At 38.9% G+C, this 72089-nt stretch overlaps 4 protein-coding genes and 3 long non-coding RNA genes across 9 annotated transcripts; 3 read left to right on the forward strand and 4 right to left on the reverse strand.

The window, feature by feature from the left end:
• Positions 1-434: 434 nt before the first annotated feature.
• LOC133738608 (uncharacterized protein At4g06744-like) lies at positions 435-2201 on the forward strand. The gene is made up of 2 exons (XM_062166181.1): positions 435-1025; positions 1167-2201. The coding sequence occupies exons 1-2, from the start codon at positions 611-613 to the stop codon at positions 1967-1969; spliced, it is 1218 nt and encodes a 405-aa protein (XP_062022165.1). The 5' UTR covers positions 435-610; the 3' UTR covers positions 1970-2201.
• A 12342-nt stretch (positions 2202-14543) lies between these two features.
• On the forward strand, positions 14544-15987 carry LOC133739654 (uncharacterized). Its single transcript, XR_009860724.1, has 4 exons — positions 14544-14925; positions 15191-15249; positions 15617-15666; positions 15841-15987. It is a non-coding gene; the product is annotated as an uncharacterized LOC133739654 (long non-coding RNA).
• Positions 15988-17454: 1467 nt separating this feature from the next.
• Positions 17455-28300, reverse strand: LOC133737151 (uncharacterized). Its single transcript, XM_062164766.1, has 9 exons — positions 28241-28300; positions 27477-27628; positions 27177-27396; positions 26551-26643; positions 26299-26466; positions 19892-20013; positions 19634-19766; positions 18872-18920; positions 17455-18223 (listed from the first exon to the last, which is right to left on the reverse strand). The coding sequence occupies exons 1-8, from the start codon at positions 28298-28300 to the stop codon at positions 18909-18911; spliced, it is 960 nt and encodes a 319-aa protein (XP_062020750.1). The 3' UTR covers positions 17455-18223; positions 18872-18908.
• A 1410-nt stretch (positions 28301-29710) lies between these two features.
• Positions 29711-30893, forward strand: LOC133739655 (uncharacterized). Of its 3 annotated transcripts, none has more exons than XR_009860725.1 (4): positions 29711-29818; positions 29899-29987; positions 30096-30159; positions 30499-30893. It is a non-coding gene; the product is annotated as an uncharacterized LOC133739655 (long non-coding RNA). The 3 variants fall into 3 exon arrangements; XR_009860726.1 differs by having other exon boundaries at positions 29713-29749; XR_009860727.1 differs by having other exon boundaries at positions 29720-29749; positions 29890-29987.
• Positions 30894-35500: 4607 nt separating this feature from the next.
• On the reverse strand, positions 35501-36621 carry LOC133736102 (uncharacterized). Its single transcript, XR_009859419.1, has 3 exons — positions 36396-36621; positions 36019-36184; positions 35501-35904 (listed from the first exon to the last, which is right to left on the reverse strand). It is a non-coding gene; the product is annotated as an uncharacterized LOC133736102 (long non-coding RNA).
• A 1695-nt stretch (positions 36622-38316) lies between these two features.
• On the reverse strand, positions 38317-38739 carry LOC133737152 (uncharacterized). Its single transcript, XM_062164767.1, has one exon. It carries the CDS (start codon positions 38737-38739, stop codon positions 38317-38319), a length of 423 nt encoding a protein of 140 aa, XP_062020751.1.
• Positions 38740-65532: 26793 nt separating this feature from the next.
• On the reverse strand, positions 65533-66965 carry LOC133738935 (protein IRX15-LIKE-like). Its single transcript, XM_062166622.1, has one exon. It carries the CDS (start codon positions 66706-66708, stop codon positions 65620-65622), a length of 1089 nt encoding a protein of 362 aa, XP_062022606.1. The 5' UTR covers positions 66709-66965; the 3' UTR covers positions 65533-65619.
• Between the last annotated feature and the right edge of the window lie 5124 nt (positions 66966-72089).

Consider the following 72089-nt stretch of genomic DNA (forward strand, 5'->3'; position numbering starts at 1 on the left):
TTGTTATATGGCCCAATAATCCTTTTCTCTCGCTTGGAATGAGTCAAGCTCACTTTCAGATTTGTTAGTTTGGTTGCACTCAATATCAGTGATCACTTCAGTAGTTTCCACTTTCTAGTCCTCCATTAACAGCCAACAACACCTCCCACAATTTCTTATTGGACGGCGCACTGATTGCCCTTGCACACTAAAGTCTGGGTGATGCCAATTAAGTCTTCCCTGTAACTAATACAAAACCAAAAGACATTGACCCGAAGACTTGGAGCATCATCTTTCATCATCTTCACAAAAGATGATACTGACAATTCTAGTAATACACACTTCGAGAATGTATAGGTTCACACGAGATCTCTCTATCCTTTAATCAATCGTTTAGGCTTTGACGCTTAATTCCGTACGTGCTTGTATAAGTAGATCTCGTGTGAATCCAACTGTCGCAACTTAATTAGGTTTGAATCCACTAACAAAGTTGCTAAGCATATGCAGCAGACATTTGCAATATATAATTATGATTTTGAGATCCCTTACAACTGAACCGCATCAACGCAACTATAAAACACTTATCTCTTTCGTTTAGATAATACCATCTTCTTCTAATCTTGATTCTCAAATGGGAAGCTTCTGTTTACCATTTGTGCGTCTACTTTATACCCTCGTCATCATCCTTCCCTGTTCCTTCAATACTGTAATTTGTACAGACCATGAGACTCCATCACTATTACCTCCATTAATCCCTGAACTCTTGAACTTCTCAGACCAAAGATTATCATTGATTTACCCCATTATACAATCCTTCAAGAACATCATCACGTCAGATCCATTAGGCATCACCAAAACCTGGGTTGGATCTGACATATGCAACTACAAGGGCTTCTACTGTGACAAACCACCGGACAATGTCACCGCCACTGCACTCGCCTCCATAGATTTCAACGGCTTCCAACTCAGTGCTCCAACTCTTGACGGCTTCATAGATCAACTTCCTCACCTTGCACTCTTTCATGCTAACTCCAACAAATTCTCAGGTATATAGTCTGGATTTGTAATAATGTCCTGGAAGTTCTGTAGAGTTTCTTTCAATTTTTGATATTTCGATCAGTCGTATTTTGTAGTTTCAAATTCTTGACAGATTGATATGATATGATAACAATATGCAACATACTCAGGTATCATTTCACCAAAAATTGCAAATCTCAAATACCTCTATGAGCTTGACATAAGCAACAACAATTTCTTTGGCCCTTTTCCCTTGGCAGTACTCACCATGAATAGCCTCTCATTCTTGGACATTCGGTACAACTCTTTTACCGGATCCGTGCCACCCGAAATTTTCGAGCAAACCCTGGATGTTCTCTTCCTCAACAACAACAATTTCATACAAAAACTCCCTGATAACCTTGGTGCTACACCAGCACTTTATCTCACCTTAGCCAACAACAAGTTCATCGGCCCCATCCCAAAAAGCATCGGAAGTGCTTCATCAACTTTGGTAGAAGCGCTGCTCTTGAACAATTTGTTAACCGGTTGCATCCCTTATGAACTAGGGTTTTTGAGAGATGCCACTGTAATTGATGCCGGAAACAACCTGTTGACCGGCCCTTTGCCGTGTTCATTGGGATGCTTGGACAAGATAGAACAGCTCAACTTTGCCGAGAACTTTCTCTATGGACGAGTGCCGGAGGTGCTTTGTGAACTAGGGAATTTGGCCAATCTATCTCTGTCAAACAACTACTTTACTGGAGCAGGGATAGCATGTAGAAAGCTGATAAAAAAGGGTATCCTTGACATAAGAAACAATTGTATTCATGATCTTGCAGATCAAAGATCAGTGGAGGAATGTGCCTTGTTCTTCTTGACCCCTAAAAGCTGCCTGCACCCTGAGACATTTAGTTTAATTCCTTGTAAGGCTCCACCAAAATCAAAGAGGAAATCGGCTCCACATTCTGCAGCTCCGAAGCAGAGATTCTGAAAATTTGTTGTGGTCAATTTTTTTTTTTTTTTTGAGAAGATTGTTGTGGTCAATTAAGGTCTAGAAATTAAGAAAGAAAATATTAACCAAATGGAGTTTAGTGTAATCTTCCGCATATTATTGTTGCGACAAACCGTTGGTGGAATACTAGTGACTACTACTAGATTGTTGAGATCGAAAGATAACATAGTGTACCACTAAGGCATTGATTGAAACAATTAGAAATTGGCTAGTCTCATTGGCGAAAAGGAAAATAAATATGGTTAGTGTAAATGACCCACCACAATTGTTGCAGAATCTAGATAGATCGATGATGGATAATTCTATATATAATGCCCATGAAACCAAATTTAAGCACAATATTTGCTCATTCCTTTATGCTATCATTTCCGACAGGGGAAGCGCACACGAAAAGGATTTTTATATGTTGCACAAAGCATGCATGTTTCCTACAATTCCACACGAGATTTACTTTAATTATAAAAATATTTACATAAAATTAATCATACTGTAAAAGAAAATATCGATATACGCAGGGTCTTTCTTAAATTTTAAGAGGTCTTGTGTGAGAATTTATAGTTATAATTATTATCTTAATATATTTAGAAAAACAAAAAACAAAAATGGAAGAGTGAAGTGCCATATAAAGCAAAATTCATAGAGAGGTTCTATCTACCTCCAAAATTGATAGTTGGACCTCCTTCAATTTTTGAACATTTCAAAATCTTATTCTACCCTTGATACAATTAGCTATAAAAAAATAAAAAAAAGCCTACAATTGGTAGTCCTCTCTCTCTCTCTCTCACACACACACAAAAACAAAGTGCAGCTTTTAAAAGATTCTCTATCACCATAATTTTATGTTTCGAGTTCATAAACATTGATAATACCTAACACCCAATTTGAGGAAAAAGTAAGCTCATAATTGATCTCACATTCTCACAGATGTTTAATACAATATTGGCAGTAGATATATAAATGGTCCAAAACGATTGAAACAAAATAGACAAATAGAGGCTGCACAGATTGCTCTGTTTCATATGGAATTCTCTAGGTTCCAAAATCTGTTTTGTTTCATGTTCCCCTTTAAATAACATAGGGTGTTATTTATGCTCTTAAGGTCGCTTCTATAGACGTAATGGGAGTCAAATTGAGAAATGAAACTATCATTTGGGGTGGAGAGAAAGATCACTTCGAGTGAAGACGTTGATGGTGCAGATGTAGCGGAGGTAAATTCATGTAGAGAGAAATCTGTTTTGTTTCATGTTCCCCTTTAAATAACATAGGGTGTTATTTATGCTCTTAAGGTCGCTTCTATAGACGTAATGGGAGTCAAATTGAGAAATGAAACTATCATTTGGGGTGGAGAGAAAGATCACTTCGAGTGAAGACGTTGATGGTGCAGATGTATCGGAGGTAAATTCATGTAGAGAGAAATCAGTAAGGGCAAAACTGGAAATATGGTGGTAGAAATATGAAAGAGGTCCAAATACTAAAAATGGAGGGATGAATAGAAGCACTTAAATTCATAGCGTTTATTTTTTCTCAAAAAAGTAAATTTTAGAACTAACGTGAAGGGGTTGGATGTATTATATAAAAGAGAAAAAAAAATTCTATTTACTAGTGAAAACAAAATAAAAGACAAAAAAATTTCTCAAAAAATAAAAAGCAAAAAAAAAAAAACAAAATTTGACAGAAAATAGTAAGAAAATTATATGGGAAAAAAAAGAAAAAAAAGAAAGGAGGTTCGCAAAGGTCAAATTGTGGACCCAAAGTGTAGAAACTCCGCCCCTTAACCAAGTGAATACACAGTTTAATTTTTGACTTTGTCAAGGGGAACCCAAAGGCTTCCTAGGCCCAAGATAAACCCCTTCGGCGCATGTGAGATGCTCCAACTGTGCATTACAGCACAGTGCCTGGCCACAACACACAGTTTAATTAATATTGGCTTTTTCAATGTTATATATAGGTACTATATATTATACTTTACTTGATTGGAGGCCTCCTTGAGTCAGAGGACTAGTGTGGCTGCACCACCGGCACCACCTCAGGGCCTCCCCTGCATGTACATACATGTGAGCGTGCATCTCAAGAGGTTAATTGTTAAGTCCTATACTTATATTTACTAATTTATCACTCATTGGGACGTTAACCAATTAAATTATTTAATTTTAGGTGGTTCTAGTTAGACTTCTAAATTTGATATTTGGACTTATTAAACCTCAAATTCACTTTTTCTAATACTTAAAAAGCTAAGTATACCTCCCTAATTTTACTAAAACACCCTTGAACAATTAAATTTGTATTTTCAACAATTTATTTATTTATTTATTTTATTTATTTTTTATTTATTTATTTATTTTTTATCTCTAGCAACTCAACCGCGAATAATTTTATGAGGATGTTGCCTACATTTTTGGTGTATTTTGAGTTGCGGAACCAGAAAGTGATTTTTGGAGAGGCCGAACAAGTAGACAATTACAAAGATTCTTTTGTTAATCCAGATCATAGTTTTTTTTGTTTGTTTTGTAATTTGGATGGTTCTAGAAAAGACTTTGTTCTCAAATAAATAATATATTGATTAAATCTACTTAAAATGAGTTGATCTCAACCTAACAAGTGGATAAGAAAAAAGAGAGCAACTAGGGTTGTTTCGTTTTCCATCTCTGTGTCTCGTTCGACGACTCCCGCCCGAGGCAGGACTTCGGCCTTGTCGAGGTGTGGTGAGTGCAGCCGGACGGGGCTTTTTCTTGAGGCTATTGCTCGGCAGGTTTTGTGGGAGGGTTACTGCTCTACCTTTTGGCATGGCGGTTGAGGCAGAGTTCTGGGCACCGAACCTCTGATGCGCGGTGGCTGTGGTGTACAGTGGTGGAGCTTCGTTGCTGTTATCCAAGACTCGTCGGCGATGGGAATTGGGTTTGGCAGGTTGTGATGAGAATGAGCATGACGGTACAAATCATACGGCGCAAGCGGGACGATGTGGATCTTGCGGGGCAGGCGTGGTCAGACCGGCATGGTCGTGGTGGCCTTGATGGATCGGAAGTGATGAGGCAACTGTGTGTGCAATTGTTGTGTAGAGGAGATTGGTACTAGGCTTAGGTCTGACCATGCTTATTAGGCTGGAGATGGTGACTATCTTAGGGCCTACCCTCTTGGGCATTTCCAATAGTTAGTTTTTACTTTCTAATAATTCCTTGATTGTTTAGGGACCTATGCACTTTTGTGTCTGTTGTGTGCTTATTTGCTATAAAGTTCATAGTTATAGGCTCACTTCTTTTAAGTGAGCGGTAAGTTCAAATATAGTTGGTCTATCCCTATGTACCACTATGGGTTTCACCATGAATCCTTGTTCTGTCTATAGAAGGCAGCGGGAGGGTATGTAATGGCATTCTTGGCATGCGTATTAATTAAATCTTGACTGACTTTTCCGTCTTCTACTAAAAAAAAATTCAAAAAAAAAAGAGTTGATCTCGGATCTTAATTCGTAATAACTACACCAAAATATTCAATGAATTAATTATAAGGAAATTTAAAATCAGATTATTTTGAATGTATTTTCGTATTAAATGATGGGGCTATGTATAGAAATTATTTATTTTTACTTAATTATTTTAGGTAAATTATCAAATTATATAGGTAAATATAAGGAAATTCTGAAGAAAAAATAAACAATTTATTGAATGTTATATAAGGGTAAATCTATGGTATGTTAACATTTCTCATACATCAACTATTTTTACCCCTCTAAGGACTCATGTTATCACTTTGAGGACTAATATTACTATTTTCAGGACTCATATGGTAACCTAAGAAAATTTACCACTTTAAAGACTCATGTTACCACTTTGAGGACTAATATTACTATTTTGAGGACTCATGTGGTAACTAAGAAAATTTACCACTTTAAGGACTCATGTTACTACTTTGAGGACTAATATTACTATTTTGAAGACTCATTTTACCACTTTTAAGGCAATTGTATGCATGTCATACGTTAACACATTGTAAAATTTTCCGTTATATAAATGGGGATGTAAGAAGAGTATTTACTTTATTCATTTTTTTTCTTCTCTTTGTCCTTATTTGTCTTTTCATATGAGTTGACAAAGTCTATTGATAATTGAAAAAATATGGAGGTCCAAAAGTTGACCTTTTCTTCTGTCCACTTTTTCAGGAAACTTTCTTCATAGAATATGTAGAGGATGTTAAACCAAGTCCGTAGATATGTAGCACGCTAAAATAAGAGTTCATTTGAGTGAGTTATGATATACGGAAGTTGAATTTCTATATCGAAGTTTCGGTGACTTCTATAGGGGCAACATCGCCTTTTTGGTTCGTGAGTATTTAAAGAGAGAACCTAAAAATTAAGGGACGGGGGGATTCGGTACCGAAAACTCTTAAAACCCTCGTACCTTAGACCTGATTAATTGACCCGACCCAAACAGAAACCTGACTGTAATACCCCGAAAAATCCAAATTAAATTCCGTGGATTTTTAGAAATGATTTCACGATAGTGGGAGCGAGTACGAGGCTCGGAGAAGTTGTGGAATTAGTTCGAACGATTAATTTTCGAAAACGAACGTTATTTAGGGGCTCGTGGAAAGTGACTTTTTATACGTATGGAATTTGGGAAAACTTCCTTCATGAAAGTTGTAGAGCTCATCGATACGATCGCGTGCATATGTGGAACGCAATATTCGGAGTTCGTATGAATAAGTTATGAATATTTAAAAATTGGGAATTTTCTATAAATAGGAAAAATTTCAGAATTTTTCTTGAAGGACGAGAGTTTTCAATTTTGCGGAATGAGCTTAGGTAATGACGTTATTTTCAACCCTAGGAGTGCTAGTGTTGTATAATTAAATTATGGGGCCGGATATTGTTGTGAGGATAGGATTTTGAATTGTGGTGTAGTCAGGGTGAGATATTGGGTGCTTTACTAGTACCGATTGGTGAATCAAGTTATGTCTTACGTAGGGGTGGATACTAATCTAGAAAGCTTCAAGGAAACTAGAAGTACGAGTGCAGCTGAGCTGGCTAAGGTTTTGAAAGAGCATTGGGTGACCAATGTTCGATCCTTGGTGTCGTTGTTGGTTTGTTTTTAAAGAAAAGACTACCACATATATTCAGTCTTATTGATTTAGTTACATTACAAAAAAAAAAAAAAAAAAGAAGGAGGACTACACTGTACTAAGCCAAGTCACCAGCTCCGGATGGGTTGAGGCTGAGCTCAAGGGAAATGTGAGAGCCACCGTCGTAGCCGTCCGAGCCACCGGAATAGTAGCCATAGCCGCTACCTCCCTCGGAAGTAGTCTTTAGGTTGCCAAGGATGTCCTCACCGGGCATGGGGAACAAAGGAAGAGTTTCAATCTCCTGGTGATCTTCTCCTCGTTGTTCCATGGAAGTTTGTTCTTCATTCCTGCCAAAGAAAGTAGTACTAGTACTAGTAGTGAAGGGTGAGGAGAAATACGGGTCAACACTGCAGTCGACCCATGGCCCAAAATTGAGATCAATGGATCCACCAGCACCAGTAGAACTAGTGGACCCAAAATTGATGTCAATGGATCCACCAGCTGGCCCAAAATTGATGTCGATGGATCCACCAGCACCAGTAGAACCAGTGGACCCAAAATTGAGATCAATGGATCCACCAGTACCAGGAGAACTAGTTCCCATGGGCACTTGAGCAGCCTGATTGCACCTCTTCATCTGCTTCTCTCGAGCCCTGACGTTCTGGAACCAAAAGTAAATGTTCTTGCCCTCAACCTGTCCATACTGGTTCAGCTGGAGACAGATCTCGTGAATGTGCTCTGTAGTTGGGCACTTAACTCCCTTGTCGTAGTAAAGATCCTTGAGGATTCTTATTTGATCTGGAGTAGGAATCCATCTGGTACGGCTTCGCCAGAAATCCGTGTTGGCACTACTCCCGGCTGCTTGGTTGTTTCCTACATCCTCGATTTGTTGCTGGGTTTGTAGCTCCATTAGTTGCAGAGTTCGTGGTTCCATGGTGATGATTTGAGAGGAAGCGTAAATTGAAGAACGAAGTTGTTGAGTGTTTGTGGGAGATTGACCTTAAAAGGATTAAGGTTGATGAAGGGGTGTTGGAGATCTGAAAGTTCAGAGGAAAGAAGAGATTGAATCTACCAGATGGAAGAGAAGATCGGGAGGAGAAGGATTGAAATTGATGAAGAAAGGATTTGAGTTTCGAAAGAAAGGTTGAAGGGTTGAGAGAGAAAGGGCTGGAACTCGAGAGAAATTTTCTTTTCCTTTGGAATGAACAGTCGCTTCCTCAGAATGCACCTATTTATAGAACGAGGTGAGCAGATCTCCACCGTTGGATGGACGATCTCTGAGATTCATTCTACGCGTTGGATTAAAGTCGCCTGAAAACACGGAAAAGCTGTTGGCGCGTGGAGAGCGTGTGAGGGGACTGAGCGAATCTCGAGACGCTGTGGCAGACAGCTTTCGCCGAAAGTGATCTGCTTTTCGTAATTCACGGAAGGGATAAGTCGTGGCACGTGGAGTGTACCGACAGTTTGTTTTTATTCTATCGCTTTTGATAGAATAAATAAAAGAATTGTGAGGACAACAGCGAGAGCAGCTGGTGCTCTAGTGGTTGAAGAGCAAAGCTCTTGTACAAGAGGTCAGAGGTTCGACCCTTGCCTCGTTTATTTTTTATTATGTTCGCTTATGACATAATAAGTATAACATTTGTACACATTATATTAAGCACAGCTTGTGCTCCAGTGGTTGAGGACAAAGGTTTCGTGCAGCAGGTTGAGGTTTCGAACCTTGCCTCCCCCGTTATTTTATTTATGTCGCTTATGACATAATAAATATAACACGTGAGCATATATTAATGAAGGCAGCTCTTGCTTCAGTGGTTGGGAGCAAAACCTTCGTGTTCGAGGTCGGGAGTTCGAACCTTACCTCCTACAAATATTTTTGGATCTCGTATATGCTTGATATACGGACGCATATACGGTATGTATGGTATACATACATATATACGGTCTATACGGTATGCATACGTATATACAGTTTGTACGGTATACATATGTATATACGGTCTATACGGTATGCATACATATATACGGTATACCTACGGTATGTACAATTTCATACCGTAGTCGAGCTGAAAGTTGGTGGGCCGATTGGTAGGCCCAAATAGTAAGCCCAATTGTTCGGCCGATTGGTAGGCCCAAATAGTAAGCCCAATTGTTCGGCCCGAATGGTAGGCCCAAATGTTAAGCCCAATTGTTCGGCCCGAATGGTAGGCCCAAATGTTAAACCCAAATTGGTTCGGGCCGGTTCGAAATGTGGATGGTTCGGTTTCTTCGGCCCAATTGACCAGCCCTAATGCTTAGCCCAAGGATTGAGCAAGCCCAAGTCATCATCACTGGGTGACATATTTTATTGGCGTGCTTTTGGGGATGATTTGTTTTGAGTGATGCATCTCTATTGTTGTGTAGAATAGTGCATGCTTAAGTTTTACTATAGAGATTTACCGTGATGCTAATGGAGTAGCGAAACGCTTTGTGGGAGTCCTTACTGTGCTTGTATGCCAGTACAGGGTGATGATCTATGTGAGGATCTATGAGATAATCTCTGTGAAGATCTAAGTGATGATCTATGTGATGATCCACGTGATGATTTTGTGTAATTGATGTGGAGTGATGTTGAGCAGTTGTTTTGTGAATTTACATCGTGATGAAAGGATTTAGTGGCCATAGGAATGTATTTTTATACAAAGGGCTGTGGCTTTGTAGATTACTACAGTTTTGGGAAAGATGGAGATTCGATGGTTAGGTTAACCGTAATCGAGAGCAATTAACTTGCGCTTAAATTTCGGGACGAAATTTCTTTAAGGAGGGTAGATTGTAATACCCCGAAAAATCCAAATTAAATTCCGTGGATTTTTGGAAATGATTTCACGATAGTGGGAGCGAGTACGAGGCTCGGAGAAGTTGTGGAATTAGTTCGAACGATTAATTTTCGAAAACGAACGTTATTTAGGGGCTCGTGGAAAGTGACTTTTTATACGTATGGAATTTGGGAAAACTTCCTTCATGAAAGTTGTAGAGCTCGTCGATACGATCGCGTGCATATGTGGAACGCAATATTCGGTGTTCGTATGAATAAGTTATGAATATTTAAAAATTGGGAATTTTCTATAAATAGGAAAAATTTCAGAATTTTTCTTGAAGGACGAGAGTTTTCAATTTTGCGGAATAGTCCCTCCGATCTCTCTCTCTCGACCTTCAGACCCGGCAGGTCAAGCTCGACCCGACCCGACCTGTTCTTCCTCCTCCGGCCTCCTCCGTCCCCGGACCCGGGCTCCCCTGGGATCGCCGGCCCACGACGAGCCTCCCTCTGGTGTCGCTTTGCTCCGCCGCTGCCCCGAAAGCTGGATCGAAGGAGCCACAGTTCCGATCGGTGACCCGACCGGAAAACCAATTTTCCGGCATTCCCTCGGCCGATCCTTCCCATTTTCGTGATCTCCTCCTCCCCCTGATCATCCTCATATCCTCCTTGCACGACGATTTTGAGTGTAGAGTGAAGGATCACGAATTGAAGATTCGACGTCCCTGATTCAATCTGGAAATCTGATCAGACGGCCCAGATTAATCCAACTTCCAAGCATGATCTAGGACGATCTAGGCCGAACCAGACTTAGCTCCAGGTATGAAAGTCGATCAACCCTTCATTTTGAACCAGTTTGTAGTTGGTCACTTTGCCATCGGAGGTGGTTGACCCGGCGTTGACCGCCGCCGTTGACCACCGGTTGACCAGTAGCTTGTGGCGGCGCGTGGTTGCGCGTCCAGCCATATTTTGGTGTTTTGTTTTCACTTTATTCATCTACGCATCGATACGGTCGTTTGGATATATTATAAGGTCATTTTGGAGAAAGTTGATGCATGCTAGGGTTTCGGTTTTTATGCATTACTTTCGGTTTACGATCTGCGAAGATCTGACCGTCGGTTTTGCTTCAAATTTTAATATGTTGATCGTATGACTGTCCCGATGACTTTGTGTGGTCACAGGCGAAGATCCGACCGTTGGATCTTCGTATAATTGAGAAATGGTGATTCGGAAAGCGATTCGTGAGAATCCGACCGTCAGATTTTCGTATAATTTTGTGGAGATGTTTGTAAGGACGATTCAGGAAGATCAGACCGTTGGATCTTCGTGATAATTTTGGAGGATGATCCTGAGGGCGATCCGTGAGGATCCGACCGTTGGATCATCGTATAATTTCGATCCGACCGTTGGATCATCATTAAATTAGAATCCGACCGTTGGATTTCGGTATATGTGTGCTTTTGAGTTGTTGGCTAAGTTAAGATCATTATTGGATTAGGTGATCGATGGATTTATTTGGCGGACGATTCGTGAGATTGTTAATTGAGCTATTAAGAAGACGCAGCTGGATTAGAGGTGAGTAAATCTCACATGGTTCATATTACGAACCAAATGTCTTTAATTACCTTGTTTATATTGTTGATTTTATTGTGAGAAAGTATAAGTGAGTCGAGGTGTAACATTTGAGTCAGATAGAATGACCTTTAAAATGTTTTGATCTACGGATTGGTCACCAGTGGTGACAGAGGCAAGGTCTTCGTAAGCGTGAACCTTGGCCAAGGTGACACATTACGACGATTCAGTTAGAGCTCTAGTCTGTCTGCCATAGTATGACATGAATCAGCGAGTTGGACTACTCGGGATTCATGAATACAGTATGACATGAAAGTAGAGAGTTGAATTACTCTTGATCATGAATACATTTTTGAAAGTTAACGTATGACATGAAAGTAGAGAGTTGAATTACTCTTGATCATGAATACATTTTTTGAAAATTCATAGTATGACATGAATCAGCGAGTTGGACTACTCGGGATTCATGAATACAGTATGACATGAAAGTAGAGAGTTGAATTACTCTTGATCATGAATACATTTTTGAAAGTTAACGTATGACATGAAAGTAGAGAGTTGAATTACTCTTGATCATGAATACATTTTTGAAAATTCATAGTATGACATGAATCAGCGAGTTGGACTACTCGGGATTCATGAATACAGTATGACATGAAAGTAGAGAGTTGAATTACTCTTGATCATGAATACACCTGTATTATTTAAAATGTGTCGAGTGGTGAGTGATGAGATTTGTTGGAAAATGGTTTGGAAATGGAGGTGGAATGATTTGTTTTGAGTTGGGTTGAGTGGTAAGGATTGAGGTTGGGGGTGTTTACTTGAGTTAAAGTATTTGTGAGATAATAAAATCAACCTTTCCTTCTTGTTTACTCATACGAGCTTTGCAAAAAGCTTACCGGGTTTTGTGTTGTTGCAATCCCGGTACACTATTCAAACGGTGTAGCGGGTAATCCTACAGGTCAGGAAAATCAGGAAGGTGATCGAGCTGCGTAGAGTAGCTGCATTTGTGTGAATCTGACTTTCTTTTGTGAGGTGTGTTATGCTCATTTGAGCTACATTTATATTTGGAGAGAGTGTGCTGTAATCAATAAACTCCTTGAGGATTTGGTTATGTAATATTGGGTGGTGTGAGGTGTGTTTGTTCTGAGAAAAAAATTCAGAACGTTATTGTAATAATTATTATTCATGTTTCGGATTTGAATTTGTTATTCAAAATTCGGGGCGTGACACTGACCTTGACCCAACTCTCTCTCCTCCGTCCAACCACCCCAGGCTGGAGAAGGATCGCATTTCTCTTCTTCTTCGATCCACGGCTCCAATTTAGTTCAATTGATAGGAATATCGATGGTTTTAAAGCTATAAGCAATTTCAGGTTCGAAACCCTTGCCCAGCTGGTGCTCTCTCCTCTGACCACCTCTAGCCATGAAACCACTCAAATTTAGAAACTCTATGGAAGATGATTCAAACCCTCCATGCCTCGCAGATCGATTCATTACACAGAGGTTGATTGATTGATTTAAAGTTTCTACCTCCCGAAACTTTCAAGGTAATTTCTAGCCTTCTCGTTCAAAATTGATCTTAGGTTTAGTTAGAAAAATTGTTATGCATGTTGTGATGAGTATTTTGATATAAGCTTTGCAGCCCAATTTGGTGGTCGAGATGGCTACAAGTGAGCTGATGGCGGCGTGTGACGCTGCTTATGGACTACTGTTTTGACACATTATGTAGAGTTTAATGTTGCGAGCGTGTGGATATAACTCGGTACATATAAGTTGGACCTTAGAAACGGCAGGAATTTTTGAAGTTTCAGGCATTTGGATATAAAATTTAGATAAATCCGACCGTTGGATCGTAGTGATTTTTCCTTAAGTTGTTCGAATTATCGAGGTGATGAAACGCTTGAAGTTTGAGCCAATTCTGATGTGAGTTTGGATTTTTTGGATTTCTGATGAATTATTAAATTAGGTTTCATTTGAATTCGTTTTAGGTAAATATTAGTGTATTTTCAACGGGAGTGTTGGATTCGAGCATTCATTTTGATTGACAATTTCTTTGAATTTCATTGTGCATATGATTTATGATTTCCGATTTACAATTCGTCATTGCTTTTTAATTAATTTATGAATTTCCAATAAATATCTCGGATATGGGCGTGTGTGTGATTTAGGATAAATGCATTGGATTGAATTTCAATTATGGTTTATGGATCTTTGGTTTATTGTCAGATTATAGATTTTATGATCATGATTGAGTTATTATTATATTTGTGAGTTTAATAATTATTTTGATTGGATGTGTGATGTTGTTAGAGGCAGTAGGAGAGAGGGGATGTACTACTGGTAGCCATGGTTGGAGATGAGGCATTATGAGAGAGGGGATGCACTGGTGGCCAATATTATTATTGTGGCACTAGGAGAGAGTGGATGAACTGGTGGCCGATACTATTATTGTGGTACCAGGAGAGAGGGGATGAACTGGTGGCCGATACTATTATTGTGGCACCAGGAGAAATGTGATGAAGTAGTGGCCTGTATGATTGTACATACATGAGCATTGCCAAGCATGCATAATTAGCTAAAGATTAAAGTTGGCTTCAGGCCTGAGTACTATGTCAATAATGCCTTCAGACGACACATTTCAGACGACAGAATTTTTGTTTTCTGTCGTCTGAATCTTTTAAACTTCTTTAGACGACATATAAATTAATTCTGTAGTCTGAATAGCATGAGAATCCATACTATTTCAGTTTTTTCATCTTTTTAGTAAGTTAGAAAATTAAGACTACAGATATCTGTCGTCTGAAAGAACTGATAAATTCGCATGAAAAAGTGGAAAGTTAGGACAACATTCATATGTCGTCTGAGTAAACGGGAGACAAGTGGAAAATTAAGACGACAGATATCTGTCGTCTGAAAGAATTGATAAATTCGCATGAAAAAGTGGAAAGTTAGGACAACATTCATATGTCGTTTGAGTACATGGGAAATAAACCCTAATTAATCTATAGTATTCCCTCCCTTCACTATAAGAAATCTAGGCTTTTACTGCCTAAAATTTACGGCGTGCTCTTTAAAAGACTCCCCTTGCGTGCCGTAAATAAGGGAATGCAATTATAGGGTGCGCCACAAATTTTGAGATCCCGCTCACATTTTTTCGCTAAATTCTAATCTCCCACCCAATCTCTTACTAAAAAATTTTCACACCAGACCAAACAAACGCCATACTCTCTATCAGCTATCCCTTCCTCTCTCATATCTCTCCCCCTTCTTCTCTTAATCCTCGTTCAAACTAATCCAATCATCCAGTTGTCTGGGTGAATGCCTCTCTCTCTCCCAAACTAAATCAGATCTAACAATGAATCGACAAGAAAATCTGATTTTGCTTTTGGCAATGAGACGATATTGGTTCAACACCAGAAATCTAAGCACTTTAAGTGCCATGTCTGCCACAAGAAGCTTTCTACAGTTGGAGGTATGGCCATTCATGTCCTCCAGGTCCACAAAGAGAACGTCACCAAGTATTGCCTTCTATACCCTTCTTCTTTCTGTTATCGATCTAAACCCTAATTTTGACTTTATTGGCTTGCTGATTTTGGTGTATGAAACTACTGGATTTAAATCATCATCATCATCCTCTCGAATTTTCATTCCCACACTGAAAATGCAATACCCAAATCTCATCCCTTATTTATATTATCATTATTATTACGTATTAATATTCATCGTTCCTCTACGACTTCGTCTCTCTCTCTCTCTCTCTCTCTCTCAATTCTCAAAACACAGAATCTCAGAGGACCCAAAAGAGAGAGTAGCACAGACCGCAAATCAACAAATTGCTTCAGGTGATTGACCCCTTTCTCTGTTTCTCTCAATTTAATTCATTGGGTTTCTGGGTGTTCTTCTTCTTATTGTTTTAATTGCGTTGAATGGTTTGATTTGAATTTTGAAACCCACTACGGATTTGTTTTCAAGTCGTGCTCTTTTGTTGTTTTGGTGATTCTCTGTATTGTACTGGTATTTGGAGATTTGAATTTTGAAACCCACTATGGGTTGGTTGTATATGTTGTGTTTCTGCATGCCCCACTTCGATTATTTTTGAAATCTTCATAGTACTCATCTTGTGCCAAAACATGTAATAACAGTGTGTATTTGGAAGTATTTGTTTTCGAAATTTGTACTTGGGTTAATTAACCGGCATTGTGTGTTCAGTTGAGGACGAAGAGAGCATCTCAGATTGTGATTTCTAATCATTAATTCAGGTATGGCCATATGATTTTGGTAAATTTGATTGGGTTTTTATCTCAAAAGTGAACCGGGTCTATCTAAAATTTAGGATTTATAGCTGGGTATTTGGTTATCTAAGATGGGTGTCTGCTTGTTATGTAATATCTGAAGCTTTTGGTTTAATTGAATGTATTGAATTGGTTTGATAGATGCGACGGAATTTCTAAACTTGGTGGATGACTCGGTTCAAGCAGATCAAAGTCTTATGCACGATTTTGATGAGTTTCTGAAGCACTATGACAAGGTAGATGCATTGGTTTCTCTGAATTTTGGACTAGGAGTAGGACTGTACGTGAGCTATTACTTGCTATGACCAGGTTTTCTAGACGCATCTGTTACTCACTTGGTGGGCTAGTAATGGTTTGTGTTGTATGTTTCTGTTAAACGTTGCTCTATCTGCATGTTCTTTTTGTCGAGAACTCAGCAATTTATATTCAATGAGAATACTTTGAGAAAGTAGTTTCTGAGTTCACTATGTTGGAATTGGAAAAAAAAAAAGGTATGATGAGGTAGATATATATTAGTACATTGTGCATGTGTTGGATATCAATGCAGTGTGTGCTGGGATTAGTGAGTCACGATTAGGTGATTCCCATATCATTGATACCACTTATGGCTATTGTTTAATATGGTGTATTAGCTAATATGTTCATTGTTTTCACCCAAAAGAAAATGTATTGACCATGTTATGTATATAATTTTTTTATTGCTAGGTTTCATAACGTTGAGGCCAATTCAAAGTAAAGGAAAATGATTAAAGATGTTTGGATTTCATTTTACCAATATTTTTGTTTAACCTTGCCAAAAACTCTAAGCTCTAATAGTAACTCAACCCAAAAATTTGTCAGCGCAGCTTTACTCCACTGCTTCCTCAATCTGTTGAGGATTCTAAAGACAACAATAAAGACTAGCAACTTGCTGTTTGATTCTTTGTACGTACTATACCACTGTGATTCTAGCTTCTGTTCTGCAATCTTTGGCTTTATTTCTTAGCTTTTTCTGTGGTTGTGGCGTGACAAGGATTCCTCTTATTTTGAGACAGTTACAGATTTCTGAACTTAAAGTCTTTCAGCACCACAAAATCAATAGTTTTTTTTATTAATAACGTGGTTCTTCTTTGTACTTTGGTTTAGACTGAAGATGAACCTGAAATGTGTAGTGGTTTTCAAGAGGAAACATTAGCTAAATGCTTTTTAAATCCATTTTCTGCTTCTCCTGTAATTCTGATTTTTTTTTCCTTTCATGTTAGTAGGTTATTTGTTTGGAACAAATAAACACTACAGACTGAAAGCACACTGGAAGATCACATCACTACTACAAAAAGGTCATCAGACGACGGTGAATTTCTGTTGTGTGATGACCAAGCTCACCGTGGTCTAAACGCGTGTTGTGTGATTGAAACATCAGACAACGGTGAAATCACCGTTGTGTGATAGAACTTTGCTCAACAGAATACTAGTTTCCGTTGTGTGAATTATGCGCAGGCATGTGCCTGGCATGGCATGCGCGGGGATGCCACGGCACAGTCAGACAACAGAAAAGGAAATTTGCCGTTGTTTGAGATTCATAACACACAATAGATATAACTCATTTTTTGTTGTGTGAGATTCATAACACACAACGGATATAACTCATTCTTTGTTGTCTGAGACTAATAACAGACAACGGGTATAACTCATTCTTTGTTGTCTGAGACTAATAACACACATGGTTTTGTCTTGTGTTGTATGAATGAAACTTGGACAACAAGAAGAATATCCATATAAACGTTTTCCTGAAATAATGCTCAATATATGACCATAGAAACAGTACTACAATCCTTATAATTCAAGCTAGAGACAACAGAGATTGAGTCTGTACTTGTAAAATGTTCTAGCTAGGAAGACCTAAACTACATAGATTACTCCTGCTTTCCTTTAATGCACCTTCATTTGTTCTTGCAGAAGCTCTCTTGTAGGCAAAGATGATAAGCAGTCTTTTGATCTCTTAAGCCATTGATCCTACACATGATGGACAAGGACCCTGCAGAAGCTCTAGTATTGACTCCATTTCTGCTCATCCAATGACCTTACCCTTTGAACACATTCAAGACTCTGGCCGATTGAAACATTCTTCAACAAGTCCTAAATCCTCTGCCCACAGTGCCATTCTGTACCCATATATCTGCAAGTCTGCAACCATGCAGATTATAATAAATTTTTACATTAGCTTCTTGTGGCCATGCATTCAAAATGATCAAGATATGCCAATAAGAAATTAATACGCCAACAGCAACCTCATCAAGTAGGCTCCGGACAGAATTTGAATAACAATGGGAAAAGAAATATGTACCTGTGCAATTAGGAAAAAGCAAGAGGAGTTAACCTTTCGATATCAGCTCCCACAAAGTGAAGATTTGTATGTACATTCTCATAACCGCAGTCAATATGAACAACACCGCTGATCTCAGTAGTACCTTCGGCAGCCAATGAACTAATATCGATGACATTCCATCTCTAAGATTAATTGCAGCAAGACAGGAAATGGACAAGACTGAACAGCAGAACAAAAAGTCTTTAGCATGCACCATCGAATATTAGTTCCAATTGAAAATAAAAAAGAAGAAGATAAAACAAAAACAGAAACCAAAACCATAACAAAATCAGAGTCATAAGAGGGACCCTGTAGACCAAGAATACAGAGGACTAGAAAGCAGTGCCTTGCTCATTGTACTCTTTTAATACTATCAAAAAATGTTTCTAGGAGAAAAGCTGGATGCAGTAAAAATAAGTTAGTACAAGAAATTTTCCATCACAATATGCCAATGCAGAAATTGTGTTTGATTTAGTACTCCTCCCACTATTCATATACCATGTAAATAGTTGGTACCAATACAAGTTCCCAGAAATTTTATTTCATTTACTCCTCCCACCATTCATATACCATGTAAATAGTTGGTAGCAATACAAGTTGGTTACCAAAGTTTAATTTTGAATAACAAGTGTTACTAATAAAGAAAACAGGTGAATCATATAGAATAACAGATTCACTAACACACCAGAACTGATAACTGTTTCATAAAGAAAACAGGTGAATTATATGTTTTTAATTCATTTTACATAGCCAGTCTGATGCCTAAGCGACAGAGCTTTATTAGTACTAATAAAACGTAAACCACATGCATATAATGTGAGAGCTTACCCTACATGTGAGAGCTCCCTCATAATGATTTGGTTATTCATTCCCATAACTGCCATACAAGCCATACCAGATCTGAATTTAGAAAGGTTATTAAACATATCAACTACACTAGAAGGCATGTTCTATTAATACCTATCAACTATTAATCTTCTTCCCTCACATTCACTTATTTCAAGTCCACGCATGTAAATGAAGAGAACAACCAAAAGACTCAAAATTCAAATTGTCAAGTAGCAACCAAACAATTTGATTGCTACTTGACAAATTGTCAAGTAGCAACCAAAGACTCACTTATTCAAGTTGCAACTTAGGAACCACCTCGTCATAAGCCTAAGCCTAGAACATATGATCTCTATCCCATAAAGCACCCATCTTAGAGACATCAAATGTTTTTTTGCAAACCTACTATACCCCCTAAAATAGGTCTCACTTACTTTCATTGCAGCAAGTGTTTGTGATTGAAAGCAACCAGCCTTGGGGACTGCATAGCACTTTGAAATGTGCGTGCCAATGCTACTTATTCTTACTTAAGAAACACCCAAACATTCTGACAACAATACTATCCTGAGCCGGAAAAAGAAGGAAAAGAAGACAAATACTGCTTTTATGTCTTTGACAACTAGTACATGCAGTTCTTGAAGGTATTGTTCTAGACAATGCCAAATGAGTACAAGCAAAGTGAAAGTACAATTTAAAACCACAATATTACCCCCAGACACCATATGGAAGAAACTACTTGTATGTACATATTTGGGAGCTCACCTCTTTCAGGGAAGGGATGAGCAGCATTGATAATGCTGCAGATGATGACATTACTTTTTCACTTTCTTCATCATCACTTGCTTGAGATGATCTTGAAGATGCTTTTGGTGCGTCAAAGTAGTCATCAGATTGTCTGAGGTGAAGAGAGTTCCTCTATAAATTAGAAGTTCTCAACCCTATTTCATAAGTGTATACATGTGTGGGTGCCAGTGTGGGTAGAGCTAGAGTTCTTGGAAAGAAGTTTCCCAGAAAATGTACCTGGTAGAATCAGAGCTATTTGTCATCCGCCCTATTCTGCTATCTTGCGAATCATAGTTGACCTTCGTCAGCCCAGACTTTTCTCTAGCATTTCCTTTCCTCCCTTGAATTGCTGCCTTTGCCTGCATAAACATTGTCAACCAAAAATTCAGCTTCAATAGGTAAACATTTTGAAAGACGCCAAAAGAACTTCAGGATTCAGTTTTTTTTTTTTTCTTTTCCAACCTAAATTAGATTTTTAACAAAAATATTGTTGTTATTGGCTTGACTTGATAGGTAGACAAAATGTTGTCTCCCATGTGTGATAGCTGCATGTGCTGCTTAATATCATAATTATAGGCATGTATATGTGCTTTTGAAGTGGGCAGCCGAAAGAGTTGAAAGCATGTGAACTAGATGCATGTGCTAGTATTAATTATACATATGCAGACAAGAGAATTATGGAACATGGCAGCCAAAAGTAGAGAGTGAGAAAAAGAAGTCCAAAAGAAACAAAAGTAGAATGAATATGTTTCTTGATAAGTGGCAGCCATTGGAACGGAAGGGAATCCTAGGATTAATTATAGACATATAATTAATCATTGCAGCTGGATGAAGTTGTAGAAGGGAAGACACAGAGAGCAACGTGAAACAGAGAGAGCAGAAGGGAGAAACATAATTGATAGCCATCCTTGAATACTCTGTCTTTCCTCTCTTTTTGGAGACTTAGCAATTCCATAGTTGAAGCTTCTTAAGCTTAGTTGTTGGTGTTGCTATGTATTGTATATGAGAAGTAAGAATTCTTCTTCTTCTCTATTTGAATCAAAGGAGAGTTAATAGGTTTGGGTGTATGAGGGATTTGGGTAGAGAGAGTTGTTCATAAACTCTTGTTGTATGTTTCTCCAAATTGATCATAGTGGAATATCTTGCCGGCTCCGAAAGTGGATGTAGCTCAATCACACTGATTGAGTGAACCACTATAAATCTTTGTGTTCTTTGTGGTTTGTTTATTAGTTGTTTTTGCTTTGTTTGTTACTGTTGAATTCATATCAATACCTTGTTTGTTACGCTTTCGCACAACAAACTGGTATCAGAGCTTCAGTTCTGAATTTGGGAGTTGAGTATTGATTGGATTCAATGACGAAAAATTCGAGTTCGGGTTCATCGTCGACTACTAGGCCATCAATTGGCAATGCCAAATTTGAAGTTGAGAAGTTCGATGGAACAAACAATTTTGGCATGTGGCAGTGTGAGATGATGGATGTCTTGTGTCAACAAGAATTGGATATAGCTCTTGAAGACAAACCAGAAGATATGAGTGAGAAGGAGTGGAAGCAGATTAATAAGTGGGCTTGTGGTTCTATTAGATTGTGTCTTGCAAAGGATATGAAGTTCTTTATCATGAAGGAAACTTCGGCAAAAGAGCTGTGGAAGAAATTGGAAGACCAATACATGATCAAGAGTGCTGAAAACCGGTTTCACCTGAAGAGGCGGCTTTTCCGATTCAATTATCGGCAAGGTATTTCTATGTCTGAACACATCAGTGATTTCAATAAGATACTTGCAGATTTGGCTAATTTAGATGTGCAAATTAGTGATGAGGATAAGGCTTTGTGTTTGCTAAATTCTCTCCCTGACGAGTATGAGCATTTGATTACAACTTTGTTGCATGGAAAAGAATTTGTGAAATTTGATGATGTGTGTAATTCATTGATAAATAATGAGTGTCGAAAGAAGGAGAAGCAATTGCAGAAAGTGACAGGTGAAGCACTTGTAGTAAGAGGAAGATCTGGAGATAGAAAGTTTGGTGGAAAAAGAGGTAATTCTCGTTCCAAGTCAAGAGGCAAATTTCCTGCAAAAGATGAGTGTGCCTTTTGTCGCCAAAAGGGGCATTGGAAGAAAGATTGTCCCAAGTTGAAGACTAGAGACAAGAAGGGTTCTGAAGTGAATGTTGCAAAATCTGAAGATGATGAAGATTTTGGTTTTGCATTGAGTTGTTCATCTACCTTTGATGATGTTAAAGAGGATGAGATTGATTTTGCTTTGGCAAGCTCATCTGCACTTGATTATTCTGAGAAATGGATTTTGGATTCGGGTTGTACACACCACATGTGTCCTAACAAGGAATGGTTCTCTACTTTAAGAGAACTAAATGGTGGAGTAGTTTTGATGGGAGATGATAGTCCTTGCAGAACTAGAGGGATTGGTACAATTCGTCTCAAAATGCATGATGGGGTTGTTAGAGAATTGACAGATGTTCGGTATGTTCCGAACTTGAAGAAAAATCTTATCTCTTTGGGAACTTTAGAATCAAAGGGTCTTACAGTTACATTGAAGAATGGAGTTGCCAGAGTTGTGTCAGGTTCACTTGTGATGATGAGAGGTACTAGAGATAGAAACTTGTATTTTCTACAAGGGAGTACAGTGACAAGTGAAACAGCAATTTCTGAGACTACAGATGATGCAGATACTACCAGATTATGGCATATGCGTCTTGGACATGCTGGTGAGAAAGCAATGCAGGGATTAGTGAAGCAAGGTTTGTTGAAGGGTGCAAAGACTTGCAAATTAGAATTTTGTGAACATTGTGTATTGGGAAAGCAGACTAGAGTGAAGTTTGGTACTGCAGTTCATCAGACTAAAGGTGCTCTAGACTATGTTCACACAGATGTGTGGGGACCTACCAAAACTGCATCTTTGGGAGGTAAACACTACTATGTCTCTTTTGTTGATGACTTCTCTAGAAGAGTATGGGTGTACACCATGAAGCATAAAGATGAAGTCTTAGATATATTTGTGAAGTGGAAGAAGATGATTGAGACTCAGACAGGTCGAAAACTTAAGAGGCTCAGATCAGATAATGGTAGTGAATACAAGTCCGATCCATTCTTGAAGTTATGTCAAGATGAGGGCATTGTGAGACACTTCACAGTTAGAGAGACACCACAACAGAATGGGGTAGCAGAGCGCATGAATCGTACTTTACTGGAGAAAGTTCGATGTATGTTGTCTAATGCTGGATTAGGCAAAGAGTTTTGGGCTGAGGCAGTTACATATGCAGGCCATCTCATCAACAGGTTGCCTACTGCTGCAAATGAGGGTAAAACGCCCATGGAGGTATGGTCTGGAAAACCTGCTACTGATTATCATTACTTACATATTTTTGGTTGTCCTGCTTATTTTCATGTCAGGGAAAGCAAGCTTGATCCGAGAGCCAAGAAGGCTATTTTCTTGGGATTTAATGATGGTGTGAAGGGATTTAGGCTTTGGTGTCAAGATGTGAGGAAAGTTATTGTAAGCAGAGATGTGACATTCGATGAGGCTGTTATGGTTAATCAGAGTGAACAGACTGATCCTCAAAAACAGGAGATGACCATAGAGAGTTTGAAGCAGGTGGAGTTTAAAGAAAAAGTTGATGAAACTCCAATTGATCCAGGTAGTCCCACAGTTGAGCCAGATGATTCAACAAATGAAGATTTAAGTATTGAAGTAGACGCTCAAGCTCAAGAGTCTCCATAGCAACATGGACCTATTGCACTTACAAAAGGAAAAAGAAATGCTCCAAAGCCAGCTTGGCTAAATGATATGGTAACTTATGCACTTCCAATTACTGAAGAAGAAATTCCTTCTACCTATGAAGAAGCTGTGATAAATGCGGATAGTGTAGAGTGGGAAAAAGCAATGGATGAAGAGATGAAGTCTCTTCACAAGAACAAGACTTGGGAGTTGGTTCAGTTACCACATGGGAAGAGAGCAATTGGCTGTAAATGGGTATTTGCTAAAAAGGAAGGATCTCGGTACAAGGCTAGATTGGTAGCTAAAGGCTATGCACAAAAAGAAGGAATAGACTACAATGAGGTATTTTCTCCTGTTGTGAAGCATTCTTCTATTTGTATTCTTTTAGCCTTGGTTGCACAGTTTGATCTTGAGTTAGCACAACTTGATGTCGAAACTGCATTTTTACATGGTGAATTGAAAGAAGAGATCTATATGACTCAACCAGATGGTTTTAAAGTTGCTGGTAAGGAAAAATTGGTTTGCAAACTGCATAAATCATTGTATGGTTTGAAACAGTCCCCAAGACAGTGGTACAAGCGGTTTGATAAATTTATGTTTGGTCAGAAGTACACTAGGAGTCTCTATGATCCATGTGTTTACTTTCGCAAGCTACATTGGGACCTTCATTTATTTGCTCTTATATGTTGATGATATGCTAATTGCATCTAAGAGCAAGGTGGAGATTGAAAAATTAAAATCACAGTTGAGTGGTGAATTTGAAATGAAGGACTTGGGAGAAGCTAAGAAGATTTTGGGCATGGAAATTGAAAGAGATAGATCGAAAGGCAAGGTTTGTTTGTCACAAAAACAATATTTGAAGAAGGTACTACAACGGTTTGGCATGGTTGATGAATCTAAACCTGTAAGTACACCTCTTGCCTCTCATTTCAAGCTTAAATCTTCTATGTCTCCTAGCACTGATGATGATATGCAATATATGGCTAAAATTCCTTATGCTAGTGCTGTTGGTAGCTTGATGTACTGTATGGTGTGTACTAGACCTGACATTTCACAAGCTTTAAGTGTGGTGAGCAGATATATGCATAACCCAGGTAAAAGTCATTGGCAAGCAGTGAAATGGATTCTACGGTATATTCTTGGTACTGTGGATGTTGGAATTGTGTTTAAGTAGGATAAGATGAGTCAGTGTGTTGTTGGATATGTGGACTCTGATTTCGCAGGTGATTTGGATAAGTGCCGATCTACTACAGCTTATGTGTTTACTCTTGCTTGTGGAGCGGTGAGTTGGAAGTCGAACTTGCAATCTACTATTGCTTTGTCGACTACAGAAGCTGAATACATGGCGGTAACAGAGGGTGCAAAAGAAGCAATTTGGCTTCGTGGTTTGCTTGAGGACTTGGGAATAATTCAAGATTATGTGGATCTCTATTGTGATAGTCAGAGTGCTATTCATTTGGCAGAGAACCAGGTTACTCATGCTCGCACTAAACATATCAATGTCAAATTTCACAAGATTCGTCAACTGGTGGAGGATGGTGATATAGAGCTCCTGAAAGTTGGAACTGAAGAAAATCCTGCTGATATGTTGACCAAACCAGTTCCATTGAGCAAGTTCAAGCATTGCTTGAACTTGATTGGTGTTCGTAGCATTTGATCTTCCCTACGGGGATGTCGGAGCGGCAAATTGGTATGTGATATTCTAATTGTGATATTATTGTATCAAGTGAAGCCAAGGTGGAGATTGTTGTTATTGGCTTGACTTGATAGGTAGACAAAATGTTGTCTCCCATGTGTGATAGCTGCATGTGCTGCTTAATATCATAATTATAGGCATGTATATGTGCTTTTGAAGTGGGCAGCCGAAAGAGTTGAAAGCATGTGAACTAGATGCATGTGCTAGTATTAATTATACATATGCAGACAAGAGAATTATGGAACATGGCAGCCAAAAGTAGAGAGTGAGAAAAAGAAGTCCAAAAGAAACAAAAGTAGAATGAATATGTTTCTTGATAAGTGGCAGCCATTGGAACGGAAGGGGATCCTAGGATTAATTATAGACATATAATTAATCATTGCAGCTGGATGAAGTTGTAGAAGGGAAGACACAGAGAGCAACGTGAAACAGAGAGAGCAGAAGGGAGAAACATAATTGATAGCCATCCTTGAATACTCTGTCTTTCCTCTCTTTTTGGAGACTTAGCAATTCCATAGTTGAAGCTTCTTAAGCTTAGTTGTTGGTGTTGCTATGTATTGTATATGAGAAGTAAGAATTCTTCTTCTTCTCTATTTGAATCAAAGGAGAGTTAATAGGTTTGGGTGTATGAGGGATTTGGGTAGAGAGAGTTGTTCATAAACTCTTGTTTATGTTTCTCCAAATTGATCATAGTGGAATATCTTGCCGGCTCCGAAAGTGGATGTAGCTCAATCACACTGATTGAGTGAACCACTATAAATCTTGGTGTTCTTTGTGGTTTGTTTATTAGTTGTTTTTGCTTTGTTTGTTACTGTTGAATTCATATCAATACCTTGTTTGTTACGCTTCCGCACAACAAATATGACAACCAAGAAAATTACAGATTCAAACCTTGGAGGAGACTGGATGTGGGAAGACAATCAATTTTATAATCAATAAAAGGTATATGGAAAGAAAAAACTTTTCAAATTTGATACTTTATGCATAAAATGTAACCGATGAGTACTTCATATGTTTAAGAATGTACCTTTTATTATTTATTTATTTATTTATTAGAATTAAAACTAGATTGATCTTGCTTGGTGTCAAGGACGTCATATTGTTAGGTACCACCAGCATTTTGCTGATATTCTGACTCACATTGAATTGAATTACATTATAGATAAGAACTTCAATGCTAGGATTGAACTAACTAATATCATAGAGCAAAAACCACCTCTGCAAGATTCATGGCATTGTCTTCAATTGAAGAACTTGAAGTTCTCTCTTGAATTCCCAGCCTCGATCTTGGCGTTCGAGGAGAATCAGAATCATCAAGCTGGCCACGAAAAACAACAGTTCCACTGGAAGAAGCATCTTCATAAGAAGCATATGTGCTGCTGGTCTACAAAGCAAAAGGAGCTTATCTCAGTTCATAAAATTAAGACTTCAATACTTTGTATTCTTTCCTAATAGTACAGATTAGTACCAGAGAGTTTTGATCACGAAACTGAGAAGATGACTGAGATCCTTTGGGTGTTCGTATAACAACAGTTCCAGACCCACTTACAGTCAAATCTTCCTGGAAATACATCATCACATTGGTGTAAACAATTATGAACGCCAACTCGAGTCAAGTAAATGAAATTTCATACAAATTGATACAAGCATAACTGCTAGCTATGCATCTTAGTTAACTTAAAGCCAGTAAAAGCAGAGAGAACTCGAAAGTCAAAAAAACAAGTAACGGCATCAAATAGCTTAAACATGACAAAAATCTATACTACTACTATGTCATTTATTAGATCATTAAACAGTTTAACACTGCAACAGTTATGCTGGTTAAGTTCTACAGAAATGGATACTCTTGACACCCAGATATATGCAAAAAAACAAAACTTCCTAGAGAACTAATTGTACGGCTGCAATACAGCTATTATAGCACACACTGCATCTTCCCTCGGCACGATAAAACTGAGGAATGACTAGGCATGTTTCTACACCAAACCTTCACCAATTATTTAGAAGAGATCAAATCAGTGGATGCAACTTGTATCAAATATGCGCGTGCACACACGCACACGCACACGCACAGAGAGAGAGAGAGAGAGTTACATCTTCATCTTCATGCGAATCATGTTGTGCACTCCCAGGTGACAAATGTCGGTTACTATTCTCGGGGAGCCTTTCAGGTGTAACCTGATTATACCGGCCTTCTGGCTTTCTTTCTCTTGCCTGAGGTGGTTTTACGGCTGCTACACTTCTAATAGTCCCTGTACCCTGTGATCCAATGCTGAAATCCCATCCAGCATTTTTCATGGTCTTACCCTGTTCACTGCAAATTAGAACATGTCAGTAATAATTAAACCAGACAATTAGAAAAAGGCACTAGTAATCAGCGATTTTCTGACCCACCTAGCTCGAACTGTTTCATCTCTTATATTTCTTGTCACCTTCACGGTATCAGACGTCTCCCCTCTAGCCGTAGGACCATTTCTAGTGGTGTCATCATCTTCCTTTATCGGGTACTTTGGACGTTCATAGAGCAGGTATTCTATTCCATATAACTATTTCCATATAATAGCAGCCACCCAGCTTACCTTTACATTTACTAAGAAAAGAAGAAAGAAGATGAATTATAATTAACAAACAAAATCATTGTTCCAAAGCAACTGAACATTAAGCATTGCAGGGGATTTGACATTTCATCAAATTCCCATTGCACAATGTGTACTGTGGCCTACCACTAATTAGCGCTACCAGCAGCACCAGAAGTTAGAAAACCGAGCCTTAAAACAATCAAAACAAGCCAGCATTCGCTGCAAATTGCTACCTCTGCATAACGAATCAAGTTCAAAATTAAGGAACCAAATTTCTGAAAACTCCAACTCATTGAAAACAAGCTCAAGTAAGTAAAACCAAGAAGCAGCTGAAACAAATTGTGTTCATCCATTGATACTTAAATAGATTAGTGACAAAAGAGAAGAAGAGCAGGAACTTCGAATTCCATGTTCTTCTTATGAACCCACAACACAAGTACTCAATTACATTGAAGCAAAACTTTATAATCCAGAAGCTAGAGACCTAAACTACCAGGGCCCTTATTTGTTATCATTCTGTTATAATGAAAGCAAGAAACTTTTGAAATTTTCAGAGAGAACCCCGACGAAAGCAAATACCTTGACATTTTCAGGGAACTCCGCAACCTTGTACGAATCAACTAAGACTCCGTCAACCATATTTCGGAAAACAATGCCTGTAAATCCAAACCACCATGAATATCATTACTTTGCTTCCAGAGAAACCAAAGGAAGAAGAAGAAGAAGTGCAAAGACAGTTAATTTGGGAGAGATGAAGAAGATGAGTGAAATTGTGAAGAAAGAGTAATAATTTGGAATTGACTTATATCCAATTGCTTCTGCACCACTCTGGGTCTCTTCTTAGGGCGGCGGGAGGGCGGTGGCCGAGCATCTGTATGAAATCCTCTTCGATCTCCTTCTTGGAGAGACTGAGAGAGAACTTGGGCCCGTCCTTCTTCTCCAGAGCCTCACTCCCCAACGGCAAGTAATTCACCTTTCTCTCCTCAATTTTCAACCCCTTGCCGCCACCACTGCCAATTGGAGCCTTCCTCGTCCTCAGATTCCACAGCCTCACCGGCTGCGACGATCCCCCCCCTCCTCCGAAACCTCAGCGTCCTTCTCCTCCTCTGCCGCCTCGTCAGTAACAATAGGTGAATTAGGGTTTCATGGAGAAGTGAAGAGCGAGCCCCAATTTCTCACTGAAGACTAAGAACAACTGGGGAATTAGGGTTTCAAGGAGAAGAGTAAACCGGAGTAGAGGATTTGGGTCGGTATATCGGGGAGGAAAGAATAGAAGCGAGGAGCTACACTGAGAGAGAGTCCTAGGCTCAGTATTTTGACAGAAGAGAGAGAAAGAGAGAGGAAATAGTTGGCTTTCGGACTGAGAGAGAGGCTTAGGCTCAGCAGGTTGAGTGGTTCTAGCTCTCTTCTTCTTTTGTTTTTTTTTTTCTTTCTTTCGGACATGATGCAGGAGAGAGAGAATGATAGGAAAAGAAATGATTTGAACTTCAAATATTACTTATGAAGTCGATCCCACAACAGAAACACAACACACTGTCGTAAGAATGTATGACATAAAATCAAAATGTCAAAACATGGAGGGAAATATGCCGCCTGCTGTATTTTAGCTCAAAATGCTGCCACCTATGTTCTCACTTCACACAACCGAAAAGTATAACTTCTGTTGTCTGATTTTTACATCTTGCACAAGGTTTGCCTAGTGGAAGATATCCAAGCAAGCTTCCTCAAAATTTGGTGTCTAGTTTTCAATCACACAACGGACAATGTCAAGCACCGTTGTACTAAGTACCCCAAATTTCAGATTTCAAGAGGCAACCAAGACTCGAGAGTGGAGGGAAATCTGCCGCTAAATTTTTAAGACTCAGACAACGGACAACACTTAATTGTGTTGTGCAATGTAGTTCTGAGAAAAAAGTTATTACTTTGTTAACATTCACACAACGAAACATTATTAATACCGTTGTACAATAGATTTTACTTAAACACACAACGGAAGATTTCCATTCCGTTGTGTGATAAGTGTTGTGTGATTAACTTTTTGTAGTAGTGCATGATGATCGTTACTGATGTTGTGATGCTTCATTTGTGGTTTGATCCCTCCCAAATATATGTGATGCTTTATTTCAGTATAACCACATGTTCATAATGCATGCTATTGTATGTACAACTTCAATTTATGGTGTCCTACCGTCCTCACTATATACCACCAAAGTTTTGATTTCTCTCAGTTTTGGCAGCCATAACATCAACAACTAGAACTTGCCTGGTGGCTCCAAATGATCACAGAACACTAAGCCTAGACGCTTTACAGATTCCATGGCTCATGGTTAGCATCACTTGTCCATAATAAGTTTATGTTTTTGAGATTATGTAAATGAACTAAGGATCAATGCTAAATGCAGTTACATTTTTTCGTTTACATATGTGCTTGCAGGAAATAAAAGATCAAGGCTTTTGAGTAGCAGATGATTAGATACTTGTGTTGAGATGGTTAAGTGGTATATTTGAAATTTACCTGGTCTAGAATCACAACAATACTTTAAGTTTTAATTTGCAGATATATACTGTAATGGTTCCTATATTCACGTGATGCATAATTACATATTCGTTATAGACTCAAAAAGAGTGTCCATCCATGACTTTGTCCTATGAAAAGTTCTATCATATATATATTGTTTCTGTTAGTTGAAGCTGTCTTTGTTCGAGGCATTTAGGCTTGGTATAATCAGTAGTTGAGTAGATAAAAGGTACTTAGATAAGAAATTTCTGTGAATGATATAGTGCATGCTCTGTGCATATAACTTTCATATTTAATTTGCTGCATTTTCTTATTACAGTGGGGAACGAGGTCAAATTTGGTTTACACAGACAAGGATGTTGATGAGATCCGAGCGGAATGGGCTAAGCATGTTTTGAAGTTCCCAGAAAATTAAGTATCAGCCTATATATATGCTTTTGTTTCTGGTAGGTTATGAGCAGTAGTAGTGTTTAGGAACTGCTTTTGTGCATTTTGACAGAACTGATGGAAAGTGTTGAACAAATGCATGCAGTTGCTGTAACTACTCTATGGATGCTACTAGGTTTTTGTCTTAGTTAGATTAGGATCCGTGCAACAATGGCAGTAATTAAAATCAGTTAATGTAAAGGCTAGCATGCTAGCTAGTTTAGTATTATGCTACTGATGGAAATGTATTTTGGTGGGTTAATTTATGCAATGAGGAATTGATCTTATAATTAATCTGCCTTTTTGATGACTACTGTACAGAATGAGGTTTGCTATGGTTCAAATCCAACAAATGCAGGTTTATGATATGTTGTATCACAAATACAGTAACAACAGAAAACTGAAGTTTATTTCACTATCAAACAACAGAGATGCCTTTAACAGAAAACTGAAGTTCAATTCACTATCAAACTACATAATACTTTTATCAGACAACAGAAAATTGAAGTTCAATTCACTATCAAACAACATAAATACTTCTAACAGACAACATAAAACTGAAGTTCAATTGATTATCAACCAACAGAAACGCGAAGTTTTATTTTCTATCAGACAACATAAAACTGAAGTTCAATTGATTATCAAACAACAGAAACGTGAAGTTTTATTTTATATCAGACAACATAAAAACTTAAAACTGTGGTTGGAATACAAGACAGACGACATAAAAATAAAGTCTTACAACTATTTAGACTACAGATGAGCATAATTTACCCAATTATAAGTGATCTACAAACAACAATTAAATGTCGTTAAAAATGCATTCAAACAATAGATTGTCAAACAAGTCTTTATTTTGGTAACTTCAGACAACATATATATGTGTTTTTATTTGTTTTCAGACGACAGAGATTTTATTAAAACTGTAGTTTGTACCTCATTTCAACAACATTAATATGTCGTTGTATGTGATTAATAACTACAGAAAGTTCCAAATCCTTCAAAGTTGGGTTGTTCAGACGACAGAGCCTTACGAAACTTCTATTGTCTGAGTGAGAACAGACGACAGAGGATATCTGTCGTCTGATGCCATAAGAGATGACAGCTGGATAGACTACAGATAATTTGCATATCATATCTGTCGTCTGAAGCTATTATTGGCATAGTGAGGCCACCATCCTGAGCATTAACGCCACCATGGGTGCAACCTCCGGAAACACCACTATGCAGGTTGTCGCCTGGGCTCAGGCTCAGGCCAACATCACCCTTGATGCATCGTCACTCGCTACGTTAATAGCACCTCGCTGAAGCATCAGCAGGTACTAACTAATCCTTATCAGTCTCACATCTGAAAACCAAATGAAAGGCATTCTCCCTTCCACCTATAAAAGGTCCACTCCTCTCTCATTGATTACGCATTAAATACTTACCTAAAGTTATTTTGTCAATATAAATATATTAATTGACTTAGGCATCGTCTGGGTTAACAAGATAGGACTACCGTCAGAATCTTGAACATTAACATTGATATCGTCTGTAGGAACCTTGAGTTAAAGGTCACTCACTCATCATGTGAGATCCTGAATTTTAAAGTTGGTCAAATTTTATTTTTTTTGAGGTTGGAAGTGGAAAGTAGAGATCGTCACGAGTTCGCATCACGTTTAAGTGAATTTTTCAGATTCCCGAACTATTTTTTAACGAATTTTTGAAGTTTAGTTGGACATCAAATTACGTGGTGATGTGGCGCGTTACCAAGGGTCTATAGGCTTGACTTAGAGACCAATTAGCAGCAGCAAAATGTGTCTTGCATGTGCAAGATAAGATTGACATTTGTCAAGTGGTGGCATAAGGTTTTTGTGTGCTTGACAAGTGGCACAAGCTTGTAGCTGTTTCTTTAGGAATTTAACACTTGGCAACTTTTCATTGGTATTCTCTCCCTATAAATAGGAACTCAGCCCCCATATATTTCGTACCAATTTCTAAGAAACATTCTCTCTCTTTAGTTTCTCTCTCTAGCTTTCTCTTTCTAAAACTTCGGTGGATCATAACTTTCGATCCGTATCTCCGATTCAAGATCTGCGAAAGGCTACAGATCCATCTTGATGTCCTCTTTCTATCCATAAAGGTTTGAGTTAGATCTAACGGTTATTTCTAGAAGGCTCCTATTAGGAGGCTCTATTTACAATCGATGTTCTAGGAGGCGATTGGTATTGTCGAGGTGAGTGGGTTTGTGTAATATGTTTCAAATATTCTTATTTTCTACAAAAATGGTGGAAAAGCATGATTTTATCTATTTACAAAATATCTCTATATTTTCAAGTGAAGCATGTCTATTTGCGAAATATGCTGAGTTTATATATATTATTTGCTGGATCCATTGTTTGACTAGTCATAGAACATGAGAACTTCTAGATTGGTTATGCCGAGGTAAGGATCTGTCACACGGTGGTATAGGGCTAGAGAAGGCCATTAGGGTGCCCGTGGTGGACACTAAATTGAAGGATAATCAATAAGAAGAGATGATACGATGTGATGAATTGATGTGAATTGATGTGTATACGATATACTACTTTCTAGCGTGTGTATAATGACATGGCTTTACTAGCCTATTACATGATCTACTCACTGAGCGCATTGTTTTGCTCACCCATCCATCTCTAATACCTTTTGCAGAGAAGTACTTAGGTTTTGACGAGCCGAAGTGGGTTGGACGAGCCTAAAAGGAAGAATTTACTTACATTCTGCTTTGTAACACTCACACCTCTGATTCGGGGTCAAGTGCTTAAAATCCACCGACACCGGATCCAGGGCATGACACATCACTACCATAACAAATGGTAACGAGCAAAGTGTGACCAACCAGCCGGAGCAAATCGCTAACCTCTAACTTGTAAATTCTTCAGCAACCGTAGCGCGTGCACTATTTGGCACCCCGGCTAACATTGACGACCAACACCAGGCTATCACCCTGGAAAACCCCCTAACCCACTCTATAGTGGAAGATCAACCAAGCGGTAGCGACCAAGTGCCAAGCCAGGATCTTGCCGCCAAGTTGGAGCTAGCACCGGCGGACATACATAAGGCCAACAGAGAACTAGAGCATAAACGAAAGGAAAAGACAACAACTCTTAACCAGGGGGCGGGATTATTGGCAAAATTTAACGAGCTAAAAAAGGCGGTAGAGGAAACGCCAACCTAGCACTAAGCGAACACTTGCAAAGCACAGGACCTAAAACAAACGATGGAGCCAGAGTAATCCTAACACCACCAACTCAGGTGGTACACATAGGAGTACCATTAAACCCGCCAGAGTTGGCAGGCCCGGACCAACACCCCCACCACTGCTAATCCATGAGCAAGTTGTTGATTCATACCCACCTGATAACTCCTTTAACGCAAGCCAACCAAGGGAGGCAGTCAACTTGACACCCTTTAGCCAACTGCCAAGCCCAATCATAAATCAAGCCTACCCCAGACCTGTTGATGCTACTACCTTGATCCTTGACAAGGTGCAAGAGTTTAGGACTCTAGTTACCCATGGAAGGAAAGTCTGTGATCACCGGATGATGTGACAAGATAAGTTTCAGAATCCAGGTAAGGGATTTGTGGCCTTTCTATAACACCCCGATTCGCACCTCACCGAATCAACCGCATTACAGTGCCGCGAACCTTAGGATCACAAGCTAGGTGTGATCCTAGAGATACGCAAGGCATTGAAAATAAAGAGTTAGAATAACCAAGTAGTACTTTTTCAAAAATTTATGATATTAGAGTTGAAATGGAAGTGTTACACAAAATCATTTCATCAGCACACCCAGCTCACTCCAGTATTGTCCCGTTTACGTGCACAGTACCTGCATCCAAATCTGTTGTAGAGGTGAGTTTTCGTCCTCGCTACTCAATAGGGCATTCACCTCGGCTAGATTTAAAAACACGTAAAAATGTATATATATATTTCTGGCCAGTATTTGAAAACTACGTACATAGGTAAAAGTAAAGATCAAATCATAAATCATAGGATTAGTTTCAAAAACATATATGCGGGCCCAGAAAACACAAACCTGATGACCGGTCTCTATGCCAACTACACCCTTACCAAGATTAATTTCATGAATGGCAAGGAGTGGCAAGAGTGTCCATTTACGCCGTATCACCTAGAAATGATGTCACACGTCACAAGATGTAAGACACCATACCGTCCATACAGCCCCTCCGGAGGTTTAGGGGATCAAAACTCAAGGTAGTCTCTATGCTCCTCTCACTCTCAGGTCATCACACGATACAGAAAACCATTGAAAACAAGCATGGCAATAAAATATCAAATCCTTCAAATTCATAAAGAAGTAATCATAGCCATGCGATATCATTTATATAAAATTAAAATCATAACCAAGAGAGTCCCGAGTCACCCTACCTGGAATATAGCAACTTTGACTCCATTTGTTTTCTTAGGCCAACACCTCCACCTTTCACATTCCGAGTAATTGGAGTCCCTAAGTTCGAAAATAATTCAAGTGTCATTATAAAATCCCAAACTGTAATGCTTGACAATAATGCCAATCCCATTTAGTTAATTTCTTCCAAGAATGGTTTCCTTTCCTTGATGGGTGTAATCCTTTTTATTTATCTGGACACCCAAAACTATTTTTCTTTCTTTCTAAACAGTTCTTCAGTTCGAACCAAACTCACACTTTAGTGACCAGAGTTCTTAGAATTCTATTTGACAAGAATTTCATATGATCCCAAAATGCAAGGCTCTACACCTCTATGCCATCCATTAACACACAAGGTGTACACGTACTTAGAAATTTTGTCCAGTACCACAATCAAATGATAAACCAAGTGCACTAGAAGCGATACCAAATTAATTAACAATATATACACCAGGTCCCAACTCATAGTTTTCATATATACCACAAACAAACTTATAATTATCCCGCTGGCTTAATGCCTTAACCATTAACTATGCAAAATCACAGGAACTTGTGATAATGACTCTGACAAATTCATTCCTTAGCTTCCAGATAATATCGAACCACGATTACAGGAGCTAAAGCTTTGCAACTTAATTCGAACATCGCAAATTTCATATTTACAGTATCATGACTTCATACCCTTGAAAGAAATTCCAGCTTACCTTACCTAAAATTTTGACCAATTTTGTCTCTTTATTCAGCTGGGTTCTTGGTCCAAGGTACATGCACGTTGTCATTGTTCTTCACAGCTTCAATTCATGTCCAAATGACAGAGCTTCCACCACAACCTTAATCTGACCACTTGCTTCTCCTCAGTCTCCAATCTAGGTAAGCAAAAGTCATCAATACCTCAATCCAATTCCAATTCAAACCAAGCAGAAATCTACAAGTCTCCAACAATTATGGTTGGACGTCTTTTCTAAGCCTAAGGAATTTACCTTCAATGATACATGCTAATAATTATGAAATCCCAGACTTCATTGTAGTTCCATTTCGCCAAGTCCATGCTCTTAGTCTGGAAACAACGTACGAACTATATTCTGAAGCACGTCAACCATTCCATTTACAGAGATAGCTCACTTCATCTCACCAACTCAACCAATTCTGCAGTTCAAGCATAACCAGGCATTATTATACTCTCTAAGATATGAACCAAGGTGGAAAGAAAACTAAAAATGACCCAAATCGCCGCTGCTCACAGTGAACACAGCGGTGGCCGTACATCCCCAAAACACCAACTTTTCCAAATCTTAACCGAAATTGACATGCAGTTACATTTTCTTGTAGAGCTCGACGAGGAGATAAATTTTCGTACCTCAGTTGCTATCGTCGGTGATCGGAGTCGCCGGAGAATGCATCGAAACCGCCGTAGCTTTCGGGATTCGTTTTGCTATCGTGACGATTTGGTTGAGCAAGCCAAATCCACTTTCAGCTTCTCGCCATCGAGTTGAGGATAACGCCATCCATGCGACACCGTGAATCGACCGGAAGGTGGAGATACGGCCGGGTCGCCTTTTCGGGTGATCGGGTTGAAGAAATGGGTTGACTGTATCGAGGTTTCTAGGTTAATCAATCTGGCTTGGGCATTTATATATTCCTCAATCAAATTAAAATCAATGCGCCAGATCAAATGGTGGATAGCGTACGGTCCAGATTGCCCAACGTGATTTTTCTCTTCCTTTTCTTTATTTCTTGAACTTCCAAAATTCATAAGAAATAGCTCGTATCGAAAAAAATTTTAACGAAAATTTCTACAGACTCATCTCGATATGCACTTTAATACCGAGCCTCAAACTGGACATTTCCTCTCAAGAAAATTTCTGAAAAATATGTCCCAAGTATCCTTAACCATTACCAAGATAATAAAATTAATCACAAACAACTCTAATTCAACTTCTTCAAGTTTTACGGGGTCTCACGGTTTCTCGGTTAGTTGTTTTCATATTTTATATAAAATGAGAAATGTTAAGTTATATGGTTTGGTTATGTTCAAATGCAATGCATACTAACCATTTCGTGAGAGATATTGTTGATGATTTGAGAGAGAAGAGTAGCACTGACTTCCTTGGGTTCAATTCCCAAAACCTCAGGAGGGTTAACTACGCAGGTCGTCCAAGTATTTTTATCGAAATGACGGACTTGGTACATGGGTGTAACTAGATAGCGGACGCTTTCTAAAGTGCAATGCATACTAACCATTCCATTCTGTTGGAAAAATATTTTAAAAGTTAGTTGTTTTTAAAGTTAATGATTTAAATACGTTTTCATACTGGTACGGTGCACCTCTAAAGTTAAAAATTTTCTAACCTAACCGGGATGAAGTCCTTATTCAGCAGCGAGGACGAAAGCTCACCCCTTATAACAGTGTGGATGTAGGTGTTGTGCACTTGTAAAGAGATAGTAGCGGATGGAGTCAGGTGTGCGGAAACGAGTTCAATAAACTGTCATAACGGAAACTAGGTTCTAGGTTTAATCTCAATTTTTATTTCTTGAAATTCGTTTTCCGAAACTTGTCGGAAGTTTGTCTTGTGTTAAAATTTTGTTAAACTCTTATTTCTTGATGTTCGTCATTTCTCGAGCAATCCTTCATATCAAGTTCTGGACGAACAAGTTGAATTTAATTATTTAAAAAATTTCACCTAAAAAGTATTTATAATTAAGTTTCTACTGTGCATTTATGAAAAATACTCAATAAACTACCTTGCGATTCTCTAAAATGTAAATCAAATTTTTCGGTTTATGTTTTAGGGTCTTGTGGCACTATAAAGTGCTCAAGCTGATGTTGTGCAGTTTGGGATGTTACACCTGTTATAGAGATCAGATCATAAACTCTATTTACTTTTCCCATGGCTAAAACATTATTGCTAGTTTCCCATCTGGTAATACAGAAATTCAAGAGTCCAAACAAATATTGACATCCGCTCCGCTTTGTATCTGCCAACATGAACTTCCTCTCAATAGTCTCTAGTAGAAAACATACTCCTCCATGAATATGAGGGAGAAGCATGCAGAATTGCATACCAAAAGGACGTCTACGGAAAGTACTTTGCCTCACACACACACACACATGCAATAAGCGATGTTGGATTATGAATCACATGTCAGGCCTATTTTTTTAACATGGCAAAATTAAAATTAGTGAGACTGCGAAAAGCCAAACCCCCTTCCTCCTTAGGATTACATAAAGCATTCCAAATCTTCCAATGTATCTTCTTTTTGTCTAAAGTAGAACCCCACTAAAACCTAGCACACATTTGTTCCAAATCTTTACAAAAAATTTTTATAAACTGGAAGACACTCATGGCATAAGTAGGTAAAGCTTGAGCAATAACTAGAATTAGGATGTCTTTTCCTACACCACTTAACATTTTTCCCTTCCATGTATTAAGTTTCTTGGCCAAGTTATCTTTGATGTATTGAAATGTAGCTGTCTTCTTTCTCCCCACATAAGTAGGTAAGCCGAGATATTTCTCATGTGAAGCCACCATCTCTACTCCTAAAAGACTAGAGACCTCCTCCTTCAAATCCTCTAAAACATTCTTGCTAAAAATCACTGAGATTTTACTAACATTAATCAACTGGCCCGAAGCTCTCCCATAAGTCTCAATAACATCCCGTATCTCATCACAAGCCTCCAAGGAAGCATGAGCATAAAACATACTTAGGGGTCATCAATGGGCTCTGCCGAGCCGGGCAGGGCCACAACATATATATATTTTTTAATTTTCGAGCTGGGCAGTGTTGGGCTTTTTCTTAAAAATCAAGTCCCAAGCCCGCTTAGGCACAAGGCCTTACGGGCTTTTTCGGGCCGGCCTGGGCTTTTTGAGTGGGTAGGGCTAAGCCCATTATATTTATATGTAATGTTCTTTTATTAGGAAAAAAAAAGGGAGAAGAAGCTATGAAAAAATTATAATATGTAATGATTGAATAAGATAAAATATAAAATTAAAAGAAAATATGACCTAATGCAATAATTAGTTCACATATTCAACCAATTACTACATAAAAAATAATTAATACTAGAATTGACTAAGCTTATATAGTAGGGTCGGGCTGGCTTTAATGTGCATATAATGGGCCAAGCGGGCTTTAATGGGCTGGGTTGAAGGCCAGCTTGAGCTTTGAACCCTCCGCCCTAGCCCTTCCTCATGCCTAACAGGTAGGGTCGAGATGGGCTTTGTTGCAGGCCAGGCCGGGCTTTTGGTCACTGGGCCAGGTTGGCGCTCATGGGCTTTTGGGATAGTGGGCCAAATGATGACCCCTAAACATACTATCATCGGCGAAAAGAAGATGATTTACAGAGGAAGCATTGTCACATACCTCGATCCCAGACAATAAATTAACCAAATTTCTATTTTTTTTGAATTAACGTACAGAATCCCTCAGGTCCAACTAGAAACAAATAAGAGACATATGGTCCCCTTGCCTCAAGACCCTACTCGAACAGACACAACAGTGACGTTTCTCATGCAACAAGAAAGAATATCTCACAGGGCTGATACACTGCATAACCATCGTAATCCAATCATGTGCAAAATCAAAACTGTGTAAAACTTTCGGTAGAAAAGTTTTCTCTATCCTATCATATGCCTTGCTTAAGTCAAGCTTCAAAGCTATACAACCCTCATTACCTTTTTTTTATTGTGCACGAAATGAGCAATCTCATTAGCCACTAGAATGTTATTAGTAATTAACCTCCCTAGCACAAACACACTTTAAAAAGAGAGATTAAAAGGCAAAATCAGTTTCAACCTATTGGCCACAACTTCGGAACAAGTTTTATAGATAACATTATAGAGTGCAATTGGCCTCAAATCCAACATCTGTTCAGGGTTATTCACTTTTGGGATGAGACAAATGTGTGTGACATTAATTTGTCGTAAAAGTTGACCTGATTGTAAAAGTCTTTGCACTGCTGAGGTGACATCCTCTTCAATAGTCTCCCAGTAATGTTGGAAAAACAACTGAGGCATACCATCTGGCCTTGGTGACTTGGTAGGATACATTTGAAATAAGGCACATCGAACCTCCTCATGATTACAAGGAGCACACAACTGATCATTCATAGCTTGAGGTATACAATGCTGGATGGTTGCAAGAATAGTGTTAATCATTTTAAGGTTAATATCTTAAGTAGTAAACATCTTGGTAAAATAGGAAGTGACTACTTTCACCGTTACTTCATCATCATCAAATCAGATTCCTTCCTAATTATATAGTCCTTGTAGTAGATTTTTGCGCCTTCTATTTAAAGCCTTTCTATGAAAAAAAAAAAAACAAAAAAACTTGTATTTATGTCCCCCTCTTTAAGCCAAGTACGTAATCTTAGTGCGTTGACGCTAGAAGGTCTCTTCTTGTGATAAAAGGACTTGGAGACGGTTCTTCAAATTCTTCTTCTCAGACTGCACTACCTCCGATATAGAAATGTCCAGCTCTTCCATACAAGCTCTAATACTAAGCATATTCAACTGCCTCGCCCTAAAAGCCTACCTTTTCCATTTATCTCAGTGCATACATGTATGCAAAATCTTTTTCATCACACAGTATGTAGGCGTCCTAGTAACATCAGTGTTCCATGCTTCCTTCACCACTCATCACATTCAGTATGTTGCAACCAATAAGCTTCAAATTTCAACCAATGATGGTGTGGATGATGTACCAAAGGCATCGAACTGACAAGACTAGCCCTGGATTTCACCCTGAAATTTGAAGTGGGCAAGCGGGGCTTACCTTAGAAGAAACTCTATTGAAATTTTGACAGAGTCACTCTTAAAAATGGACTGCCCAAAACCTGTAAAGATATTCGCACACTTCGTACTATTCCAAATCATCCTCAGCTCCTGGAGCCAACATACTCCCCACAATTCACAACCAACGTCACAACTAGATAATATGAATATATAACACTGAAACTTCTCAAATTTACAAGTACACAAATGGTTGGTAATCGGAGCAATCTAATAGTTTCATAGGATATACAAGATATAAGGGTAGGATAGATAAGCTCTACAATGCTAAAGCAGTGACAACTATGCCTCGACTCTAAGTACGCTCGACCACAACTATTCTAATCTATAAAATGGGCATTTGAAACTGAAGGGTCTAGGGGAAAGTATTCGAAAAACATGTTAGCATGAGTGGACAAAAAGAAATATTCACATTAACTGAAACTAAAAGGAACTTTAATATTTTCTCGTTTTAATCTTTTAAAATCAACTATGCATGCAAACATTTATAAAACTTTTCTTAAGGAAAATCTTGTATAATCAAATCAACCCCGCTGGTTAAATAGAAAGGTAGAATATGGGGAAGGAAGGATCACCATACAATAAAGAGCCTCCCATGCTCGGGTTGGAGCTTCACAAGCTCTTATAATAGCCTCCCAGGCTAAAAGCTCGACTACAACCCATAAGATATTATGAAGGGGAGAAATGAGCTAGCTAGCAATAAAATACAACCCAAGTATGGTGATAAGAAAATCCGAAATCGATAATCAACATTCCCAATAAATCTCGAATGAAACTAAAATCGCAAAAGAAGGATAAGCACGAGTACGATTCTCAATCATACTCTAAAAATTATCAAAAGATATCAAAATCAAATAATCACAATTAACCAATCCGATTTAGCTATTCATAAAGAAAATCATAAACCGAAAATCTCATTTTCGGAAAGTTCATAAAATAACGAAAATCAATTTCAATCCCCCAAAAATCTTGAATAAATAAATTATCGCAATCTAAAGCACGAGTACAGTTTCTAACCGCACAAAAAAAAATTTCATAACAATTTCATGCTCGAGAAAACATATAGTAAATCAATGCGATTAATAAACCTAGAGATTCTCAAATCGATAATCAAATATGCTAGATTAATGAAATTCATAATTCAATTAGTAAAAATGTTTCGAAAAATTCTTCAGAAAGCTCCATATCATTTCATACTTGAAGCAAATCCATTTTCAAAAATCATAATGGAAATTGAGTCTGGTTAACAATTCTCAATCCATTTCCGAAACCAAATGATATGCTCAAATAAATAAAACTATTATTACAAAAATCTTTACATGCTTATATATAGTAAAAACAAAATGTCCACTCACAGTACAACTTAGGGCGTCACGCGTAAAGATTTCCTAGTTGAGCAGCTGCAAAACTAGGGGGTCACCCTCCAAAATCTAAAATTTCCGAAACTCCTTAGAATCAAATTAAACTTCACAAACATCGTTGTTTCATCAATTCTGCTAGTTCTAGAATGGAAACAAAGAAAATTCAACAGTCATATTTCTATAAATTACACCCAAAACTCCAAACTCCGAAGTTTTCTGATCGATATCAAACTGTAAGACCTCAGAAATTTGTTATTAATTCCTAAATGTTTCCTGGGATTAATAAAGTGTTCGTTTGCACGATTTCGTGGTTCGAGGGTGGAGTGGAATTATTTTCGGACGAATAATTATTCGAAGTGCACGTTTTAGGGGGTTCACAAAGGTTGACTTTTTATACATTGGGATTCTCCAAAATCTTCCTTCACAAAAGTCGTAGAGCGCGTCGATACGAGTTCGTGGACATGTGGAACACGAAAATCGGAGTTCGTATGAAAAAGTTATGGCCTTCGGAAAAAGTTTCAATTTTGGGATATATAGGAAAAATCCGAAAATTTTATCAGAAAATTAGAATTTCCAAAAAGGGAAATATCTTCTCTATCCTCTCTCCCGAGTTTTACCGAGCAGCCACCTTCGCCGGCTGATTTCTTCCTCCTCCGGCCACCAATTGAGGAGCCGTTTATTCCTATCTCTTCGCCTCACTCCCAACTTCGTCTCCGTGAAGTTTCACGGTGTGGGTAGACCTGTACAGGGCGCTACAAGGCCGGGAAGTTTGGCTGCGGCAATGCTTCGAACCCAGATCAGAACTTCCGATTCTGGCCACCTCAGGCGGTGATTCTTGGGGGCTTTTGAAGCCCAGAGGACGTAGATGCTTCCCTCCAAGCAGCTTGCAATGATTCAACCTGTGGAGCTCGAATTTGGAAGATTGGGAATCTAGGGTTCTTCGAATTTCTGAACTTTTGAGGTAAATTCCGGCCATATGGCTTCGATTCAGACTTTGTGCTAGTTATGAAAGTTTCAATTGGAGTTGAGATGAAGAACTTTGATGTTGGAAGTTTTGTCAATTTTTGACTTTGGTTTGGTGGCGGTGCCGCCACTGTGGTGGTGGGTTCCGGCAGCTTCCGGTAACCTCTGGGGCAGTTTCTGCTCCTCAGTGCGATCTACTCGTCGATACGAGCATTTCGATATATAGTTTGTAATTTTTGGAAATCGTATGAGCATGTTATGAATGTTCCAAGTTTTAAGGTTTTCGGTTCGATCGGTTTTCGATCCGTGAGGATTCGGCCGTCCAATTGACTTGTAGTTTTGTTATATTGATCGTATAAGTATTCCGGAGGCCTCGGGTGGTCTCAGATGAAGTTTCGCCTTGATTGGCATTACTTTTGGGGATTTTAGTTCAACGGGGGTTTGAACTTTAATCGTTTTCAATCCGTATACTAAGTTGTGATGCATTTTACTTAGGTGATTGATGGAGTGTGTTCTGTACTTTATCTCGGCTGTAAGAGAAGACGCAGCGGGATTTAGAGGTGAGTAAATCTCACGGTGTTCGGTTGATAAATTAGTTATGTTTAATTTAGTAGATTTAATTATTAGCATGCAAAATCATATTTATCAAAATAAATTATTTCTTTTAAAATATATGAACTTGATCGACAACGGTTCATGGGTAAGTTAAAACAATGTTTTGATATAAAATGATTTTCCAGAAGTATAATTTATAAAACTATAGTTGGTATTAGTGGTCATTCCTGCGTGAATGATTACGTGTGTGTGTGTATATATATATATATATATATTTACGTGGAATATATATATATATATATGGATGGTGTGACATTGTGATGTGCGTATGAACTGTGAATTATTCAAAATGTGGTTTTGTGCGTTTACTCTTTGTGGAAAATTCATTATATCAGGGGCTTGTTCATTTGTCGTGTTGAAAGAGTAATTGAGTTGGGGTAACATTTTGAGTCATGTGGGATTCTTTGTAAATGTTTGCTGATCTTCAGATCTGGAGTCACTGTGGGTGACCGTTTGCTAATCTTCTGATCTGGAGTCACTGTGGGTGACCGTTTTCTGATCTTCAGATCTGGTGTTTATTTGGAGTTGATGGGTGATCATCTACATTAGTCAAAGTCGATGGGTGAACATCGACTATCGACTTTAGTTTGGATGGGTGATTATTGACTTTAGTGTGAGTTGTCTGACTTCTTCATTTATTTTTCTTTTCCTTATAATTGTTGAATTTTATGTAATGTCCTGAACTAAGTTATATGCAGGGATTACTGTCTTTTGAATTGTTTGTTTTATTGTAATCTCCTTAACTAAGTTATATGCAGGGATTACTGCCTTTTGTATTGTTTGCTTTATTGTAATCTCCTGAACTAAGTTATATGCAGGGATTACTGCTTTATGTATTGTTTGTTTTAATGTAAATTCCTGAACTAAACTCTATGCAGGGATTTATATGATTTCTTTTGTTTGTTTTCATGTGATCTCCTGAACTAAGTTTCTATGCAGGGATTATTGATTTTGCTAAATTCTTATTGTGGGTACAGTTGTGGGTTGTGATATGTAGTGATTGATAAATGAGTTGGGATGGCATGATTTTGGCAACCGCGTTATGTTGAGGGAAATGAGTATGATTTCCTGGTTGTGCCGTTGAGGCAAAGGAATAGTGATCTAATAGATTGTGGGGATGTAAAATGAATTGAGAGACAGAGCATGTGGGTTTTTAGTTGGGTTGAAATTGTTGAGCATGTTATTGATTAATTTGAACTTGACGTTTTGTTGTGATAATTGCATATTGTTTTTGTTAAGCTAAGATGGTGAAAGCAAGTATTTTGTGGAATTAAATGTTGTTGCTTTAATTATCTCACGAGCTGAGAAATTATAAGCATGAGTGACGTGAGTCACTTTAATTGAGTTTACTCATACGGGCTGAAAAGCTTACCGGGTTTGTTTTGTTCATTCCCGGTGCACTATTCTATTGTGTAGGGGTTTTTGTGCAGGTTTGATTATCGTGTGATCATTATCAAAGCTGAGGTGTACGTTCGATGGCGTGGACGTGGAAGGGTGCTCTTAGTTTTAAGTCTTCCGCTGGGTAGTGAGTTGTGGTGGGTGTGTTTACTTATTGAATTGTCATTCAATTTGATTTGTAAACTATCTGTAATGTAATATGTGACTCTAAAGAACGATTCGGTATTGACATTGTGAGTTCAGTTTGTTTGTTACTTAGTTTAAATGAAAAATTTTCTATATGTGTTTTCTTGTGTTTGTTCTCGCGTTTCAGATTTGAATTTTTTTTATTCAAAATTCGGGGTGTGGCACAAACCTTCACAAAAATCCACAAAATTACATCAACATGTTCGCATTGTCGAGCTCTATCTAACAAGCTAAAGAAACTCAATAGAAGCGGTGGCACGCGCTACCCGTAACGGCAGCCAGCCACTCCTCAGACCACCCAATCTCGGCTCAAGGCCTAAATCAAAACCTTCCTCTCAATAGCCCCAACAACTTCTTCAACTACGACAAATCAAAATAACAACGAGTTTGGCAGGAATTTACCTCGAAAAGGAAAAGGGGCCGAAATCTTCCCAAGCTTGATTCTCCTTCCTCGTTGCGATTCGTGATATGCACTTGGAGGGATGATTGTACATGCAAAGAGCTTCAAAAACGAACCGCTATAATCGGAAATGGTGGTCGAAAAATGGATCTCTAACCTGGTCTTGAAAATGGGTCGTCCGCCGCACAAATAATGTTGAAATTGCTTCGTAGGCGTGATTCGATCTAAACCACCACTACAGCTTCAAGGCGAGGAAGAAGCAGTCCAGATGGGATTGGTGGCATGCATTTTGGTAGCCGGACGGCGAAGATATTGTCGGGTCACCATTTAGGTAGCGGTGAGGGTCGAGTTGGCTACCGGGTCAACGTAGAGAGAAAAGTTGACTAGGGTTTGGGTGAATTCTGACTTCCACTTACCCGAAATGTTAAATTTCCTATTTGTACTCTCGTTCGAAAATGGTAACTCGAGCTTTTTAGACTCTAACTTTCTCATACGAATTCCGATTTGAGCGTGTCACGTGTCTACGGACTCGATTTAATGTCCTCTATGACTCTCAAGAAGAAAATTTCTAAATAACTAATCTATGAAAGGTTGACTTTTGGGAGTGCCTAAAAGTCAAAACAGAGTTAAAAAGTGAAGATAATTGTTGTATACCGTCCGAATTACAAGTAAACAGGTAAATTGAGGTACGGGGTGTAACATGAACTAGCCTCAACAAGATTGGAGCATGTTCTAAATCATTGGGGGGTCAGTGACGTAACCTTGAGTTACCAAAAATGTCACACCACAAAGGGGTACAAACAGCCCTATCAAGACACAGCTATGTCATTGAGTTCCACCAACTGCACATAGGGCAAAGATACCCTAAATCAAGAAAGCCACCATGCCCTAAGGCTTCACGAAAGCCTCTCATCTGTCGTTCAGCCCTTAACATATGTTAATCGTCTCACTGCTATTCAGAATCTCATTGAAGTCATCGATTACAACCCAAGGAAGTGAATCAAGCTCATTGAGTTCCCTTAACAGCGTGCACGATCGGTCCCTATCTATTGTCCTTGCATAGCCATAAAATTTGATCAGTCGCCAATTAGGATCTCCTGGACCGCCTTCAATAACCAGGTTAATGTGATATGCAGACGAGATGCGCGGCTGAACCACCATATCCAAAACATACCTTAACCACCCCCCCCCCCCCCGGCCCGCAGCGGCGAACTCCCATCACTCAAGACCTCCTTATAGTGTTGAAACCCTAACGCTGTATGCAAGTCAAGAAAGTTTGACATACAGCTGAATTTCATCTAAAAAAAAGACAATTTGAGGATGATTCTGAGATATAAGATCCTACCAAAGCCCTCTTGGTTGTATCATTGCATATTCCACTACAATTCCAACTGAGAATATTCATATTCATGGCAGATATATTATAACCAACGATCTAGAAATCTAGAGGCAAGCCTTAGGTCGAAGACGCAAATCCTAGGTCATATTGTAATGAAGACTTTGAATTGCTACTACTACTACTTCCACCACTACTCCCACTACTAAAAAGATAATGGATGTGTGTTTTTTTGTCCTTTATGAGTTTCAAAGAGAATGTTATAAAATTTTGTTATGTTTCCTTTTCTTTCTGTCTTGATCATATTATTTACATGTGTGAGGTTCTAATGCGAACCTTAAAATGAGGACTTTTACATTAATGGTTGGATGACATGTGAGTTGTAGAATTAATATTTCAACTAAAATTTGGACCACTCATCCAATCGTTGATTTGAAAGTCCTCACTAAAGCCTTATTTAAATTTTTCAGATACAGTTCGATTAAAACAATAAGAATCAATGAGTTTAAGGTTAAATGGTAAATCAATCTTCTATCTTCTGTGAGGCACGTTCGGGTATGAGAGAGTATTCAGTGCACCGACGTGCACTTGCACCAACAATATTAGACGGCTGGATAACCCTCTTTTTTAAAAAAAAAAAGAAAAAAAAAAAAGAGACGGCTAGATAACCTCAAGTATGTAAAAGTAAAACGAATTGGAATTGGTCTACTCATTTCATTTCATAGTCCCTTTATATGGGGAGAGAATTACAACGGAAATATCAATTACAATGATGACATTAAATGCTAATTGATCAGTAATTGTGCTAATTGTGCTGATTGATGGTAATCACTGATTACAACGGACTAAATTTTGCTTACTACCCTATACTTTCAATGGTTCATCAGTTCAGTCCATGCACTTCTAATTTAATCAGAAAAGTCCTTGCACTCTCCAATTTCATCAAATCGATCCAATCCGTCACCATTCCGTCAATTTTCGGGGAAAATTGACAAACTACCCATTTGCATTCACAACATTGACGGGTCGGCGGGCTGCCTAGCGATGGGTAGTTTGAGAATTTTCCCTGTGAGAAGGTCCCACGTCAGCATTTTAACAGCAAAATTGACGGAATAGTGACAGATTTGATCGATTTGATGAAATTAGAGAGTGCAAGGACTTTTCTGATTAAATTAGAAGTGCAGGGATTGAACTGATGAACCCTTGAAAGTACAAGGTAGTAAGCAGAATTTAATCCTATGTTTTTCCTTTAACACTCCCCCTTGTGCCAAGTCAAAGACGAAATGGTGCATGAGTTGTTGCCTCACTAAAAACCTTGCCAAGTAACAATAAAAACCCTGTGGGACAAAAAATACACCTTGATCGAAGGAAAAGAGCACAACACACCTTTTACATTTGAGGATGACATGTGTGTGTTAGACTCCCCCTGACGTCTACACCTCCCCCTGATCCTTACATTAATCAAGGGAGCTTGGAAAGTCTTTGCATTCCTATGCTTTTCACATGTTTCTCAAATGTGGCCTTAGGCAATGATTTGGTGAACAAATCTGCCACATTCTCCTCAGACCTTACTTGATTCACTTGAATCTTGAGGAGGGCCTGTTGTTGCTGATTGTAGAAAAACTTTGGCGATATGTGTTTTGTGTTATCACCCTTGATATAACCTAGCTTCATCTGTTCGATGCAAGCTGCATTATCTTCATAAATGCAAGTAGGCACTTCAGTGGTAGAACTCAAACCACTAGTCTCTCCAATATGTGTAATGATAGCTCTTAACCATATATACTCACGAACCGCCTCATGTAGAGCAATGATCTTTGAGTGGTTCGAGGAGGTAGCCACAAGGGTTTGCTTGGTTGATCTCCAAGATATCGCCGTGTTCCTAATGGTAAATACATAACCAGTTTGAGAACGACCTTTATGTGGGTCAGAGAGGTACCCAGCATTAGCAAAACCAACCAAAACGTCATTTGGCGTTTCGGTGTAGTGAGTGGCGTTTTTGCCATCAACATTTCCTTTAGGGATTGCAGTTCCATCTGCGGTCCCTCTTATCTCTCTGTAGGTAAAGAACAGTCCCAAGTCAATGGTTCCTTTTAGGTATCGGAAGATATTCTTAATACCATTCTAGTGACGCTGCGTTGGCGCTGAGCTAAATCTAGCTAACAAGTTCACTGAGAATGCAATGTCTGGTCGAGTACATTGGGCTAAGTACAATAATGCGCCTATTGCACTTAGATAGGGAATTTCAGCTCCCAACACCTCTTCGTCATCTTCCTTTGGACGAAATAGATCTTTCTTTGAATCCAAACTTCGACCGATCATGGTAGTGCTAGCAGGATGCGCTTTGTCCATGTTAAATCGCCTGGCTTTTGGATATACGCAGACTGGTAGATTAGTATTCCACAAACTCGGTGTTCTAGTTCAAGGCCTAAACAGAATCAAGTTTTCCCAAGATCGTTCATCTCAAATTCAGATTTCAAGTAGCTCTCGGTTTCTCTAATTTCATCAAGAGTACCTATTATGTTCATATCATCGACATATACAGCTACAATTGCAAATCCGGAACTTGTTTTCTTTATGAATACGCAGGGGCACAATTCATCGTTCTTATATCCCTTCCCAATCAAGTAGTCACTTAGACGGGTATACCACATCCGCTCGGATTGTTTCAATCCGTAAAGTGAGCGTTTCAACCTAATTGTAAACGCACTCCGTGGTTTAGAGTCACTTGACTTGGGTAATGTTAGGCCATTAGGCACTTTCATATATATCTCTGAATCAAGATCTCCATAGAGATATGAAGTAACCACATCCATGAGCTGCATTTCAAGTCCTTCAGAAACTACCAAGCTAACTAAGTAGCGGAACGTTATAACGTCCATTACGGGAGAGTATGTCTCCTCGTAGTCAATTCCAGGGCGTTGTGAGAAACCTTGCGCCACAAGGTGAGCCTTGTACCTCAGGACTTCATTCTTCTCATTACGCTTTCTGACAAAGACCCATTTATATCCTACAGGCTTTACACTTGGTGGGGTTAGCACTACCGGACCAAATACCTGTCTCTTTGCCAGAGAATCTAGTTCTGCCTGGATTGCTTCTTTCCATTTAGGCCAATCTGCTCTTTGTTGACATTCTGCAACAGAGCGTGGTTCGATATCATCGTGCTCTATGATTTCTTGAGCAACAGTGTATGCAAATACATCCTCAATGTGTATGGAATATCTTTCTATCAACTCATATGCACTCTTATAATCCATTTGAGATTTCTTTGTTCTCTGGAATCATTTCAAACGTCGGAGCGTCCTCCAGTATTGATTCATGGACATAACTATAACCCTCTTCTTCCTTGGGTGAGTGTCAATCGAACCAAGTGGCCTCCCCCTCTTCCTTTGAGGAGCCACGGCCTCTACCACACCTCCACTAAGTGTGGTTGCAGTGCCTCTATCTGCGGCACCGTGCACCTTGTTGGGGACTTCTAACCTTGCAGGCACATTTGCAGCTGGTATATGTGATCTCGTCACTTTTTGTGATATCAGTAAACGCATCAGGCATCGATTCTGCTACGTTCTGAAGATCGATTATTCTTTTCACTTCACTTTCACATTGTGAAGTGCGGGGATCAAAATGAGACAGAGTGGGGACAAACCACGACAATTCCTGTCGTTCCCTTAGAAAATCCTTTTTCCTATCTCCCCCTAACGACTGGAAGACTGTCTCATCAAAGTGACAATCCGCAAATCTAGCGGTAAAGAGATCGTCTGTCAAGGGTTCCAAGTAGCGGATAATTGTTGGGGATTCGTATCCAACATAAATACTTAATCGTCTCTGAAGACCTATTTTGGTGTGCTGTGGGGGCGCAATAGGCACATATACTGCGCAACCAAATATGCGTAAGTGTGAAATGTCAGGCTCATATCCAGTTACCAACTGGTACGCATAAAATGGTTGGCTAGCAGTGGGTCTGAAATGAATAAGTAAAGTTGCGTGCAATATTGCATAACCCCATGCAGATATAGGCAGGTTGGTGCTCATAACTAATGCCCTAGCCACCATCTGTAGCCTTTTGATGGTGGCTTCTGCGAGACCATTTTATGTATGCACATGGGGTACAGAATGCTCTACATCGATCCCAATAGACATGCAATATTCATCAAATGCTTTTGATGTAAACTCTCCAGCGTTATCAAGCCTTATAGACTTGATAGGGTGATCAGGGTGGTGAGCCCTTAAACGTATAATCTGTGCTAGGAGTTTTGCAAATGCAGCATTTCTTGTGGACAATAAAACGACATGTGACCAGCGTGTCGAAGCATCCACCAGAACCATAAAGTACTTGAATGGTCCGCATTCTGGATGGATAGGTCCACATATATCTCCTTCTATCCTTTGTAAGAATGGAATGTTTTGTTTTGTATCTTTAGCATAGGAAGGTCTCGATCCTGTTTTTGCTAAATAGCAGGCTATGCAAAACGAATGATGTGCCTTTGAAATAGTCAATGAGGCATAATGGGAGGGAGGTAGTGCTTCTGTTACTTAAGAAGGCAGTGGCTGCATTTGAGCAGTACTAGGACCGACACCTTGCAGTGTGGCGGATTTTCCTCCCATTTTATTTTTCACTCGAAAGAAGGGATGTCCATATGAGTTCTGTAAAATACGGATCATCATGTCACGACCGGAGTGCCCTAGGCGGTCATGCCAAAGCTTGTATGAGTCAGTGTCCCACATTTCATTGTTGGTGACAGCATAGGATTCAATGATCCGAATCGTAGTGAGGTACAGTCCACTAGATTGACTCATAAGTTTCTCTAAAATGTGTTTCCTTCCACATTCATTAGAGGTAATATAAAGGTATTCAGTTTCATTCTCACAGTGTGTTTTTACATGATAACCGTTGGCACGAATATCTTTGAAACTTAACAAGGTTCGATTAGCTCTTGGTACATACAGAGCGTCTGTGACATTAAATATATCTCATATTCTTTAGAGTATTTCTATTTTAGGTAGAATGATAATCTTTTCATTCAAATAATTTTTTCTTGTTCTAGATGTATTGGTTTACATCTTTATAGTGCTATTTTGAACCATGTAAATATGTGTAGTAAATAAATTTGAATAAATTCAGTGCTTCAGAATAAAACTCGAAATTTATTAATAAGCCAACAATATCAAATCAAGGTCTTGTTCAGAAATCTAATTCATCAAACCATTATTGAAATAAACTTTAAGCCAAGTAATAGTCTAATTAAAAATGAGGCATTATGCCTTCACATCTGTCTTTGGAAAATAAAATAAATAAAGCAGATCAGTCATGATTGAGAGCATCCATTGACTGAGCAAGTTCCTCGTTGCCATTGAAGTCTGCAATTGTGAGGTTGACGTCTAGGTCATGGACTCCTTCTTCCATATAGTGAGCCTCTTGTTCTTTAGACTCCCTATACCTCTTGTCATTGGCTGCTACTCTGTTGCTTGCTTGGTAGTTCTTGTACCAATGCCCAATGACTCCACACCTATAGCATGGTTCATTGTCAACTCTTTCCTTTTTGACAGAAGGATTCTGAGGTGCCTTTTGCACCTTGTTTCCATGACCTCCACGTCCCTTTCCACGTGGTGCATTGTTGCCACGTGGGTAGGGATCAAGATGTCTAAACCCCTTTGCATTGGAGTTCTTTCCACCTTTCATTTTTCCATAATTAGCCTCGGGAATTTTCTTTGTCCCAGTGGGCCTGGCATTGCTGTTCAAGCGAACCTCATTATGTCTCTCAGCCACTTGCAGTAGGCTGATCAGCTATTGAAGGTTGTGATTCTTTTGTTGTCATACTTCAGCCTATATGTCACGCCCCGAATTTTGAATAACAAATTCAAATCCGAAACATGAATTAATACAACTCACATAAATACAACCTGAATTTTTTTCTCAAAACAACCACACCTCACATCGCTCGATATTACATAAACCAAATCTCAAATTTGTTTATTACAGCACACTCTCACCAAATTATATTGTAAGGCTCAAATGAGCATAACTCACCTCACAATTACAATTGCTGTAAAACTAAAACAAATTCTCTAACCCGCACGATCACCGTCCTGATTCTCCTGACCTGTAGGATTACCCGCTACACAATTTGAATAGTGTACCGGGATTGCAACAACACAAACCCGGTAAGCTTTTGACAGCCCGTATGAGTAAACAAGGAATTGCACGATTTTAAAGTAACAATTCAATTTCAGTATCTCTTAGCATAATAATTGAAGTGCACAACGTCACTTCAAGCATCAATCAACACACGTCTCATCATGACTACTCAAAAACAAACAACTGTTTACTCAATATATACTCACAGGCTTATGATTAAATATATTAATCATCCCATACCGTATATTATACTCACGTCTCAACATAACTACGCAAAAACAAACAACTGTTTACTCAATATATACTCACAGGCTTATGATTTATTTATATAAATCGTCCCATGCAGTATATTATACTTACAGGCTTATGATTAAATATATTAATCATCCCATACCGTATATTATACTTACGTCTCAACATGACTACGCAAAAAAACAAACAACTGTTTACTCAATATATACTCACAGGCTTATGATTTATTTATATAAATCATCCCATGCAGTATATTATACTTACAGGCTTATGATTAATTATATTAATCACCCCATTCAGTATATCATACTTACAGGCTTATGATTAATTATATTAATCACCCCATTCAGTATATCATACTTACAGGCTTATGATTAATTATATTAATCACCCCATTCAGTATGTCATACCCAAGGGCATATGATAACTCGTTTATCCCCCAAGCAGTATGATGGCAGACAGACTAGAGCTCTAACTGAATCGTAACCTGTCACCTTGGCCAAGGTTCAATCTTACGATAATACGTGTCATAATCATCGACACACGATGAAGACACCTGCCACTATCATCGACGCACGATGAAAACACTTGCCACAATCATCGACACACGATGAAAATACTGGGCACCATCATCGACACACGATGAGAACACTTGACACTAACATATAATTCGTCTACACATTTCAACTATCGCACTTTACTCAACTACTCTTTATCACGAACAACTCAATACATCACACAATGTCATAACTTTCAATATATATTTCACGTAAATATATATATATATATATATATATATATATATATATATATATATATATATATATATATATATATATATATATACACGTAATCACCTACACAAGAGTGACTACTAATACCATCTATAGTTCACATGCAATAAAAACAAGAAATTCATTTTTATACTTAAATTCATTTTCCTTACCTGTGAGTAGTAGCCCTATGAACCGTAGTCGATCAAGTTCATATTATTTCAAAACAAATCTTTATTTTCTTAAAACAATTTTCCACACCTTTATAATTAAATATAAATCACTAAATTTCGGTTCATGAAGGAACCATGTGCGATTTTACTCACCTCTAATCCAGCTGCGTCTTCTTAACAGCTCAATTAACAATCTCACGAATCGTCCGCCAAATAAATCCATCGATCACCTAATCCAATAATGATCTTAACTTAGCCAACAACTCAAAAGCACACATATACGGAAATCCAACGGTCGGATTCTAATTTAATGATGATCCAACGGTCGGATCGAAATTATACGATGATCCAACGGTCAGATCCTCACTGATCGCCCTCAGGATCATCCTCCAAAATTATCACGAAGATCCAACGGTCAGATCTTCCTGAATCGTCCTTACAAACATCTCCACAAAATTATACGAAAATCTGACGGTCGGATTCTCACGAATCGCTTTCCGAATCACCATTTCTCAATTATACGAAGATCCAACGGTCGGATCTTCGCCCGTGACCACACAAAGTCATCGGGACAGTCATACGATCAACATATTAAAATTTGAAGCAAAACCGATGGTCAGATCTTCGCAGATCGTAAACCGAAAGTAATGCATAAAAACCGAAACCCTAGCATGCATCAACTTTCTCCAAAATGACCTTATAATATATCCACACGACCGTATCGATGCGTAGATGAATAAACTGAAAACAAAACACCAAAATATGGCCGGACGCGCCACCACGCGCCGCCACAAGCTACTGGTCAACCGGTGGTCAACGGCGGCGGTCAACGCCGGGTCAACCACCTCCGATGGCAAAGTGACCAACTACAAACTGGTTCAGAATGAAGGGTTGATCGACTTTCATACCTGGAGCTAAGTCTGGTTCGGCCTAGATCGTCCTAGATCATGCTATGAAGTTGGATTAATCTGGCCACACGATCAGATTCCAGATCGAATCAGGGACGTCGGAACTTCAAATCTTGATCTTTCACTCCACACTCAAAATCGTCATGCAAGGCTTACATGGGGATGATCAGGGGAAGGAGGACAACCCAAAAAGTCGAAGAAAACTGTCGGGTGGTCGCCGGAAGTAGGAGATCCGGTCGGGTCCGAATCCGCTTGGCTGAGCATCTTCGATCCAGGTCTGGGGGCAGCGGCTCGGCGAAGCGATTGGAGGGGACGGCTGGGCGTGGAGCGGCGATCACGGGGGAGTCCGGGTCCGGGGCCGGAGGAGGCCGGAGGAGAGAGAACCAGCCGGGTCGGGTCGAACACGACCCGCCGGGTCTGACGAGAAACAGAGGAGAGAGAACGGAGAGGGCTGGGGGCTTTTCCGCAAAAAGAAATTTTTTCGTCCTTAAATGAAAATAAAATCAGAAAATTTCCTATTTATAGAAATTTCCCAATTTCGAAAATTCATAACTTAATCATACGAACTCCAAATATTACGTTCCACATATGCACGAGTTCGTATCGACGAGCTCTACGACTTTCATGAAGGAAATTTTCCCAAATTCCGTAAGCATAAAAAGTCAACTTTTCACGAGCCCCTAACTTACGTTCGTTTTCGAATAAAACTTGTTTGAACTAATTCCACCACTCCTCCGAGCTTCGTACTTTCTCCCATGACCACAAAATCATTTCCAAAATGTCATCGGAAATTAACTTGAATTTTCGGGGTATTACACTATACTAGTTCGCTAGTATAAGCGCTGAAGTAGAAAATGTGGAAAGAGTCTTGTCGATCATATCATCTTCTGTGATTTCCCTTCCACAGAAATTGAGACGTGCCTTTAGGCGCAACATGTCCTTGTTGAAGTCATTGACCCTTTTATAGTCAAGCAAGCGGATTCCATTCCACTGAACGACCAGTTCTGGGAGCAAAGTGTCAGGAATGTTCCCAAAACGTCCCTTAAGGGCATCCCACAGTTCTTGGGGTGTCTTCAACTGAAGGTACTCCCAACGTAGGCTAGGATCAATATGTCGCCTCAGAAACATTAAGGCATTTGCTTTCACCTTTTAAGATAGTTCATCATCTTTGAGGTCGGTAATGGTGGCAGTGTAGTCTTTTGCCACGAAGGCAGTTTCCAAATCGGAAACCCAACGATGGTACTCAAGTCCTTCTGAGTCCAAGATGTCAAATTCAGGCCGAGTTGAATCAGCCATCTACATAAACAAGAGGGAAGATATAAATTACGCAGTCATAAAGATATCCACGTGAATTATTTTCCAAAAATATGAATTAGATTTGAAGACCAAGATTCGTAATTGTCACATTTTTTTTTTCAATGCTATGTGAAAATGCTTTATCACGGTAAGTGTGTGTGTATAATGCACATGAATTTTCATTATCATGGCAAAACGGATTGTATATGTTGCATTCTAAAAATAACCGTAGCACATTATAGCATATATAAAAATAAACTACATGGCATGCTCAAATTTCCCAAATATACAACAAATTATATTCTACACATAATAATAGCAATAATATATCATACATAAAATAAAATACAAACGATAGCATAATATAAAGGCATGCTTAGGAATAATTATATAATCGTAAATAAAAATTCACAAAACATGCTCAAATTTGCATAAATAATATATAACAATATATATATATATATATATATATATATATATATATATATATATATATATATATATATGGCATGTTCAAAATAAAGTATAAACCATAGCATGCTTAAACATAATCATGTAAAACATAAATAACAAGGCAGAAAAGGATCAAAATTATCTAACTAAACATGCTCAAAAGTTCTAATAATAAACAATTAAATATAGAGCATGCTTAAAAAAATAAATAAATAAACATAAATAAAATTCACATGCTTTAAAAGCATAAAATAAAATAAATAAATAAATAAAACATACTTGATTTTGAGAAAAACAAAACGATCCTAGCACACACGCGTGTTGCGTAGCGATGTTTTTGGGCTTAAGAAAAAAAACTGGGCCGCTTCCTCTCTCTTTTCGGCAGTGGGTCTTGTTCTTTTTTTTCTTTTTTTCTGTTTGTTTTTTTTTTTTTTTTTTTGGGTCTGGTCGTTACTTTGGGCCGGGTCACCCCTTTTTTTTTTTTTCTTTCTTCTTCCTTTATTATTATTTTTTTTTTCTGTTCTCTCTTCTTCTCCCTTATTCACGTCTTCTCACAGGTGCTAGTCTCTGCGATTGGGCAGTGCTACACCGCGCGGCCTAGTGTGCTGGGCGGTGGTTTGCAAGCGCGAGAATCGGCACATATGAGAGGCCGCGTTGCTCGGCTGGACAGTGGGCAGGGCTGGGAGTGCAGGTGCAGGCGCGTTGTAGCAGCAGGCCGGGAACTGATCAACGTTGGAACCTATACTCGGTCGTGATCTGAATGACTGAGTCGAGTCTGGGTGAGAGACGAAGGCCGGTCTGGACAGGAGATGGAGGGAAACGAAGGCCGGTCAGGCCGGAATGGTGCCAAAATCGGCTGGAGGAGCACCGGATTGTGCCGGAATTGGGCCGTGTCGTAGCTGGGCGCGGAACCGTAGCCAGGTCGGGTCTTCTTTGGAGGTTACTTCTAGAGTGGGTGTCCAAAGGCAAAGCTTGGCTGCAGGCGGGATCTGCAGTAGCGCGGTCGGGGGGGAGTAAAGGAAAAAAAAAAAAAAATTGTTTAGGGCAGCAGAGAGAGGAAAAAAAAAATAGAAAATTACATAGTAGCACATGACCAAAGATATAAACACAGAAAACTCACTTTCAAAAAGATTTATACAAATAAGGACATGAGCCCAGGCCCAAAAGCTAAATGATGCAATCCTGACTCCCAATTTTAATGTAAAATGACCAAAATACTTAATTTTTATCAAAATTTACGCGCATTGCCTTAATACCCAACCCCCAAAATTAAAACTTGAAGCCTAGAACCCCAAAACAGAAACCCCATGCCCCAAAACGCTCATTTTGCTCATTTTTGTTCTTGCTTGAACAAATTTTTGGATTTTCTATAATGATTTTGCAGTTAAATTTTTTGATTTTCAGGTCTCGTCATCCTCTTTTGATGTGGGAGTTGTTCTCGACGGAAATTCATTGTCCGGCATTTCATATTCGTTCATCCGAAATGTGAACCACAACGGCGTGGAATCCGGCGTAACCGCTGCTCCGGCGACGACGACTCAGCTGAGCGGAGTGGATTGCGAGGTGATGAGGTACAAAGAGAAGAGGAAGAAGCACAAGTTCCAGAGGACAATCCGATACGCCTCCCGGAAAGCCTATGCCGAAACCCGATCGAGAATCAAAGGCTGGTTCGCAAAAGCACCGAGACCGAAATGGAGGTGAAAATACTAGAAAAGGAACAAAGAAAATTGTTAGAAAGAAATCAAAGTGAAAGAGAGACTGACCGCAATACTTAACATCTGCAGACTGGGAAAATGGTAAGAGCAGGAACAAGGTAAAGCTTAGAAGAACCAAGTGAATCAGCAAGGTAGTCATCGCTTTTCTTCTTTGTTTCCTTCTAAAGTAGAAGTATTAAATAGAGATGGTCCTGAAAACGAAGAGGGATCTTGAAACGTGAAGAAGTAAATGGTATTAGTGTGGAGGATTAGGTGTCAAATAGGCGAAGAAGGAAAGTATTACGTGCAATAACATGAGCAATAAACTAATAAGCCCCTGGAGGGTGGGACAGAAAGGGATTTACATATCCCTGACAAATTTGTATAGTATGGTTCACAATTTCGTGGTTTTTTATTTTTTTTTGGCATAGTAGAATGATTGTTAATTACCATAGTATAAAGGTATTTGAAAGCATGGTGCAGAATAGGCATTGGGTATTTACCTATTTCTATATGTGTCTTGAAACTCTAAATTTTGCTATTGCTACTGCTACTGTTCGTGTTACTGCTCCTGCTGCTCCTGCTACTGCTCATAATCCTACTCCTGCTACTGCTATTGCTTCTGCTACCCGAGATTTAATCGGAGGCTTCAATTTCATTCATGAATTGACAGATCTAATTGCTTCTGCTACTGCTATTACTTGTTATATTATGCATACAATTCATGCTTTTTTTCGGTTGCATTTGAACCTATTGATGTTCTTAGCATAGTACAAGAATGTAGTTGTGTGTTATTAAGAAAAAGAAAATGTAGCAGAACACGAGTACAAGTGCAGTAGTAGAAGTGGACGAGTATGAGTGCAGTAGCAGGATTAGGCGATGATGAGTGCAGTAGCAGAACACGAGTAGCAGAACTGGACGAGTATGAGTGCAGTAGCGGGATTGGACGAGTGAAGTAGCAGGATTAGGCGATGACGAGTGCAGTAGCAGAACTGGAAGAGTATGAGTGCAGTAGCGGGATTGTTATTTGGTTCAATGATATGATCGGCTACTATCAATGATATGATCTGCTACTGTTCAAATTGAAATGATATAATTACTCCTGCTACTGCTATTGCTCCTGTTACTGCTCCTGCTCGTGCTACTACTACTGCTACTGCTCCTGTTACTGGACGAGTATGAGTGCAGTAGCAAGATTAAGCGATGACGAGTGCAGTAGCAGGACAATAGTACAAGTGCAGTAGCAGAACTGGACGAGTATGAGTGCAGCGAGTGCAGTAGCGAGATTAGACGAGTGCAGTAACAGGATTAAGCGATGACGAGTGCAGTAGCAGGACAAGAGTACAAGTGCAATAACAGGATTGGACGAGTGCAGTAGCAGGATTAGGCGATGATGAGTGCAGTAGCAGAACTTGACGAGTATGAGTGCAGCGAGTGCAGTAGCAGGATTGGACGAGTGCAATAGTAGGATTAGGCGATGAGATGAGAGTAGTAGGAGAGTGAGGTCTGAGATTCTTTCTCTTAGCAACGTGTAGAAGAAAGATGTTTTTTTTTTTTTTTTTTTTTTTTTTTGCTTTTGAGAAGTAACATAAATGGATTATTCGCAGAAAAAAAAAAGTAATATAAAGTATATAAACAGATTATTCTCAGAAAAAAAAAGTAGCATAAAGGGATTATTCTCAGAAAAAGAAAAAAAAGTAATATAAAGGGATTAGAAGTCAAAATGAGTAGTTAAGGGGAAAAAAAAATAACATAAACGGATTATTCTCAAGGAAAAAAAAAAGTAACATAAAATGATTATTCTCGGAAAAAAAAAAAAAGTAATATAAAGGGATTAGAAGTCAAAAGGAGTAATTAAGGGTAAAAAAGTAAATTAACTCATGACATGTGGCAAGTGGAGAGCAGATTGTCCTTATTTGTAAGATTTAATCCTTATAAAGGGATTACAAGTCAAAATAAGTAGTTAAGGGTAAAAAAGTAAATTAACTCATAACATGTGGCAAGTGGAGAGCATATTGTCCTTAAGTGTAAACTTTTGTCCTTAAATGTTCAAAACCAAATGTTGTGGAGTTTTTTGTGTTTTGAAATCCTATCAAGGGGGTATATGTAGTTTGCTAATAAATAAATCTAGGGTTTGCAATGGTTTTTTTTTTTTTTGGGTCTTTCTAAATGTACCCAACAAATATCTAACTACACCCAGCAATATAAATTATGATTATCATTTCCAGTATTACACCTTATATTAATTTTAGGAAAAAAAAAAGACAAACAATAAAAAACTGCACTAGCTATACATCGATGGCGGTTTTCTTCCTCTTCCGTTATTTCTTTGTTTTCTTCTTTGATATTCCCTCTGTCTATTTTCCTCTCGCGTTTTGGAGCCAGCAACTTGAATTGCTCCTCTTCCATCTCAGTTTTACTTTCATATGATATATATGTTGATTAACTTTTCAAACTGGTAATCATTCATACTGATATAATTTACATGTCCAACTAATGAACAACGGGATTTATACTTTCAGTATTAAAAAAAATAAAAAAATCAGTTTCAGCCAAAAGAAAAAGGAAGAAGAAGAAATTCCATAATGTAAATAGGGAAACACAAATATATATGTTTTTCATTATGCAGGGTATTATATGACCGTCAAAACTCAAAAGGCTTGGGCAGAAAAACAGAGAAGAGGAGATGGAGTTTGGGGTGACATGTTTTTTTCTTTTTTGATAAGAAGGAGGTCACTCTTTATTGAAATGAGGAAAAATTACATAATGCCAAGTTCTGCTGCAACTGCAGCTAGTAAAGAAGGAGTAGATGAAAACAAAAATTCCTGACAAGTAGATGAAGCATAGGCTGCCATCAAATGTGCAACAGAATTTGCACTTCTTCTAACATGTACAACTTTCAAGGCCTGACCATGAACTAAAGTCTCCACCAGGTCATTGTATAAACGACCCAAAACAGAGGAATTAATACCAGAAGGTTGGAGAAGGTGGAAGAGTGCAGTCTAGGGATATTCAAGCGAGTTTGAGATTTTTTTTTTTTTTTTTTTTTTTCAAAATAAAGGATAATATTGGAAATATGAAGCAAAATATTGAAATGCTGGGTACATTAAGAAATTTGCTAGGTACATTAAGAAATTTGCTGGGTACATATAGCAACACCCTTTTTTTTTCGACGGAAAGAAACTAGAAAACTAGTATTTTTTTTCTTTGGCTATTGACTCTGAGCGTGCTGATAACGTGTAAAAATAAAATAAATTGGAATTGGTCTACTCATTTCATTTCATAGTCCCTTTATATAGGGAGAGAATTACAATGTAAATATCAATTATAATGATGACATTAAATGTTGATTGATCCGTAATTGTGCTGATTGATGGTAATTAATCGCTGATTCCTTGATTCTTTCTCCGTCAGTCGCTTTGACGAAAGCACATAATATGTTTTTCCTTTAACAAAGTATATATTTTTATTATGAAAAAATTACTTATTAATATCAACGGTTAAAATTTGCTAAATTGAATTATTCACTTACATCACCGATGCATAGAAAAATTTTCCTCCTATATTCGTGTTTCTTCAATCTCCAAATTTTGTGCTGGCGCGGTCGCACCGACACTCTCCCGCTAAAATCCTGTCTCTTCCGCCTTAACGTCCGCCATCGTCATGTGACAGATTACAAACGCACAGTTTAATCTGGGGCCCACTTCCCTTGGCCTTTTTTAATTCCCACTCACTGCTCCGAAGCTTCCGATTTACAATCGCTCACCTAACCCAATCATTGCACGCGTTCCCTATCATGCGGGATCGCGGCGCGTGTGGGCTAGTTAAAATTCCAATTCCATAATATTAAGATATTAAGATACGCACCACCCCCGGCCAAAAGAAATAACCACCTTGAAATACACGTGTGGTCAACTGCTATAACCACCACTACACGAGTCACCGACACCATTTTAGTGAGTTTAAATGTTTACTCTCTCCCTCTCTTCACATATTGGTTTTTTGTTTTGTCTTTGAGAAATTATACACATTAGCCGTAAAATATAACGAACGAAGAGAAATGCAACACAAATTGAAAATTGAATTTCACTTTTCCTACCTTGGTTCAAAGGTTGTTAGTTAAGTAGCATGTATTTTAACATAATCACCTCTCAAATTGAAGGTTTCCTTTTCTCAGACTCAAAATCAAGCTTTAACTTTTGGGGTTGGATATGTTCAGGAATATAAACACTATTATTGTTTGGCTCAGGGTCAGATATGAGACTTTGAAGTTTGATGTGAAAAATAAAAATAAGCCAACACCTTTTATAACATAGAGAAAAAATGAAAGCAATATAAATAGATTCGAACCTAGGCTACCAGAACAAAATGGAAGGCAGTTTGCCAACTTCACCAATATTATCGTTCAGTAACAGCCAAACATTTTATGAACTTAATAGTTTTATCAAAATTCTCATAAGAAAAATTAGGTCCCGATGTGACACCGGCTTAAGGTGGCCGCCTCACAAGCTTCACCTCAGGTTTGGGTCTAGTTGGCTCCACTCATATCTCGTTTACTTATGCCTATTGTAGACACCAAAAATTTAATGAAAATAAAATTCATTAAATAATTCGGTCACCACTTGAAATTATGACGGAACAAATTTAGTCAGCATGTGGGTCCCGCAAATTGTCCACGTAGCTTGTGAGTTAGCAAAATCACGCAGACTCAGAGAATGACACTTGACGATACATGAAAGGCTCGACGGCAATACATGAATTTGCTCCGGCTAAATCAATTGATATTAAAGCGGATCAATCAAATTAATTGATTCTGAATAAAATCAAGCATTAAATCTCGTCTGCTGATTAGATATCAATTTATTTAAATTGATAATCAAGACAAAACTCAGCCATCAAATTAATTGGCTAATTCCTTAATAGTCGTAATTAAATCCGTTAATTAAAGCTGATTGATTTGATTATGCTATTAATAAAATACAATTAAAATCAGCCATCAAATTAATTGGCTAATTCCTTAATAGTCATGATTAAATCAGTTAATTAAAGCTGATTAATTTGATTATGCTATTAATGAAATACAATTAAAATCAGCCATCAAATTGATTGGATAATCCCTTAATAATCGTGATTAAATCAGTTAATTAGGGCTGATTGATTTGATTACGTAATTAAGGAAAATACAATTAATTACGTATCATCAAGACATTCCAAATTGAGAGAGGCGCTGACACTATAAATAGCCCCTCTCAAATCAAGAGAAGGACTTCAACAGAAGGAGAGAAAAATCACTCCCAAAGTTCATAAGTCCTCAAGCGCGTGAAGAGCCTTCAAGCTGCCAAATAGCCGGTTCATCATCAAATCACTCGTCACGTGTCAACCCTCGTGGCCATCATACGACTCAAGATCAAGCGTCAATCGCCCTTGAGTCAAGTACACCATCGAGGACGACGACAGACAGAGGGACGCACGCAGACGGAAGAAACCTCTCCAAAGCTCAGAAGTCTCCCAAGCTCGTGAAGAACCATCAAGCTGCCAAATAGCCGGTCTCTTCACTTCGCTGACTTCAGACAAGCAGGGGAAATCACCTACAAGCTCGGAAGTCGTCAAACACGCGGAGGATCAACAAGCACCAAACACACGTGCTGATTCATCCACCATCAAAAGCCATACTCGCCACGCGACACCGCTCGTGGTTCAAATCTGATCAAGTTCAAGCCTCTACAGCCCTTGATCATCTGTCGTCTTCAACAAAGTAAATCCTCTACAAGTTCTTCATCAAGCTTGTGGAGAATCAACAAGCACCAAACACACGTGACACTCATCACGTGACACCACTCGTGGCCTAAATCCGATCAAGATCAAGCTTCTACAGCCCTTGGTCAATCATCTTCCTCAAATCGTCAACATAGCAGGAAGTCCACATTGCAACCATTTGATTCAAGATCAAGTGCTCGCCACCCTTGGATTAAATCAACGTCAGAGATCGAATCAGAGGAGAATCTTGTGAAAGAGCACCTACAGAGATTGTAACCCGCAAATTCATTAATAAATATATATTATTTTGTACACGTGTCCTTCTTTCATTCGTTGCAGGATTTTTCGTGTTTACACCTATATGGAAGTTAAATCTTATATGGAAGATAGTCTTTCTAAACTTTTATCTGTGTCATCACTTGTTTTTCTTTTTTTCTTTCTTCTTTTCGTTTCAATAGTTAAGTATTTGTCGTGTTGGGCTTTTTGTTTGTAAGTTTTTTCCTTGCATGTACAATTTTTTGTTGCTTCGACTTCAAACTTGTGTGAAAGTTAAACACTTTGTATAAAAATGCACATTGGTATGAATGGTGTCGTTTTACAAGCATATTCTGAAACATCTTCCGTTCCATCGCTCCAAACCATTAAAGGTGGTTAAATTTAAAAATCTAGCAGATACAAGTACAGAAAAACCAATAAAGATTCCTTGTGCATTTTATTTGAGGTGGTTTGATTAGTTAGTTACCATGTCACTTTCTTCTTTGTTTAATGGCCAAATTAGTCCGATAATTTGGAGTGTTTGAAGATTCAAATACAAAATGAAAACAAAAATGCTAGTCTTTTCCCACCCAGTAAGCAAGCCGACCGAAATCAACTCAAACACTAAAGCCTTTAACTTTCCAGATACCCAAAGCAAAAGCATGATCATTCATCATTACTTTGTAAATTGCTTATAATAACAACTCCCAACCTACAGAACCAAAACTTTAAAAAACAAAAACAAGAAGAAAAAAAAAAAAAAACTATGTAATATTATTACAAAGTACTGTATATAATTTACAAAACCCAAAAGATTAAAAAAACTCCATCAAAAATTAATCATCTTCATCATCATCACCATCACCATCACCGTCTTCATTCCCTGATGATTTAGACGAAGATCGTGATGATGATGATGATGTCGAGTTTCTACAAAACTCAAATCTGTTATCTTCCATTTTCTCCACAACAAAATGGCCCAACAAATCCACAGCCTGCACCAGGTTTTCCCGGCAAAGAAACTCGTCGCTACTAATCTGCTCAACCTCTCTAGAAAAATCGTGAACAAAAACATGGGTCTTGTCCCCGCCGCCCTTCTTGCTCCGGGCCAAAACTCCGGCGGTGAAAATCGGCGCCATCCGACCCGGCGACGACGGAGAATACCCACTTGGCCCGTCGACCAAAATCACATCCCAAGGGACTTGGTATATGTGATTCGGCAAGTCGTTGATCCCGAGCTTGCAGTCGGAAAACAGCAAGTTCTGCACCGGACGACAGTCGTTTTGGACTTGAGACTTGGTGGCGGAGAGGAGGGACTTGAAGTCCTTGACCGCGGTGGCGAACGACACGTCGTACGCTTCGATTCCGTGGTAGGGGTGTGACTGTTCGAACTTGGAGATGAGGAACTCATTGTCGTCGAGGAAGACGGTACGGCCGTTGAGATTGAGCGCGTGCCAGAGGAGGGACTCGTGGGTGAGGCCGAAGACGAGGAAATTACACCTGTGCGAGCAGGCAGTCAGGGCCGTGGAGATGGCTGTGATTTCGGAGAGGGACATGTGGGACGATGCGGATGAGGCGTTAGAGGAAATGGCGTAGTGGAGAAGCGCGTCGGCGACGGAGGGCGGGAGGGGGATAGTGGAGGTGGGGGAGAGAGAGGTGGGGTTGGGGAGGGTGGTGTTGATGAGGGCGAGGGCGAAAGCGAGAGTGAAGAAGGTGAAGAAGAAGAGGAGCCATAGGCGGTGGGAGACGGAAGCTGCGGCATTGGTGGTGGGTTTGTGGAAGTTGGAGGAAGGGTGGAGGAGGATGAGCTTGGTGTTGGAGTTGGCGGTGGTGGTTGTGGTGGTGGTGGTGGTCTTCATTGGGGGAGTGAAGAGGGTGTGAGTGGAGGGAGTTGAAGACTTTAATTTGGTTAATGTGATTTTCATTTAGTTGAAGGGACAAAGAAATCACGGAGGGGATTGAGTGGGACACAGATGCCAATGTGAGTATTCTATCGGAGAGGACGGACGTGGGCTCAAGTTAAGGTCTTGAAGATGAATAGGTGGCGCCTTCTTGTTGAAGAAAATGATGAGAGGGGGTAAAAATTAGAGTTAAAAGTGTAAAATAATTTCCATATTCATTTTCAGACCTTGTAAATAAGGTATGAGATTTGCAATCACATTATATATGGCAAAGAGATGAGAAGTCTGGAATTCTTGGGCAATTCATTATTGTTTTACAAAGTTTTTTTTTTTTGGTCAATATTGTTTAACAAAGTTGAGATATTCATTGCAATTCCGAATCAAATGTAACGTAGAAAAGTTGTGATATTTCTCTTGTTTTGGTGAAAGATGTCATAATTTTTTATTTTTTTATTATTTTTTTTTATCAAAGAAGAAATTCATTAATGAACGAAGATTACAATGAGATTAGTAACAAAGAGCTTCAACTCGAAACTCTACATACTTTAGACCTCACTAGTGAAGTCCATACTGACACACTGATAGAACCAACTAGGCCCCGACTCCAAACACAAAAAATGTTGACTTAAACTCAAGGCTTCCTTTGCAAGACAATGTGCAACCTTGTTGCAATCGCGCTTCACAAACCGCCAACTACAACTAGCAAAAGACTTAACTACAAGCTCGACTTCCTCTAAGATATGGCCTTCCGAACTTAGGTCCTCACTCTCATCATGCAAAGTATTTAAAACTATCAGAGCATCACGTTCAACTTTCAACTTTGTAAAACCAAGGTGCAGTGCAAATCTGAGACCATGCAATAATGCCAGAGATTCCACTGCTCTTGGGGATAGATTGCCGACTTGGGATACAGCCAACGCCCTCTTCAACCTACCTTGCTGATCACGCAACACTGCTTCCACACAACACACTCCTCTTTTAACGTCAATAACGCCATCGAAATTCAACTTTAAGGAGTCCGAGCTAGGGGAGACCAGACTAGGGGGTTCAAATGTGGAGTGGTTGTAGATCTTACCGTTTCTGAGCCGGTCAAATTCGAATGCATACTTTTGGCATTGGCCGCCTCATATTGTGTCTGCCACTCTCCAACCGCAGCTATCAACTCTTCAGGCTTTAAGAATTTCTCCTCATGTTGGTGTAAGTTCCTGTTTCTCCGAAGCCACCAAACAACATACCTGAAATTTTCCAGGTCACTCCCTACTGCTATACTGCAAACATGTGAGAATAGATCCATCACGGAGGGCTCCTTCCATGTCTTGCAAACTTCACTCAAGAACGACTGCTTCCATACTCTCTTAGATTTAGGACACTCCCAGAAAACATGAATGGTTGATTCTACACGTGCACCACATTGCCTACAGCTTGCCTCATTCACAATCTTTCTTTTCTGCAATATTTCACCACAAGGAAGATAATTATGCATGGCCCTCCATAAGAGAAGCTTTATCTTGTGTGGTACCTTAAGGCCCCAGACCTTCTTCTAGATAGCTGAGACAATGGATGAACTACTCCCAGCCACAACTCCTCCCTTTTTGGCTGACAACTCTCGTGCTACCCAATACTCGGTCTTCACAGTGAAACTACCATTCTTTGCATAGTGCTAAATAAGTCTGTCTGGTATTGTACGCAGACCCATTAGAAAATTTAAAATCATCTCAGCCTCATCAGTAAGGAAAAGAGAGTGAATCAGGGGTACGTTCCACGCTCCAGTCTCAGTAAGCAAGCTCTCCACCTTCCACTCCGTCGATATGAGAATAGACGATACCACCTTAAAGGTGGTTTGACATGGTAACCATCGATCTTCTTTAATGCTAACTCTCTGGCCATCACCAATTCGCCAACTAGTACCACTGTCAATTACTTGTTTTCCCCATAACAAACTTCTCCATATTGCCGACGGAGTGGTACCCAAAGAAGCATTCAAGAAACAAGTGTTCGGGAAATACTTAGCTTGCAAGATATCACTAACTAACGATCCTTTGCTCCAAAAAATTCTCCATACTGTTTTTGCAAGCATGGTGTGGTTGAAAGCTCTCAAGTCCCGAAACCCTAAACCTCCATCTTCCTTACATCAACAAAGCTTCTCCCAACTACACCAATGAATACCCCTAGCGCCACCACCTTTTCCCCACCAAAATTGACTAACCTTGGACTGGAATTTTTTGCACACCCCGATTGGCAATTGGAACACACTCATAGAATAAGTGGGAATAGCTTGAGCCACGGCCTTTATCAAAACAAGCTTACCCGCTTTCGAGAGGAACTTCCCTTGGTACCCTTGTAAATGAAAATCCAATCTCTCATTCATCTTCCTAAACACATCCTTCTTATTCCTGCCAATAGTTGTTGGGAGCCCCAAATAATTTTCATGGAAATCCACCATTGGCAAATTAAAGATCTCCTGTATCTCAGCCTTCCTTTGATTAGAAACATTGGGGCCAAAAGACAACGCCGATTTCTGGAAATTAATCCGCTGCCCTGCTGCACTCTCATATAATAAAAGACATTGCTTTAAATGGAGGCAATCCGAAATCGTAGCATGCACAAATAGAAGGCTGTCATATGCAAATAAGAGATGGAAAATAAATGGAGCAGAAGAAGCTACTAGTACTTCGTGAACCATACCAACCTCATCAGCTCTGGGGAGTAAACCAGATAAACCTTCAGACATAAGAAGGAAAAGATATGGAGATAATGGGTCACCTTGGCGAATTCCTCTAGTTGGCCGAAACATCCCAACTGGTTGGCCTTTCCAAAAGATGGAGAAAGACACTGACTTAACACATCTCATTACCAAGTTAATCCACGCATCCCCAAACCCCAGCTTCTTCATAACTTCCTCCAAAAAAGTCCACTCCACCCAATCATAGGCTTTGCTAATATTCAGTTTGAGTACCAGTTTCAGATCCGGAGTAGGTTTCTGAACTCTAATTGTATGCACTGTTTCAAAGGCAGCGATGACATTGTCTTGTATATTCCTCCTACCAGGAAAAAAAGCACTATGAGTGCTGGAAATAATCTCAGGCAGGAACGTCTTTAGCTTATTGGCCATAGTCTTTGAGATCAGTTTATACACAATGGTACACAAGCTGATGGGTCAGAAATTAGTAATATGTTTCGGATTTGTAACTTTTTGGATAAGAGATATTAGGGTATGGTTAAAATCATCCAGCTCTTTTCCATCATTTAAAACACCTAAGCAATAATCACAAACTGCATCTCCAACAACTGACCAGTAGGTTTTGAAGAATAAAACTGACATTCCATCCACTCTTGGAGATTTCGTAGCTCCCATATGTTTCAGAGCTACTTCCACTTCCTACCTCTCGAATTTTTGAAGCAGCTTGCCATTCACTTCATCTGAAACTTTCCTCGGAATGGTGTCAAGTACTAACTCCATATTATTGCATCCTTCTGACTTATACAGATTATAAAGTAAGAAAAAAAAGCGCCCTGCACTGCAGCCAACTCCTCACACCAAGCTCCCTTCTCATCAAAGACCCCAAGTATTTTATTCTACTGCCCACGATCCTTAGCAACAACATGAAAAAGTTTTGTATTTTTATCTCCTTTCTTTAGCCATTGAACCGGGGACCGTTGGTGCCAAATAGACTCTTCATAATCAGCATACTTTTCAATCTCCTTCTTAATGGCTGCAAATTGACATCATTTAGCTTCCGTAGTTATGTCGATAGGGAACTGTAGCAAGGCAGACTTTAATTCTTCAATCTTTCTTGGGACGTGTCCTACCATAGTCTTGTTCCAATCTAGTAACCTCAGGGCACAATAGTGAAAGCTTGGAAAATAGGTCATTAGCTGCCTTAGCTTCCCAAACCTCCTATTTTTATTTACTAACAAAAAAGAAAAAAAAAATTGTGTGGCTCAAATAGGTCTTGGCATATATATATTTTTTTTAATTTATTGTGTCAAATAGAAACTTATTTAACAAACCAATTAATCAGGTTGATCAGTTAAATATATCGTGTTGCGTTTGTGCCGTGTCAAGATAAATGAGTTGTCTCGGGTTTGTCTATTTTTGGTGGCGGTTGTGGACTTGTGGTGGTGCTGGTTGATGATTTTAACACATTTGATAATATGAAAAAGAATTTGATACTATATGCCACTTACGTTAACTGGCTTAAATATGTCTACCTTTTAAGCACATAAAGATCAGGTTGGAACAAAAAAATGACTCATTAAAACTACAAAACTTTGTATCATGCTGGTGGTTTCATGTTCCAAGTTTAGGACCTGAGATTCTAGAAGTCTGAGGCGAAAAATTAAAATGTTGCATAAGATGAAATCCAAAGAATATATATATATATATATATATATATATTTTTTTTTTTTTTCAGGTAACTACAAATTATGTGTTTTGACGCTCAGTGTTAAAAAGTAGGATATAAAAAGAGGGTCACGACGTCCGAATTTGTTTTAAAGTGGAAACACAATAGCAGCGGTATAGCTGGACTATGAAAGAGTTACGTAAATAGCGCAATATATATATATATATCTTTGTTAAAGGAAAAACATATTGTGTGCCTTCGTCAAAGCAACTGACGAAGAGGGAATCAAGGAATCAGTGATTACCATCAATCAGCACAATTACGGATCAATCAGCATTTAGTATCATTAATGTAATCGATATTTCCGTTGTAATTCTATCCCAATATAAAGGGACTATGAAATGAAATGAGTAGACCAATTCCAATTGTCATTTTACTTGAACACGTTATCAGCACGCTCAGAGCCAATAGCCAAGAAAAAAAAAACAATTTTCTAATTTCTTTCTTCTTCCGACGAAAAAAAAAAAAACAAAAAACCCTAACAACCCCTAGAAATTTTTCTTTTTCTGCCTATCCCCGCGCACAACAGCGCACCGATCCGGCCTCCCACCTGAACGCACACAGCCAAGCGGATTGTTGCAGCAGCCCAGCACCTGCAGCGCAGCACCCCACTGCCCCTCGCACGCCTACACAACCCTCTGCCGGCGCAGCCCATCGCCTTGCAGAGCCCTCCTGCGCAGCCCAAACCCACCGATCCCTCCTGCACAGCCCAAGTCCACCGATCCCAGCAGCCACTTTGCTGCACACCACAGACAAGAACCCAGCAAACCAGAAAATAAAGAAGAAAGAAGACGCGAAAAAAAAAGAAAGAAAAGAAAAAAAAAACAAGTGAGCCGGCCCAAAGAAAAGGTCCGGCCCAAAGCAGAAAGAATTCCGGCCCAAAGAAAAGGACCCGGTCCAATTCCAATATAAAAAAAAAAAAAAAAAAGAAGCAGGCCCAGAAAACGAAAAAAAAAAACAGAGAAAGAAAAAAAAAAAGAGGAGAAGGCCCAAAGTAAA

Source organism: Rosa rugosa, chromosome 3 (assembly GCF_958449725.1).
Source record: "Rosa rugosa chromosome 3, drRosRugo1.1, whole genome shotgun sequence".
In the NCBI taxonomy this organism is placed as follows: domain Eukaryota; kingdom Viridiplantae; phylum Streptophyta; class Magnoliopsida; order Rosales; family Rosaceae; genus Rosa; species Rosa rugosa.

What these genes read in the sequence shown, in the direction of transcription:
- LOC133738935 (XM_062166622.1), bottom strand. Translation starts at nt 66,708, where the DNA reads ATGAAAATCACATTAACCAAATTAAAGTCTTCAACTCCCTCCACTCAC.
- LOC133738608 (XM_062166181.1), top strand. Translation starts at nt 611, where the DNA reads ATGGGAAGCTTCTGTTTACCATTTGTGCGTCTACTTTATACCCTCGTC. An exon ending in TAACTCCAACAAATTCTCAG is followed by an intron (nt 1,026 to 1,166) that starts GTATATAGTCTG and finishes CAACATACTCAG; the next exon opens with GTATCATTTCACCAAAAATT.
- LOC133737151 (XM_062164766.1), bottom strand. Translation starts at nt 28,300, where the DNA reads ATGGTTGACGGAGTCTTAGTTGATTCGTACAAGGTTGCGGAGTTCCCT. An exon ending in AGTTCCCTGAAAATGTCAAG is followed by an intron (nt 27,629 to 28,240) that starts GTATTTGCTTTC and finishes ATATGGAAATAG; the next exon opens with TTATATGGAATAGAATACCT. An exon ending in ATTCGCATGAAGATGAAGAT is followed by an intron (nt 26,644 to 27,176) that starts GTAACTCTCTCT and finishes ATGTATTTCCAG; the next exon opens with GAAGATTTGACTGTAAGTGG.
- LOC133737152 (XM_062164767.1), bottom strand. Translation starts at nt 38,739, where the DNA reads ATGTTTTATGCTCATGCTTCCTTGGAGGCTTGTGATGAGATACGGGAT.